The 72089-nt window shown below is 40.4% G+C and overlaps 2 protein-coding genes across 2 annotated transcripts; both read right to left on the minus strand.

The window, feature by feature from the left end:
• Positions 1-12381: 12381 nt before the first annotated feature.
• LOC311045477 (C-C chemokine receptor type 3-like) lies at positions 12382-29513 on the minus strand. Its single transcript, XM_084057358.1, has 8 exons — positions 29441-29513; positions 24815-24945; positions 24033-24261; positions 21202-21385; positions 20210-20312; positions 16596-16721; positions 13923-14127; positions 12382-12939 (listed from the first exon to the last, which is right to left on the minus strand). Exons 2-8 carry the CDS (start codon positions 24923-24925, stop codon positions 12806-12808), a joined length of 1092 nt encoding a protein of 363 aa, XP_083913484.1. The 5' UTR covers positions 24926-24945; positions 29441-29513; the 3' UTR covers positions 12382-12805.
• LOC311044833 (immunoglobulin-like and fibronectin type III domain-containing protein 1) lies at positions 24928-57533 on the minus strand (the record flags this gene model as incomplete). Its single annotated transcript, XM_084056649.1, has 12 exons — positions 24928-24945; positions 40758-40878; positions 40966-41053; positions 42778-42894; positions 47108-47413; positions 47784-48086; positions 50463-50762; positions 53397-53678; positions 54328-54395; positions 54714-54960; positions 57294-57392; positions 57521-57533. The coding sequence occupies 12 exons, from the start codon at positions 57531-57533 to the stop codon at positions 24928-24930; spliced, it is 1962 nt and encodes a 653-aa protein (XP_083912775.1).
• Between the last annotated feature and the right edge of the window lie 14556 nt (positions 57534-72089).

A 72089-nucleotide genomic window follows, 5' to 3' on the forward strand; every position in this document is an offset into this window, starting at 1 on the left:
TCAAGCTCAAATGGAGTTAGGTGTCCGAACAACAATAGCTCCACTCGCTGCTGAGGGAGAGGTTTCAAAAGGGTGCATTTCTCCTTTCCGACATGTCGCCTTTCCGACGTTGACGAACCCTATACCTAACCCTAACCCTAACCCTAACCGCACGCGGAAGCCACTAGTCGGAGTGGTGAGATGTCGGAATGGAGAGTGAACACCGTTTCAAAAGGGTACAAATTCCCGAAAGCTAACAATGGATCTCCAAGCTCACAATGCATCACAACGCGTGAATTAATGCCCTGATGCTGCATGACACTTATTATATAGGCCTACAATAATAAACAGCACTTTACAATAACTTCTGCAAAGAGGTAGTAGAACTAGCGCAACAGAAATGCTATGAACTCCTTTCTTCTTGTCATTTTGCTCTCCTCATTAAACACTTAGATTTTAGTTTATGTGCTGCTCCGTGTTCCTTCTCTCTGACTGCGCAGCCAGCGCACTCTTCCTGTGTTGTGCAAAGGCAGCGTGAGACGAGAGGGCGAGTTGCTGGTATTGACGGACAGTGGAACAGTACATTATAACTACCGGGTACCACTTTACTTAAAGGTCTTGTCTTTAATGCATTGTAATCATATTTATAATACATTATAATGCATCATAATGCATTCCAATGCACTTATAATGCATCATAATGCATTCCAATGCACTTTTAATGCTTCATAAAACTCGAGTAGGAGACTCTTATTAATGCAAATGCAACAAAAACTAAAAAAGGCTTCATGGGGTGTGTAATTGATAGAAAATAAGTACTTGTTTTGGGTGAACTACTCCTTTAAGCCCAATTTCTTTGTATGACAAATAGGGGGAAATAGCAGGTCTGCAATCTTAAATTTTCACTATTTGTTTTATATTGGTTAAAAATAAAAATAAAAAGGAAAATAATATTTGAACAAATCTTGACAATAATGTTGGCAAATCTTTGCACATTTTAATAAGGTTTAATGAGGTTTAGATTGTGATACTATCGAGAGAAAACAAATCAAACATATCAAAAGGAAATTCATGTATTTAATTCAGTCTGACCAGAAGCAGAAAAAAGAGGGGGGGATATCAAAAGCAGAGGCATAGATCCCGCACTAGCTAATCCACCCCTGACCGTAGACGTAGAGACATACAAGTTTGTTGCCGAATGTTCACTTATGTTTGATGTATTGTTCATCTACTTTTTTTGCTGAACGTTTGCCTATTTTTGCTCTATGTTCGACCTACATTTCCGTGGAACGGAAACATGTAATGCCACCTTCTGGAAACAAACACATGACTAGTACAGTAGTGATAAGCGGTTCAAACCCGACCTGAATCCAATGACCTGGGGCCTGTTCCTCAAAAGGGAATTAGAGCTTAAGCCTGGCTTTACGTAACACCTATCCTGGCTTAATTTAGCCAGGATTAGGGCTGAATCGGTTCCTCAAAAGCTGAATTAGCTTGAAGATTAGACCCGATTCCTCAAAAGAGAATTGAAGCAATCCTACCTTAGTTACCATGGCAATTTAGCTATGAAGTTAGCCTGGTCAGGAGCAGGCTAGCAGCCAAGTTTACTTAATCCAGTGCCTTGTTCTTCAAGTTTTTCCACAGTTAATTCAACACATGTGTTTGAATATGGACTCATTTTAATGACCTTGCATTCAAATAAAATGAAATAAATACAATAAGATATAATCAAATTAATTATATCTACTTATATAATCGGCAAGTCACTTCCGCGCGCCGCTGACGCTATAGCCACAGCTCTGTAATCGAGTAAACACAACGCCGACACACCACATCTCATCAACACATAGCCACGGCGGACGCGCTGAATTTACGGGTGGCGTAGGGCACCTCTCATTGCTCACGACACAGTTTCCACGTCGCAACATAATTAATTCTACTCACCACATTTCGGACAAAACGGAAGGGGAAACAGCTTCGTACCGTTTACCGTGCGCACCACAGAGGCAAAACAACACGCCGCCGCCATTGGGATGCCAGGTTGGCATGCCAGGTTTTCTAAAAACAAGCGCCAGAAACAAGCAACCACCTTCATGAAAAAAAAAACACCACCGAAGGGGTCCGTCATCTTCCACGGGGGTCCCCGCGCGTCCCGACACTCCACAGGGGGTCCGCGGACCCCCAGCAACATAAAAAATATAATTTCTTCTAATTTTTTTTATTTATTTTTTTACTTTTGCACATTTTAATCCGACGATTTGGGTACCCCAATATATACGCGCCCACGCTGGGCCCCGTGTGTGGCTGGGGTCGAGGGGGGCGTAGCCCCCCGAGACTCTAGTTACTGAAATAGTGTGACCATGAATCATAATTGTTTCACAATGACTCGTGATATGTCATTGTCACTCTGTTAACACTATAGTTCATATTGTTGTTAGATGTTTGATAATATATTACAGATTTTTTTTTAATATTATAAAAAAAATGTCTATATATTTTTATATATATATATATATATATATATATATATATATATATATATATATATATATATATATATATATATATATTTTTTTTTTTTTTTTTTTTACGGGTTTAAAAGAGCCTCTTCACTGAATGTAAGTCAATGAGGAGCATATTTTAAATTATCAATTTCTAGTCAATGGAGAAATTATTTTTTATTTCTTGTCCACATTTGGAGTTACATCATGAACTACTACACAACCCAAACCTCTACCAAAGTGGTCTTGCAAATGTGGGGTTATTGCGTGTCCCGCCCCCCCCCCCCCATCCCCCGCTCATCCCGTCGCGGCCCCCAGTCGCGGTACACCCCCCGTCCCGTCCCGTCCCTTGCGTCCCGATGCCGTCCTGTCCCGTCGCACGCACACGCGCACACACACACGCGCACACACACACACACACACACACACACACACACACACACACACACACACTCTGTGTGTGCTTGCAATACTTTGCCACGCTTTCTCCCTGGATCTATTTATTGCGGTCGCGTTCTCACTTATAATACATTTAACTTCCTTGTATGATTCCATGAGCTGCTGCAATGCTGCTGTTCAGCCACAGAGAGGAACGACGCTCTGGTTTTGGACTCCATGATTGGTCAAGTTCTAGCATTCTGCTATCGACTTTCATGGTCTTTTATAGAAATACGTGAAGCTTTATCCTCGACACAGCCTGGCTTGACAAGGCCTAGCTCAACAAAGTCGCTCCTTTTCAGCCTGGCTTTGCTTTGAGGAACGGAATAAACAAGGCTTATATGGACCCGACTTTGTCAAGTCTGGATTTGGCTTAAGTCCAGGCTTAGTTTATTCACCTTTTGAGGAACAGGCCCCTGGTGTCGCGCGACCGAGAACAGCCAAAGAACAGCAGACCTACGAGCTCTTACAGCTATCCTCTGCGCTCGACACCTTGGCGCGACAAGGTATAAATCGGGGCTGAAAATAACAGTCGGGTCCTCCTAACATTAGCCGAATTTGGCTAATAGTTAGCTTGTATATTGTTTCTAACACACTGTTTTTAGCCAAACGCGTATACCCATGTACATTTGACACAATACCTGATGTAATTGCAACCCACCAATTTAATTTCAAACACAGTTTATTTGTTTATCATTTATTTCCACAAGTTGTATATTGTTAAGATCTACATTACTTTGTTCAGTCCCATGTTATTTTGTCATAAGTGTTTGTATTTTCCTTCTATAGGCTATTGTTTACATCAGTGTCAGTCAGTTGGTAAACTACCAGAATAAACTAACTTTTACACTCGTAACAATAGCTATCTATATTTGTTGTAGTACACAAACCGGTATTCTAGTAATATTTACATGATATTGTTTTTGTTTCATGGAGATTAAACCTAATGATTGGATTAAAATAATTCAGTGGAGAGTGATGTGTTTTGCACAGTGGTGTAAAGTAACTAATAAGTTTACTCAAGTACTGTACTTAAGTACAGTTTTGAGGTAGTTTTACTTTATGTCCAATTCTCAGTACTTTTACTTCTACTCCACTACATCTCAGAGGCAAATATTGTACTTTTACTCCACTACAACTATTTGAAAACTTTAGTTACTAGTTACTTTGTAAATTTTTATTATTATTACAAAACATACATTACCCACTGCAGTCCTATACTGCCCTGCCAAGCCAAAGAGCAGTAACTACGTTTTTGGACACACCGTCTTATTTGGGTATCCCAAAGGTCAAATTAGCCTTTGTGATGTTGGGGGATAAACAATTACCTCAAGAACAGATGTACAATTAGTGTAATATCACTTATATACCGATATCTCATTTGGCTGACCAGTTGAATCACTTTTAAACCCATTTTTCAGTGATTTTTGTTTTCGTAGTTACTGCACTCTGCCTTGGCAGGGCAGTATACATTTCAGCCATTTGAAAATAGCAGATCTACAAGCTCACAATGCGTCGCGATGCGACGCATTGTGAGCTTGTAGATCTGCTATTTTCAAAAGATTATTTTTTGAAAACTTGCCAAATGGAACATTCTGCATAATGAGTTACTTTTGGTACTTTAAAGGGATAAGTTCACCACCAAAATTACTTTTCTTCTATTGATTAGTCACCCCATGGAGACTTGAATTCATGGTTATTTTTTTGTTTTTGTCAGATGCCAATAATTTGATGACCGGCAGCGTATCCGGTAGGAGGGTAACCGTCTTCCATGCCGACATCTCGCCACTCCGACTAGTGGCTTCCGCGTGCGGTTAGGGTTAGGGTGAGGGTTAGGTATAGGGTTCGTTAACGTCGGAAAGGCGACATGTCGGAAAGCCGCCATGTAACCGGTAGGAGACACAAATAGTCTCCTTTGTATCTCCTACCGGAACCGCTGCCTACCGGTCCGCTGGTAGGAAAAAATATTAAAAAAAATATATATATATTTTGGGTGAACTATTATGGGCTTAAATTAGTGCCAATAATATTTTGTACTTGTAAAAATAATTTGTATTTGTAAACACATTTTGCATTTGTAAAACAAATATTTGTACTCGTAAAAATAATATGTACTCGTAAAAATATTTTTTGCATTCGTAAAGAAAATATTTGTACTCGTAAAAATAATATGTACTCGTAAATAAAATATTTGTCTTCGTAAATAAAATATTTGTATTCGTAAATAAAATATTTGTATTCGTAAATAAAATATTTGTCTTCGTAAAACAAAGTTTTGTATTCGTAAGATAAAAATGTGTGTTGTAATTGTAGAATTACATTTACAATGAACATTGTGACCAGAAAAAAACAACAGCTTGCTCGCTCGAAGATCTGTTCTACGGATTGCAAAACTTTATTTTTGGCACTCTGCACTTCCGGGTCTGAGCCAATCACGTGAGGCCTTTTCCACTACCCAATCATAAAGCTCCATAGGTCTCCATGGCAACATGGCAAACGGGGTTGCCATGTTGCAACCCCAAGAGTTTTAACTGCAACATAATTCCATTGCTCAGGAAATAAACAACGGATTACAATAATATAACATTCCCTGTAATCAGTAACATGTAGGTGATACCTATGTCTATCAAATATGGTTTTATTGAAAGGCAATCAAAGGCTAGATCGAGTTTAGAAAGCAAACAGGTCATGTCTGGGGGCCTCAGTGCGGCTGCAGAGTTTGATTGAGTGTGAGACTAGGACCCACATGCCATATGTCAAAATGAGCGGCTTCATCGGGAATCGTGCGCGTGTATTTTGCTAAGAGATTGGTTACATGGTTTAATTGATTTTAATTTATTAGTGCATTAAATTTCCCCATCCACTTTGATGGGAAAATTAAAAAACTCGATTTCAAGTATTTTTTTTTCAGAAACTGTAAGGGCTAGAGTTACAAGACTTGGAGGGGAGGTTCATAATTTATTCCAAAATTATCAAAAAAAGAAATACACCAGTCGGCCCCATGGTGGCGCTATAAAAGCCCCCTTTACGTTTTGGCCTATAACTCTTGAACCGTAGGTCGTAAAATAAAAATCTTTTTTTCCCTAGATTCCTTTGGTCATGACGCAACTCCGCATATAGGCCACGCCCATTTGCGCCAGGATAGATTTTCCGACATTTTGAATTTGCTTCAAAACACACTTTTAGCTCCTCCTCCTCCCACATATTTTGTCCACATATCACAAAAATCGGTACACATGATCTCTGGACCCATGCGATAAACATCTCCAAACCGAATTTTGATAGTCCATACGGTTCTTCCATAAATGGCTTCCAAAATTTGCGGGAGGGGCCTGTTTTACAAAAAAGCCCCCACCCCCCCTCCTCCTCCAGCATTATAGGCTTGACAGCACTGCTACTGACCTATAGGGTGTACCAACGTCGCGTCACCAAAAGTTCGCCACGCCCACCTTTTCGATGCTGCAGCCCTTGAGGGGTCAGACTGTACATAGAGACACGCTTAAGACTAGAGAGTGACGGTGGTTTGTGTTTGTAAACATTAACTTCTTTGCCGACTACATAGTGATCATTGCACACTGCACATGTGTGGCTGGTCTATGAGAAAGCTGTCGCAGCTCTCCTCTTCAAGATTGAATACAGTTTGAGGCTAACAATGTAGGCTATTCAAGAGACGTAGTATGGCTTGGATCTCAGCTGTACCACACAAAGATTTAACGTTCAAGAACCTACCCAAATACAGCCGTGTTTGTTCACGTCATTTTCTCAAAGGTACATTTTTACCAAAAACATGAAACTGCTATTTTGTTTCTGCTAACTAAAAGTAACTAGGTAATGCAACTATAGGGTGGTCCAGAGTGTTAAGTGACTTTTTTTCCCCTCTCTAACGATTTGACACGCGGGCTGCTCTGCTCATAGACCGAACATTCCACTACCGTGCGAGGTCTCCAACTTTAATAAAAACTAGACGCGTAGCAATTCTGGGAAATTGCAAAGTGTGGTTGCGCCGACGCCGGTCGTGGGTCTCGGCCGCCGGGACTCGAGGGATACGCCGGGAGGAATACCGTCGCAGGCCGCACGACGTGCCATTCGAATCGGGTGCCGGTCGGATCCTGCCTTCGTGATACGTGCTGTTTTGATTTTAAGAAATAGGCCCCTCCAACTAAATAAATAGGCCCCTCCCACAATGTAACAGGCCAATCATATTGTTACGTCACTCCTGATATCGCTTTTATCACATTTTGAAAGGATTGTTCCCCCCAAAAATCATGTTTTTGCATCAAACGGTTACGTTTTGTGCATTTGTGGCCCCCTATGGATCAAAGTGGAAATGCTTTTGGGGATTCGTTGAGTAAACCACCCTCGACATGTGATTTAAATTTGGGATTGACCGGACGTTTCGTTCGTGATTTCTGGCATTTTTGGTAAAACAGGCCCCTCCCACTAACTTTGGAAGCCATTTACGGACGAACAGTAAGGATTATCAAAATGCTGTTTGGATATGTTTATCGCATGGGCCCAGAGATCATGTGTACCGATTTTTGTGAAATTTGGACAAAATATGTGGTAGGAGGAGCTAAAAGTGTGTTTTGAAGAAAATTCAAAATGGCGGAAAATTATCCTGACGCAAATGGGCGTGGCCTATATGGGGAGTTAGATTTTTATTTTACGACCTACGGTTCAAAAGTTATAGGCCAAAACGTAAAGGGGGCTTTTATAGCGCCACCATGAGGCTGACTGGTGTATTTCTTTTTTTGTTAATTTCGGATTAAATTATGAACCTCCCCTCCAAGTCTTGTAACTCTAGCCCTTACAGTTTCTGAAAAAAAAATACTTGAAATCAAGTTTTTTAATTTTCCCATCAAAGTGGATGGGGAAATTTAATGCACTAATAAATTAATATCAATTAAACTATGTAACCAATCTCTTAGCAAAATACACGCGCACGATTCCCGATGAAGCCGCTCATTTTGACGTATGGCATGTGGGTCCTAGTCTCACACTCAATCAAACTCTGCAGCCGCACTGAGGCCCCCAGACATGACCTGTTTGCTTTCTAAACTCGATCTAGCCTTTGATTGCCTTTCAATAAAACCATATTTGATAGACATAGGTATCACCTACATGTTACTGATTACAGGGAATGTTATATTATTGTAATCCGTTGTTTATTTCCTGAGCAATGGAATTATGTTGCAGTTAAAACTCTTGGGGTTGCAACATGGCAACCCCGTTTGCCATGTTGCCATGGAGACCTATGGAGCTTTATGATTGGGTAGTGGAAAAGGCCTCACGTGATTGGCTCAGACCCGGAAGTGCAGAGTGCCAAAAATAAAGTTTTGCAATCCGTAGAACAGATCTTCGAGCGAGCAAGCTGTTGTTTTTTTCTGGTCACAATGTTCATTGTAAATGTAATTCTACAATTACAACACACATTTTTATCTTACGAATACAAAACTTTGTTTTACGAAGACAAATATTTTATTTACGAATACAAATATTTTATTTACGAATGCAAATATTTTATTTACAAAGACAAATATTTTATTTACGAGTACAAATATTTTATTTACGAATGCAAATATTTTATTTACAAAGACAAATATTTTATTTACGAGTACATATTATTTTACGAGTACAAATATTTTCTTTACGAATGCAAAAAATATTTTTACGAGTACATATTATTTTTACGAGTACAAATATTTGTTTTACAAATGCAAAATGTGTTTACAAATACAAATTATTTTTACAAGTACAAAATATTATTGGCACTAATTTAAGCCCATAAACTATCCCATTAAGTACATTTTGATGCCAATACTTTTGTACTTTTAGTCAAGTAAATTTGGAATTCTGGACTTTTACTTGTAACAGAGTAGCCTATGTCTACATTGCAGTATTGATACTTTTACTTAAGTAAAACACTTGAGTACTTTCCCCACCACTGGTTTTTCATGGCTCCACAGTACCTGTATAAACTCCAAGATATTTCAGACCGACATGACAAACTGTACTTAGTAAAGTGTGCTTCAGGATGTTAATCCAATTTAGCCCCATTCATACCATCATGTTTCAAGGATATTATGGTTTAAAACTCAGTATTAGGATGAGTGGGTGCAGGTACACACAGGACTCAGAAAGGTCCATGTTATACAATGTCCAGGTGATTATGGCATGGGCACTGTCTCTGTCCAGCCAGGAAATACAGACCTGGCAACACGTGATTTAAATACATGAACCATTTACCCATTCAATCCGGGAACGCATATGTGTCATTTTAGATGTTAGCTATAGCTTGGGATTTTAGATTTGGTCACTCTTGGACAAAAGGATTGAGATCTTTATTTTATTGAAATGATTTGTTTTTTATTTTTCAAAATAAGTTAATATGTGATGTTCACAAAATTTGAAGTACAATGTTTTCCAGATATAAAGAGCAATGGTGTAGTGATAGATGGTATAAGCCCAAGTTACGAACCTGTCTCATAAAAGACAGGTACATTGCAGAACCATATGTAAAGTATAATTTAAGCAAAAGACAGCGATCTATGTGCACAAATACAGTCAGGAACACTACCATTAGCCCTGGAGACTGGCAGGTTTAATGCCACTCCAGAGGAAGCGATATTGTCTGTTTTGTGAACGTGGGGAAATTGAAAATGAGGTACACTTTTTGTTTTATTGCTCAAAGTATGATGATATAAGAGAGGTATTTGTTAATAAGATGTCTTCTATTTGTGGAAATTTCCTTGAGTTAGATGATTATGAAAGAGATATGTTTTGTTAAAGGAGCTTTTGTTGTTGCAGATTTTATTTGTCAAGCTTGGGAGAGAAGACAGAACACTCTGTATAATTCTGAGATGTAACTGAATGTACTACGTGAATACATTGTAAAACATGTTATAAATGTAAAATGGTGTCTTATAACCCATGAGGATTGGGAACTTTGTGTGCAGGACACAGAAATAAAATTATCTATCTATCTATAGCCATTATTTTATACTTTGGCTATTCAAAAATAGCAGATATACAAGCTCATACCGCGGCACCGAGTGCCGCGCTATGAGCTCGTAGATCAGCTATTTTTGAAAAATCATGACAATTTGTGAAAATCTTTCAATATACAGTGTATACATTTTTAAACCCAACCTTTGTAACTCAAATCTTTGCTTTTGACGGTCCCTGGAACGCAATAATTTGGGGGTCCTTGACATGAAAAGGTTTGAGAACCACTGCAATTATTTGAAAACTTTAGTTACTACATACGGTTTTCAGAAAACTGTGAGACATTAGAAGACATTAGTAGAATCCCCAGAAGCAAAGATTTTAGTTAAGAATATAAGATTTGCACACATTTTCATGATTTTTCTAAATAAACAGCAGATCTACAAGCTCATAGAGCGGCACTCATGAGCTTGTATATCTGCTATTTTTGAATAGGCAAAGACATCTAAACATGACACAGATAATGGGTTAAGGGACCAACATTAGTTGCCAAGAGAGTCCAAAGGGAGGGAGTGAGGAACGACTCCAGTTTTGCCAGCAGAGGGCGCTTGTAGCTCAGTAAGTAATACATGAATTATGGGAAGATTTACCCAAACTGTATGACTATCACAAGTCATTATTAAAGGACCACTTCACCCATTCGTTGTTCATTATAAGATTTAAGAAGACCATTTCTGTCTACTCACTCTGTGTCTCAAAGGAGGGCTGTGGACAGTTCATAAACCTGCCTACCATGTGACCAGGTTTGGTCATTTCAAAAAAGCTTTCTTTCTTTCTTTTATCTTTCTTTCTTTCTGTTTTCTGTTTATTAAAGAGATCGAGAGATTGGGAGACCCCTGTTACTGAACAAACAGTCTATGGTGATGATCACTTTCACAATGTAAAGCTATTTAACACTTATTTTAACAACGGCAAGATATTGAGTTAAAAAACAACAACATTATTAACTAGAAAGTACTGTTCCTGAAGAAACAGTGTGTGATCGCTAAGATCCCACTATCTATTTATAGTACATATTGTGATGTCACCTGAAGCTTGACCAATGCACGAAGTTTCTAGCTAAAGGTATGAAGAACTAGTTAGCCGTCAAAAAACATATAGGCGTAATAATAATAATAATAATAATAATAATAATAATAATAATAATAATAATAACTAGTGAAGATAACATTAGTGTGATCGCTAAAGCGATCCCACAATCATTCTTGTTTGATGAGCATAACGCTACCCCCCCCCCCCCCCAAAATAAATAAAAAAATAAAAAAGGAAGGGGGAAAAAAAGGTCAGAATGTATCTTACTTTTATTATTCATTGTAAATGATTGACTCATTCTTTGTTTTAGGTTTTATTATAAAATGGTTGTCTTATCCTATGCTTGTATTATTCTAATGCTTTCAGAGTTACATTGTAGTGTAGAATGGAGTCCCAGAAATACAAATAAAAAAGTATCAAATTATGGTACGTGGCCTAATACACCAGACCGACAAGTGTGTCAGCCACGCCATTAGCTTAATATCTTTTGACGGTAGTATCCAATATTTTGTTTCAATTCAATTTGTGACATCCTGGAAATATTCTTAGCATTTCCATACTAAGTTGATCCTTTTTGCGATGAGTATTTGTTGAGAAAGAGAGATTTGTTTGACTTCAGCGTATCTTGTCCGACCTGCTGACAGATTACTCTCGTTCTCAAAAAATACTTAAAGACGGGGTGCCGTGATTTTCAGTGATCCCCCCCCCCCCCCCCTAAAACATAATCATCACGGTATTATGGTTATATTAGTAGGAAGATTTTTTCAAAAAAGTGTACAGAAAGTGTTAAAATTATGTTTTTATGTGGACACGCCTCCAGTTCATTAAGTATACCTGGTTCTCACCTTAGCACCTCCTCCACCACATTAGCACCACCCACCTGTCCTAGTCCCTCCTCGTCCTCATGCCCACACCTGTTGTGTTATGATAATGAGGGGGAGGGGATGTTTTTACTATGTCACTAACGCGCTGTTTTTCTATTGGCACGTTTGACCCTCAAGGTTTCAGCCTCCAGGTAGAAACTCAAAATGGTCAGAGAAGACATAAAACACCATAAAAACACCACCAGGGGGCTTAATGAAGTTCTATCAACCTCATAGACACATGAAAAACAGAAAAAGTGCAAGACCATGGCACCACCCCTTTAACAACAAACAATTTAGTAGCCTATGGAAATGCTCAGAATATATCCAGGTATAATCAAAATAAATATTGGATAGAGATGCCAAATGACATGAGCTAAGTTAGGTCAGAAAAAAATGAAATACAAAATTAGACCATTACTGTGTCAAAAGTTATCGACAAACTATACTAGAAAAAAATCTCAAACATCGTCCAAATTCTCTTGAAAATAGCCGATCTACTTGCTCACAGCTTGTAAATTAGCAATTTTCACAATATTTATACTGTGGAAAAGAAGAAAAATGGGATAATTGTGGGGGGGGGGGCTCTAGAGCACTGGTTCTCAAAGTGGGGTATACGGGGATCCCCAGGGGTCCTTGGAGGGATACCAGGGGGTCCCCAGCAAAAGTAGTTAATATGGTGTCACAATCCTTTTAACCGCTTTAACCTTATTTTATAATTTGGCAAAAATAGTAGATCTGCTATTTTTGAAAAACTTGTGCAGATCTTTGAATATATATATATATTTAAAGCGAATATTTGTAACTCAAATCTTTGCTTCTGGGGGTCCCTGGAACAAAATATGTTGGGATGGGGGTCCGCGGCCAAATACATATATTTTTGACATGAAAAAGTTTGAGAACCACTGATAGTATAAAGTATAAATGACTCTTCACAGGTCACAGGTGGTATATGGGGGGTCTTCACAGGTGGTATATGGGGGGTCTTCACAGGTCACAGGTGGTATGGGGGGTCTTCTGCGAGGTGGACCTGCTGCTCTGGCTGCTGAGGCTCATGTGTCGTCTCAGACAGGGGATCTTCTTGGCCAGCAGCCTCCTGAAGTGGCTCTGGAACTTCTTACCTACAAACAGTGGGGGGAGAAGATACTTAAGTAATAGTAGCACTGCACACTGTAATGTAATTGTCCGGTATTTATAATTTGACTTGAGTGAAAGTAGAGAAAAAAGTATTGGCTCATTATACAGAATATCCCATTTCAAATGTATTCTTTCTATAGTTCATCTTTAGAAAATATCCGATTGTACAAGCTCATAGCGTGGCTCCGATTGCTACGCTATGAGCTTGTAGATCTGCTATTTTAAAATCGTGAATATTTGTAACTAAAATCTTTGCTTCTGCGGGTTCCTGGAACAACATATTTTGAGATGCGGGTCTGTGGCCAAATACATTGTCATGGTGGGGGTCCTTGACATGAAAAGGTTTGAGAACCACTGATATTATTGCAACATAAATACAAAAAAATTAAAAAATGATAGAATTTAGAAGACATTTGTAGAATCCCCAGAAGCAAAAATTTGAGTACAAATGTTTCGCTTTTAAAACATATATATATTCAAAGATTTGCACACATTTTCAGACATTTTCAAAAATAGCAGATCTACAAGCTCATATCGCGGCACTCTGTGCCGCGCTATGAGCTTGTGTATGTCTACAAACAAACAGTTGGACACGCGATCATAAGGGATGTACATTTTCTGTGGCGAGCCGAAAAAGTAAGTGAACCGTCCAATTTTGAAAAGAAATGGCGTGTTTACACGGGGCTGCATGAGAAGGGCTCCGAGCCGATCGGAATGTTTGCTGTCTGGGCGACGTGCACAGATATCCTGTGTGTTTACAAACGATTGGACTCGCGATCATAATTAATGTCATTTTTTTGTGCGCTGTTGAAAGTTAAAAAAAAATACAAAAATTGTTGGCAGTGGGCCAACACAGCCAGAAATAAATCTGGCAGTGAATGAGTTAAGTATAAAGCATTGAAAAAATGTACACGTAAGTAAAGTAAAAGTGCAGTACACGAGTAAATGTACTTGGTAGCGTTCTTACCCATGAAGGTGTAGAACACTGGGCTGATACAGCAGTAGAGGTAGGCCACGTTGCGCGTCACGTACAGATAGTAGCCCAGTGTGTCTGACTCTCTGCACGACACAGTGTTGTTGGTAACCGTAGAGATTCTAATGGCCTGCAGGAGGATGACCGTGTTGTAGGGCGTCCAGCAGGCAAAGTAGGTGAAGACGATGATGAAGATGAGCTGGATGGAGCACAGGGTTGTTATGGTTATGTCCAAATTTAACCACGATTAGAATTGAAAACAAATATTTCAGTGAACAAAAATTAAATTAAAATAAAAGCTTTAGGCCTACAAAAGAACCTAGCTAACTGTAACTGTATTGTTGTGTTAACAAAACATAATAAAGCAAACAAACAAATGTTTTTAGTTTTTGTTCAGTTATTCATTATTATTATTACGGGGCCAGAGCTCAGCTCTGGACCTGTTTTATTATTGGCATTATTCTGTCACTTCTTCTTCTTCTTCTTCTTCTTCTTCTGCCACTTTTCACAGTTCTGGCTGAACCGTGCAGTCGCTTTTTACGAAACTCGGCCATATGGTAGATGGTCATGAAAAACGATCAAGAAATAATTCTCACAATCTTTCGTCCAAAGGTGGCGCAATAGCACTCAATTGAAAATGCCAACTTTGAACAGGTACAACTCATGCCCTGTTTGACCTAGAGCCATGAAACTTGGATACACATACTGTATGCGTCTCCTCATGCTGAACAACTTTCACCCTCTGACTTTTGACCTCTGACCTTTAGATCTCCCACCATTTTGAATTATATGAAAAACAGTCATTGGCTCCTAACTTCTGCATTTTTTCACTTAGAAAAAATCCACTCCTATCGTTTTGTCGGCAGAGGTCCAAAGTTCAAGTGTTAAACGTTCCGTGCAGATTGCTCAAAAATCCCAGGATTCCATAGATTTGAACTATTGCAGTTTTATGAAAATTATTCATCTATGCCTAAAACATACATGCAGACTCACATTTCTTTGAAACTTTGCAGAAATGTACAGGGTCATTCCAAATATCACTGAAACCAATCTTACTCCAATTGGCCAAAGGGGGGCGCTATAGCATTTTTTTTTAAATGCAAACTTTAAACAGGCTTAAGTCATGCCAAGTTTGTCCGAAAGTCGTGAAACTTGCTTACACTTGTGCCTTGACTCATGAGGAACACATGTATCGCTTTGACCAGTAAGCTCCGCCCTTAGATTGTCCGCAATTTTGTGCAGTTTGAAAAATACTTGTTTTTGGCAGTTCTGGCTTAACCGTGCATACGCTTTTTACGAAACTCGGCCATATGGTAGATGCTCATGAAAAACTACCAAGAAATAATTCTCACACTCATTTGTCAAAGGGTGGCGCTATAGCACTCAATTGAAAGTGCCAACTCATGCCCTGTTTGACCTACAACCATGAAACTTCGATACACACTTCATGCCCGACAACTTTCGTGGTCTGACTTTTGACCTCTGACCTTTCGATCGCCCACCATTTTGAATTATATGAAAAACAGCCATTGGCTCATAACTTCTGCATTTTTTCACTTATGGAAAATCCGCCGCTTTTGTTTTGTCGGCAAAGGTCCTAAGTTCATTTGTAAAAATTTTCGTGCAGATTACTCAAAAATCCCAGGAGGAAATAGATTTTAACTATTGCAGTTTTATGAAAATTATTCATCTGCCCCTAACAAATACATGCAAGACTCACATTTCTTTGAAACGTCTCTCTCTCTCTCTCTCTCTCTCTCTCTCTCTCTCTCTCTCTCTCTCTCTCTCTCTCTCTCTCTCTCCAGTTTCCATTACTCTCTCTCTCTCTCTCTCTCCAGTTTCCATGTCTGTCTGTCTCTCTCTCTCTCTCTCACTGGCCCCGTATTATCGCTGCTTGCAGCTATATTTATTACTATAATTATTATTATTACCCATATTATTATTATTATTATTATACGTAATTTAAAGGTAGTGTAAGTGATTTTCCTTGGTTAAAATAAGTATTAAATAGCTCTATATTCTGATTCTGTCTCATTGCTTATAGAGTGTTTGTTCAGTCTCCATGTCTCTCCAGCTCTTTATTAAACAGAACATGCATTTTCAGGTCAGGATAACAATTTTATCCAATCAGGATAGAGAGCTCAGTCAGGATGCAGATTAAACAAGTGAAATTGGAAGTGATGACACAGAGAAATGAGCAGACAAACTTGGAACTGGAACACTATAAAAATGAAGATGATAAATGGGTACTCTTTCATGATTGGCTGAAATGTTGTCACCTACCTGAAAATGTATTTTCTGTTCATTAAAGAGCTGGAGAGACATGGAGACTCCTGTCACTGAACAAACACTATCTATAGCAATGATTGCTATCAGAATATAGTGCTTTAACCTTTTAACAAAATACTTTTTGTTTTAACCAAAAATATCACCTACCCTACCTTTAACTGTTTCTTCTACAATACCTACACGCTCACAAAGCATCACAATGTGCTATTTTCACTAGTTTGGCTTTTTGAATCTCACTCCTGAGTTCATACAAAAAAGAAAACTAAACCAAAAAATTACTGAACTAGCCAAGCCCCTTTTAAAATCCAATTAAAACTAACTGAAATTGTATATATATATGTTTTTGTCAAAACAAAATAAAGAAATAACTGTAACAACCTTGATAGAGCGACACTTCTCCTTCATCCGTGTGGACATGATGCGGACAGTGATGCTGACGTAGCAGAACATCAGCATGCAGAGAGGAAGCAGGAAGAACACCAGGAACTGTTGGTAATAAGTCGCCTGCAGGGGATGGAGAGGAACTGTTACTCTTTAGTGCAGGTGGTTAACAAACTATGGGGGTCCCCCAAATGATGTTGGGTGGGTCCCCAAAGGATTTGCTTAAGACCTGAGGCCGATTCTACAAATGCCTTCTAAATAAGTAATTCTCAAACTTTTAAGATTTTTCAATTAGCCACATTGGCCAAATTGTCAAATATTACCCATATTATATTATTATATGTCTCTGCTGTCCGGCCGGAACCAGCTAACTCCAAAATGGTAATTGTTCAGGAAATGAAAAACAAAATATAAAATGTTCAGAAAATGAAGAAAACCTTATATTTTTAAAACAAAGCAATACTGCCTCATCAAACTTGGTATTGTGACTTTATATATTATCAGATACTTGCATGTGTCATTATATTATCACCACTTTACCCAAATCCAGCTCAAGTGGAGTTAGGAGGTTTTGTCCATCATTGAGTGGAGTTAGGAGGTTTTGTCCATCATTGATAAGAACAGCTGACAATGAATCTCAAAGCTCACAACACACCACAACGCATTGTGAGCTTGGAGATCAGCTATTTATGATGTGCGCCATCCTCATATACTAAGTATAGATCAAGCTGAATGCTGTACTTAAACAACTTTTATTTTCACATGCATTGGAAACATCCATGGATCATGCAACAAGCAATTCTGCCACCCCGCAAAACGTTGACCAGAGCCGAGAGCAAATGACTGTTCACTTAAAGTCTCTGCTAAAGGTGGAGGGTAAAGCATGAATGCAGTCTGACATGAGTGATATTCAGTCACATCCTGCATATTGGTTTAACGCTGAAATTACACAGTGAAAACTGTCCAAATGTATATCTGACAATTGGCAAAAAAAAGTCTGAATTACGTTTTTTTTTTAAATCTGTAGTATTTATATTTGACAATTGGCAAAAACCCTGAAGTTTTTAGACTATGGTATTGATCTGACAATTGGCAAAAATTCAGAAATTGGAATGTATGGAAATTGGGTTTATGCTACAACTTACTGCAATAGAATGAAGTTTTATGACTATAGTACTATAGTACACTTTTCAATGTGTGTGGTGGGTGTTTCCTATTGCTTTAGATTGTCATAAAAGCTGTGAAAGTCCTTTGGCATGATCTCCTTGAGCTCTTGGAGATGTTTGTATTTCATCGGCTTGATCTTCTGCCTGTCTGCTGCACATTGCAGTGGAGAGCATGAAAGGAGGCGGGTGTTGTTTGTTTTTGACGGACAGTTTGAGGATCCAATGGAGTTGGGAGTTTTCGTCAGAGGCGCTTTTTAATACTTTTCATTGGTTTTTTTTTTTTTCCTTTTACACAGATGTAAAGGGGGTTCAATAGCGTTGATTTATGAAAAAAAAAAAAAAAACCTGAAAATGGAGTTAGCTGGTCCCGGCTGGACACCGACGATATATTACCTAAAAATAGCTGATCTACAAGCGCACAATGCTGTGAGCCTGTAGATGGGCTATTTTCACGATATTTCTGTGGTACCGAGTCAAACTAAATGCCTCAACTGCTACAATTAGGCTCTATGCACAGCAGCCATATTGGGAATGAATTGGGCCCCTTCCTTACTTCCTTCACAGGTGTTACCAATGATACTAATTAAGGCTCTGTTCCATTTAGTGTGGCATAGTGGTTGTCTTATTTTCTCAGAGTTACACACCCACCATAAGGGGCCATTTGGGAACCAAAATGGAGTGTTTCTAGTGAGCCAACATGCACAATATCAGCACCCTGACCAGAATGGAACAGAGCCTTCATTAGTATCATTGGTAACACCTGTGAAGGAAGTAAGAAGAGGCCCAATTTCTTTCCAATATGGCTGCTGTGCATAGAGCCTATGCTTGTCAGGGTGGGGGGGGGGGGGGGCCCAAGTTCAGATATGATAATTTTAGGGGGTCGCGGCCTGAAAGGTTTGAGAACCATTGCTTTAGTACAGGGGTCTTCAACGTATTTTTTTTTCAGGCCAAGGACCCGGAGGCTGAGAGAGAGATGAAGCCGCACAGGAAGTCTCGCTGTAGACAAGATTTCAATCTCGAGATTTCAATCTCGTCTAGTGAGACTTCCGGTGGGGCGCATTCAAGACAATCACCTTGCAGAGTGTTCTGTCACAATGAACGTCAGATCTCACCAAAAAGCTATTCAAATATGCGATTTAGCGCAAGGCCCATTGGCGCGTGTTTTTAGCTGTGACGGACCCGGGATGGAGTTATGACATTTTCCTACTGTACCATCCTACATGTTCATCCTAAGATATCATAACATCGTAGAAAAGGTAAGAAAACCATGGGACAAAATTTAATTAATTAAACCCTCAATATTTATTAAACCTATGGTTCTGTACTTGGTCTGCTCTTTTTACCCTCTACACCAAATTTCCTGTCTAAAAATAGCAGATCCGCAAGCTCACAACACGTCACAACACTGTGAGCTTGTAGATCTGCAATCTTTGGCAAATGTTCCCCCCAGAATAGGGATGCTAGTAGTATAGTCTTGTATTTTTTAGACTCGATTAAAAACATTTCTCTATGATAAAGCCTATAGCCGAAGTGTATAGACTCAGTCACCCTATAGTGATCCTCTCTCCCCTATATTATACCATTATATACTGCATACACATTATTGTTGTACTATATCATATTATCATATACTATCTTACACTATTATATTTGCTACTATTGTTATTGTTACTACTTGTATCTCTTTCTGTCTCTCCTCTGTCTCTCCCTCTCTCTCTTCTTTCCCCCTGACACGGTCGAGGCAGAAGGCCCCCACCCTAGAGCCTAGGGTCTGCCTGACGTTTCTTCCAGTTCAGGGGGAGTTTTTCGTTGCCACTGTCGCTCAATTGCTTGCTCAGGGTGGGACTGTCGGGTCTGTAAAGTGTAAAGTGTCTTGAGACAACTTGTTGTGATTTGACACAATAAAATTGAATTGAATTGAAGTAGGGTTAAGGTGGTTAATGTAAAACAAAATAATAATAATAGTAATAGGCCTAATTACCAAAAAAAGTTCCTATCACACAAAGACCCCAACCCCCCCCCCCCCCCCATGCATTTTCACTTTAGCCCTTTATACTTCAGCTATTAAAGAAATATCAGATCTACAAACTCACCATGCATCATATTGGAACACATTGTGAGCTTGTAGATATTGTGCTATTTTTGAAAAAAGTTTGACTTTTACATCGGTACTGAAAGCCAGTGGTTCTCTGGAGACCCCACAGGGGGGTTTTCCAGGGGGCCCCCAGCTAAATGTGTTAATACAGCGTCACAATTATTTTAACCATTTTATCCACTTTTACGTGACATGCTTTTTTAACACATTCGGAAAAATCTAAAAAAAGATTTTGGTACATTTTGAATAATCTTCCATTTAAAAAAAAAACCCACAAATCTTCCGTTCTGTTTGAGAACCCCTGCTGTATATAAAAAAAATGTAATGCCAATTCTTATGTAGTATCTGACCTGTCTCCAGCGGTCCATGACCTCCTCAGAGTACCCCGTCTCCTCACACAACAGGCCCTCTGCACCGTCCTTACGTACGTCCTGCAGCACCAGCTCTTTCAGACTACAATCACAGTCACAATGCAGTTTTAACACATTCCACCACACCAGAGTTTAATATCATAATGTACTCACCAGTGCCAGCGATTTATTGTTTTTTTTTTTCACGTCGCCACAGACATCGCTAAATCCGTTAAAATCGCGCGTTGTTTGTAGACACACAGGGTAGCTGTGTGAGACGCCCAGCGAAGACTGTTTCGATCTGCGATCTGCCATCTTGAAGCTACAGCGGTTTATGTTAACACATTGGCTGCCAAAAACGCAGATCTGCGTTCTATTGAGTCCTTAGAACGCAGGCTGCCAAAGACGCAGATCTGCGTTTTATTTAAAAAAAAAATATATATATATATATATTTATTTATTTTTTGAAATTTGACCCAAAGACCAAGGAGATATGATTTTTCGAAGATTTAAACTCCCATCCACTTCCTTGTTAACTTAAAACTTAAAAATTCTGTATCTCGGCTCCTGAGTACTTTTGATTGGCACTCAATGGACAGTGGAAGAAGAATAGACATACTGGAACAGTGGCTCTCCACCTGGGTGTGTGTGTGTGTGGGGGGGGGGGGGAGGCCTAATGAATCAATAATAAGAATGCACTTATTTTCTTTTCTAGAATTCTGCATCTGCACCCAGAGGCGTCGTTACGCGGGGGCTTCGGTGGCTATAGCTACCAATGTGTTATCCAAAGCCACCAATACAAAAAAACATTTTTGAATTATATAGCTATAACCCTAACCTAACCCTACCCCTAACACCGAAATAAAGTAAAAAAACAGTACCCAAATCTGCCGAAATCCGCGCGCGAGCGAAGCCCCCAACCTAGTAGAGACCTTGCAACGCGTCTGTCTGCACCTAACCCACCAAATACAGTAAAGTAACAGGTAAGGTACCTGGCTAAAATGCTGATGCCCCATACGGCCAGCGATGCACAGACAGCGTAGGTCTTGGTCCTGTTCTTGGCAGCCTGCACAGCGTGAACCACAGCCAGGTACTGGTCCAGTGTCATGAGAGAGAGGAAGAGCACGGAGCTGTAGAAGCCGATGAAGTACACGCTGCTGACCAGCTTACACAGCACTGTACCAAAAAGACCAGAGGATTAGTTACATTTACCCATGTGCAAAGCAGTGGTTTTCTAGCCTGGCGTAGACAGACTATATCACTGCAATTTTTAGCGGTGCCAACCGCTCTACACGTGGCTTTGACTCGGTGTCTGTGTGTCTGTGTGTCTGTCTGTGTGTCTGTCTGTGTGTCCGTATGAGCCCGGGATGAGCACGGCAAAGAAGCAACACATACAAACACACGCACACACACACACACACACACACACACACACACACACACACACACACACACACACACACACACACACACACACACACACACACACACGGACTTGGAGATTGCCTATGCCATCTCTCCTCTCATTTGCCACACGTGCCACCGGTTATCAAAGAGGGGTCCAGGGACCCCCAGGGACGTCCGCCCGTATGAGCACGGGATGAGCACGGGATTTTAAACAGCTATAACTCCAGTTTGCAGCATGCCACCAAGTCCAAATTTGGTATGTGGACTTAGACCACCAATACGGGCCGAGCATGAATTGCTCAAGCCCCGCCCCCCTCTGTCTTCCCATTGGCTGGCCTTTAAACAGCCATAACTCAAGTTTGCAGCATGCTACGGAGTACAAATTTTGTACATGGACTAAAACCACCAATAGGGACAAACTGTAATTACTTAAGCCCCGCCCCCTCTGTCTGCCCATTGGCTGGGCTTTAAACAGCCATTATTCCAGTTTGCAGCATGCTACCAAGTACAAATTTGGTAAGTGGACTCAGACCACCAATAGGGACGAACTGAAATGAGTTAAGCCCAAAGGCACCGCTTCCTTCACACAGTGTGTGATTTTTTTTTTTACTGTTGGCAACTTATATCCTTATATGGCAACTGATATCCTTTTTAAGCCTTAGTTATTATGAGCAAATGACTTACATCCTTATATGGCAATGTATATCCTTTTTTAGCCCTAGTGATTAAAGAGCCAATGTGTGCATTTTTACTATTACTGTTTTTTCAAGTCCCAGTTACTAAGAGCAAATGTGTGTGTCTTCATTAGTACTGTTGTACTGTTGTTCGCATAGACCCTAACAGAAAACACATTATTAACTTATGAAATCATTATAGCCTTGCTGGAATTATGTCCTTAGAAATACAGTCACTGTGATAAACATGATCTATTCGCATGGCAGAACGCTGTGTTATCTCCCAGAAGACAATATACTTCTAATGTCTAGGACCGTCACGGTTAGAGAGAGAATACAATGGTGTCTGCTGCGTCTATTTTGACATTCCCAGGTGCTGAGACTAGGCTGGTGAGACCAAGACCGTCGGCTGGACCGGTAAATCAGTGGGGCCACTTGCACACCCTGGGAAGAGAACCTGGACCAATGGAGATGCTTACTGCCGGCCGATGCATTGAGACAGTATGCCCAGACTGTTATCTGTAGGGAGGATGTGCTGCATTCCATAGGTGCGAGGCACTCGGTCCGTAAATCAGCCAGGGGGGGACCACTTGCCTACTCTGATGAAGAAACCATGGTGGACCGACAGCGACTTCTTTTGATAACTTTTAGTATAACATGTATAGGATATTATAAATAGGCTCCAGGGACAGATAGCGGGGCTCAGACCTGATGAACTGACCTCGAAGTAACTTGTTGCTGTTAAGGACAGTTGATTGGGAGCCCAGAGATCTCTGTTAAGTACATTTCTATATTCAATCTGTAATTAGTTTAATTACTGCTTAATTATTAAATACACTTAATTTTAACAGTCTTGTCTGCTTTTAATTTCACCAATTCAACGGACGCGCGGAGACGTGTGATCTGAAGGGTTACAAATTATTACATTGCACAATTGTCTGCTGTTTTAGCCCAGTCTCCAACATTACTCGCAGATTCGTCTGGTCCCAGGCTAGTGGTTTTCAACTTTTTTCATGCCAAGGGCCCCTAAATTGATATACATTTGGCCGCGGACCCCCATCTGAAAATGTTTTGTGCCAGGGACTCCCATGAGCGAAGATTTGAGTTAAAAATCTTCGCTTTAAAAAAAATATATATATATATTCAAAGATATTTAAAAAATTGCAGATCTACAAGCTCATAGCCCTACGAAGTTGTATATCTGCTAACCTGAGAACCACTGGTGTAAAGTAACTAAGTACATTTACTCAAGTACTGTACTTAAGTACACTTTTGAGGATTTTCCTTACTTTACTGGAGCGTTTCCAATTTTCAATACTTTTGCTTCTACTATACATCTCAGAGGCAGATATTACATGTTTTACTCCGCTACAATTATTTGAAACCTTTACTTTGTACATTTTGATTATCATTACAAAAAGATCTACAAGCACACAATGTGCCGCGATGCGACACATTGTGAGCTTGTAGATCTGCAATTTTCAAATTATTTTTTATTTGAAAACTTGTTACGTGAAATGGGACATTCTGCAGAATGGGTACTTTCCACTTTTGATACTTTAAGCATATTTCGATGCCAATACCTTTGTACTTTCACTCAAGTCAATTTTGATGACCGGACTTTTACTTGTAACAGTATTTCTGCATTGCAGTATTGATACTTTTACTTAAGTCAAATATTTGAGTACATTTTCCCACCACTGACTAAAACTTGAGCAGTCAAAATGGACGCTGGTGCCCACCTCTGCCAAAGATCCACTCAGATGAATGGTAGGTGGCCCAGAAAGGAAGGCTGGAGGCAAACAGGAGGTTGGAGAGGACCAGGTTGAGCAGGAAGATGTTGGTCATCTTGCTGAGCTTCTCAAACTTGTAGATGATGAAGAGGACCAGCCCGTTGCCCAGGTAACTGAGCAGGAAGGTGACATAGTAGAAGATGGGGATGAATCTGGCTCCGAACTCGTTGACGTGGTCCTTGGGGACAGTGGCGGAAAGTAATTAAGTAGGCTACATTTACTCAAGTACCATTTTGTATGTATGTATTTTTTTGTATTCGTATTATTTACTTTACTGGGATATGTGTAATTTTCAATACTTTTACTTCAACTCCACTACATCTCAGCGGCAAATATTGTAATTACTAGTTATTTTGAAGATTTAGATTATAATTGTAATACATACACAAACCACTTCAGCTCTATACTGTATACTTGAAAATAGCCGATCTAAGTTCACAAAGCGTCGCAAAACGACGCTTTGTGGGCTTGTAGCTCTGCTATTTTCAAAGGATTTTATACATTTGGAAACCTGCGAAATGGGACATTCTGTATAAGTGTCATTTTGATGCCAATGCCTATAAGCTTGTAATCCTGGGCGCTGCTTTCCCTCTGCCAGCCTGGGGAGAGCCCCGAACTGAGCTCATGCTTCCTTCGATGCATGAGGAGTTAGCAGACCGCTTCTTACGCATGGTGGTATTGATACTTTTACTCAATTAAAAGAAATGTGAGTACTTCTTCACACCACTGACCTTGGGACAGTGGCGGACGGGTTTGTCCTCCACTGTGGATGGGTCGTCTGTGGTGTTGTAGAGGTAGTCGGACATGTTTTTGAACAGGTCATACATGTCATATTCGTCCATGGTTAGACGTTGGCTTTAACCTGTAGGAGAAAAGGACAGAGACACAACAAAAGTCACACCACTCCTGTCACTGTGATTGTAGCCGTGAAACGGAGGCAGCGCTCCATGGCACCGCTTGTCCAGCGGACACTCGCCCGGGAGCGTCTCACCATGCAGCCTCACACCAGTGGTGTAAAGTAACTAATTACATTTACTCAAGTATTGTACTTCAGTACAATTTTGAGGTATTTTTTACTTTACTGGAGTATTTCCAATTTTCAGTACTTGCACTTCTACTCCACTACATCTCAGAGGCAAATATTGTACTTTTACTCCACTACAATTATTTGAAAAGTTACTAGTTACTTTGAAGGTTTTGAATAGTATTACAAAACATACATTAACCACTTCAGCCCTATACACAGTAGGCCTATATACTTCGGCCATTTGGAAATTGCAGATCTACAAGCTCACAATGCGTCGAGATGCGACGCATTGTGAGCTTGTACATATAGATCTGCAAAAGTCTGAAAACCACTGGGCTAGACAACTCAAATATTCGGTGGAAATGCAGACAAACATTGGGCGAAAATAGATGAACATTCTGTGCAAATGGCATTCTACAAGCTCATAACATGTTGCAATGTGTCACAGAAATCAGGTATTTCTGCTATTTGACATACAACAGTGTATATTGGATTTAAGTGGTTAAAACCACCAAAGACGTAACCTATACTGGTCTATAAGCTCGTATATCAGCTATTTTCACTACTTCATTACTTTTTGGGGAAGTACAAGGTTTAGCAACAAGATATTTTAACCCATTAAGACCGGAAACACATCTTGCGTCATTTTAGATTTGAGCTATAACTATAACTATTTTATACTTTGGGCTATTCAAAAATAGCAGATCTACAAGCTCATAGCGCGGCACCGAGTGCCGCGATACGAGCTTGCAGATCTGCTGTTTTTGAAAAATCTCGAAGATTTGTGCACATTTTTGAATACAAACGAATCTTTGCTTCTGGGGGGGTCCCTGGAACGACATATGTTGATGGGGATCGGCGGACAAAACATGAATAAGATTGAGAACCACTGATATAGCAACATACGTTTAAAAAAAAAAAAAGGATTTAGAAGACATTTGTAAAGATTTGCACACATTTTCATGATTTCATGATCTAAAAGCTCATGGTGCGGCACTCGGCGCCGCGCTATGAGCTTGTATATCTGCCATTTTTTTAATAGCCATAGAAATCTTAAAATGACACAGACGGGTTAAGGGTGGCCATAGCTGAGCGGTTAATGAGCCCGTCTGGTTAAGGCTGTAGCTCTATTCGTCCCAGGTACGGTTGCAGGCCAGGACAGGACAGCGATGTGAGTCCATAAGCAAGACTCTTACCCCTAATAGGCTCTATTCACAGCAGCCATATTATGAAGACAGGTGTTACCAATGATACTAATGAAGGCTCTGTTCCATTCATGGGCAAACAGAGTCAGGGTGCTGATATTGTGCATGTTGGCTCACTGGAAACACTCTGCTACACCAGTGGGTCTACAGTTGGGGTCCAGGCACCTTCATGGGCTTCCAAATGGCCCCTTACAGGTGTGTAACTCTCAGAGTTATGGGGGTCGTGGAAACCACTGTGCTAGACTAAATGGAACAGAGCCTTCATTAGTATCATTGGTAACACCTGTGAAGGAAGTGATAATATGGCTGCTGTGCATAGAGCCTATTGCTCCCTGCGCGCCATTGAATGGCTGCTCACTGCTCCTAGTTGTTACTGGAAGACACATTTCACGTATCTGCTAATATACAGTTACAAAAAAACAAACAAAAAAAACACCCCAAGGACTAGGGACTATTCTATTGTATTACAGGCATGTGAACTTGTCACCTTTCGTTGACAAGAAAGGTTCGGTGACAACCTTTCGGTGATAAGTCGCTGTATAGAAACAGAAATAAACCGCCTACATATGTGTGTACATCCGATGAGTTTTTGTTGGGGGTGGGGGGGTTTGTGCTGAGAGCAAAAGACTGATGCCCTCCCACTCAATGCTAAATTGTGACCTAGTCAAAGTGGAAGAGTGATGCGTGCCCACAGGGGTCTGCGGGGAGTGTATTCTTTGGATAGAAGGCTGCAGCTGGCTATAACTGTTTCATCATGACATAATATACTGTAGTCTTCCTTCCTGTTATCGCTCACTCATTTAGTGCATTGAAACATGTGTTGCTTGTATCTTGCTATGACAACGAAGGAAGCACTGTCGCTCAGTCAGTTGGTCTTTCTGTCGCATACATATTAATGTTAAGCTGCTAGTTGCAGCTTAAGGCACACTGTTTCATTATAATGTTATTTTATATATATATTTTACCCTATGTTCCCCGGGTTATGTTCACCGTTTAGCAAAGGGGTTAGGGTAACGCTTTAAAAAAATGATTTTTATTAAGGATCCCCATTAGCTGCTGCCATAGCAACCAGCTAGTCCACATAAAAAACATACAAACAAATACAGTTGTAAGCGGGGAACTTTCTTGTGTTATGAAGATTTAAATAGCATTACATATATGTGTCCCAGTGCTTGTCAACCTGCATGGGGTCCAAATATTGGGAATGTCATTGTCAAGATTATTCAGAATTATATAGTTATTATTTAGTCACACACTCTTGTTAATACTTGTCATTGACACACACACACACACACACACACACACACACACACACACACACACACACACACACACACACACACACACACACACACACACACACACACACACACTTGACCCCTTTCACACTGGTGACATTATAAGCATTCAAAGGTTTTTAAAAGTTTTCAAAATCTTTCAAAAGCAGTGAACATCTACAAGCTCACAGCGCAAGGCACTGTGAGCTTGTAGATCAGCTATTTTCACTACTTTTGCACACTTTTATGTCCAGTGTGGACAATATAATTTTCAAATTACAAAGTACATTTTCAGAAATTGACAGACATTGTCAGAACTTTTCAGAAATATTGAAAACATCTACAAGAAATTCACAACGATTCACACTGTGTTGTGAGCTTGTAGATCAGATATTTTCACTATTATTTAAAATAAGTTTTAAAGGGTCCAAGAGTCCCTTCCTAGGGAAGTAGTGTCAAACGTACAATATTACTATTTGAAATGTAGCGTTAAGTTAAAGTCATCAGCTTGCAAAAAATAACAAAAACAACAACAAATACTCCAAGATTGTACTTGTAACTTTCCTCTTCTACCCTGGATTTGAAACCGGTTTCCTGCGTAAGGGCTGAATGTTTTACCGTTGAGCTAATAGAGCCTGCCTGCTTGCTCAGGGCATTGGTTCTCAAAGAGGGGTCCGGGGACCCCCAGGGGTCCTTGAGGGAGTTCCAGGGGCTCCCCAGCTACTGTAAATGATAGATTAGGCACCAAATGGACCCTTATGGGTCTGTAACTCTGAGAGTGAACAAATGGAACCAAATGGACCCTAACGGGTCCATTTGGTTCCATTTGTACACTCTCAGAGTTAAATTGACATAGATTTTACAATATAAATTGCTGTCCAAGTGATAGAAATGCCATTAAATGGGGGTCCGTAGCCCTAATGCATGTCAAACTGGGGGTCCTTGAAATTAAAATGGTTGAGAATCACTGCTAGAGACGTAAAAAAAACTTCTCTTATGGGGGTCCCTGGCATATCTTTTGAAATGGGGGTCCCGCGGGCTAATAAGTGTTCATTTGGGGGTCCTTGACATGAAAAAGTTTGAGAACCACTTGCTCAGGGGATATATTTAATCTTGACCATCTAAAATTTGTGTCAGATCATGTGTCTAGGCGAGACATGACCTTTGACATGATCTAAATAATATTAATATCTGGGATTTATATAGCACTTTTCTAAGTACTCAAAGACACTTTACATGTGTGTGGGGGCCAGGGGAGAGGAGAAAAAATATATAAAAATAAACGTCTCAATAGAAAAGCAGGGAGACAAAATACAACCACGTTATATTGTATTAACATCAGTGGTGTAAAGTAACTAAGTACATTTACTCAATGGTACAATGTTGAGGTACTTTTACTTTACTGGAGTATTTCCAATGTTCAGTACTTTCTACTCCACTAGATCTCAGAGGCACATATTGTACTTTTACTCCACTACAATTATTTGAAAACTTTAGTTACTGGTTACTTTGCAGATATAAAACATACATTAACCACTTTAGCCCTAAATAGACAATCTACAAGCTCAGTGAGCATGTAGATCTGCTATTTTCAAACATTTTAGTACTTTTACTTTTGGTACTTTAAGTATATGTTGATACCAATACTTTTGTACTTTTACTCAAGTACAATTTGAATTCCAGACTTTTACTTGTAACAGAGTGCTTCTACATTGCAGTATTGATACTTTTACTTGAGTAAAACATTTGAGTACTTTTCCCACCATTGATTGGACAAAATTGCATTGTATTCATAAAAAAATCAAAGCTTTGTCTTGTGTATTTAAAATAAAGTGTGTGTGAACTCACCAGTGCAACGGAGCGGCCAAGACTGCGCGTCAGGAGCTGCGAGCTTCTTGCTGACTGAGTGAAACTGCTCTAGTGTTTCACCACAGCACATGATTCAACGCTAAAGAGGAATTAACTTACTGACATTGTCGTCACCGTGGAGATGAGCAGCACTCGGTTTTCACACCTCTGTATGAGCACATTATAAGACACCACACATTTCACTGCATCGTTCAACTGGCCAATTTAGCCATTAAGACCTTCTACAAATGCCTTCTAAATCAGTAGAGAGAATTTTCCTGTGTGTGTGTGTGTGTGTGTGTGTGTGTGTGTGTGTGTGTGTGTGTGTGTGTGTGTGTGCGTGTGTGTGCGCGCGCGCGCGCGTGTGCGTGTGCGTGTGTGTGTGGCCACATGGACCCAGCAACACTATTTATCAGCCAATGGGAGGCTCAGAGCTGCACTGTGTCAGCATCCGGATGCTGACACAGTGTTGCCGGAAAACGGCCGTTTTCCAACAACACAACACAACACAACACAACACAACACAACACAACACAACACAACACAACACAACACCGCAACAAGCTAGATCCGAGGGGTGGGTTTGCTCGTATAAACCCAACTAATATCAGTCAAGTTGGTGTAAAGTAAACCAATGGTTGTCAAACTTTTCAATTTCCCCTCCATAACTCTCAGAGTTACAGACCCGTAAGGGTCCATTTGGTTCCATTTGTAGGCTACACTCTCAAAGTTACAGACCTGCAAGGGTCCATTTGGTTCCATTTGTACACTCACAGAGTTACAGACCTGTAAGGGTCCATTTGGTTCCATTTGTACACTCTCAGTTATAGACCTGTAAGGGTCCATTTGGTTCTGTTTGTACACTCTCAGAGTTACAGACCTGTAAGGGCCATTGGTTCCATTTGTAAACTCTTAGAGTTACAGAACCGTAAGGGTCCATTTGGTTCCATTTGTACACTCTTAGAGTTACAGACCCGTTAGGGTCCTTTTAGTTCCATTTGTACACTCTTAGAGTTACAGACCTGTAAGGGTCCTTTTGGTTCCATGTGTACACTCTTAGAGTTACAGAACCGTAAGGGTCCATTTGGTTCCATTTGTACACTCTTAGAGTTACAGAACCGTAAGGGTCCTTTTGGTTCCATGTGTACACTCTTAGAGTTACAAACCCGTAAGGGTCCATTTAGAACCCCCTCAAGGAACCCTGAGGGTCCCTGGACCTCACTTTGAGAACCACTGGTGTAAGCCCATGCAGGGACATGGAAGTAGCAAACTGACAACAATCAAAGGGGTTATGATTCATCTGTGTTGCAACAAAAGAACATCCATAGTTAAAGGGATATTTCACTTTCAAACATGATTGTGGTCGTTTTATCGTCTACTCAGGCTTTTGTGAGCACCCCGGACAGTTTTTATGTTGCTTGATTGAGTATTTCGATATTTGATATTAATTTTATCGGACACCCTATATACAAACCCATCGTAGCTTCAAACTCCATTTTCACAATGATAGATTCATCAAAAACACCCGTCCTTGGTATTGGTGACTCATACCTACCCTCCTAATACGTGAGGGGGGCATATTTTTTAGATTACTTTTTTCATTAATGTCATTACATTTTTAAGCAAATGCTAAATAAAAACAAAAATGAACAATGCAAATACAATGTACGGTCATCTTTGTTTTAGTATTTTCCACCATAATAAGCGATGTTGTGCATTAGTTGATCCTATATTATTTCACAATTATAATTACTCTGCTGTCACATGTCTGGAAAATTGGAGTAAATATTATACTTCTTGCAAATATTCATCTTTACGGAGAAGTTGTTAAGACTTTAGTTTAAAGTCAGTTCAAAGAAATTAAAATGACACTAAAGTAATGTTTTTAGTTTCATTTTCATTTCCTTGAACTGACTTGAAACTAACACCTTTCCAACTTCTCTGTAAAGATGCCACAATATCCTGTCTGTCCAACATTATGAAGTAAACAAAGACGCACCTGCTGCCTGCACTCGTTAGCTTTACTATTGCATTATTTTGGGAACCCACTATAACTGCTACAATAATAGTTATTGTAGCAAAAGTATTATTATTATTATTTGTAAAATGTTCAAAATCAAAGTGAAAGGGCATCAGTGGCAAAGGTCCCCCTCTGCACGGGCCTGCTGTAACCCTTCCCTCTAAAGCAGTGCTTCTCAAACAAGAACCCCGGGTCATTTTATTGTATTCTATACGACCCCCAAATGAATTAATGAATTGGCCACAGACCCCCATCTGAACATATTTTTTGTCAGGGACCCCCGTACAAGATTAGTGTTGCTAAATTGTAGATCTGCTATTTTCAAATAGCCCGATGTAGGGCTAAATTGGTGAAACTGATCATGATGCCATATGTTTACACGTTTTGCTAGGAACCCCCTGGAACCCCATCAAGGACCCCTGGGGGTCCCTGGACCCTGGTTTGAGAACCAGTGCTCATGTAGGCCAATCTACTGGGTGAAGGGTCACTGCATTATGAGTGATCACTTTTATCCTCTGATGAAACACTTCTGTCCTGATGGGAGTGGTCTGACACTATGTCCCTATCCACAGGATGTGAATGGTTTGATGAAAATAACCATTCATGTGGGACATGAATGGTTAATATAGCATACAAAATAGCTTAACCAATTCAACCCTGTTTTACGCTTATGCCAGTCGAAAATAACAGATCTACAAGCTCACAACGCGTCGCAAAGTGCCAGACTGTGAGCTTGTAGATGTGCTATTTTAGAAACATTTTAGAAAAATCTTGAAAAAGTTGGAATTAGGAACTTAACGTTCTCTTTCTCTCCCTGGCACGACTTTTCAATGGTGGTCCGTGGCCAAAACACATCAATGTTTGGATCCTTGACATGATTTTTTTTTAATGAGAACCACTGGTATATTTCATGTAATATTAGAACAATGAATGCTCACGTCTTATGCAAGCATATTAGTGTGTGTTTGTGTGTGTCAGAGGGTGGGGGCTCTTTGTGATGCGCAGTGTGTGTGCGTGTGCGTGTGCGTGTGCGTGTGCGTGTGCGTGTGCGTGTGCGTGTGCGTGTGTGTGTGTGCGCGCGCGCGCGCGTGTGTGTGTGTGCATGTGAGTGAGTCATAAAGTCCTCCAAAAAAGAAGAAGTATTGATAAATTCTGTATGTAAGAATGTAATGTATGTCAAACTGTTACTTTTCTGGAAAAGAAATAACCTTTCTTCCAATGGAGTCAATGTAGTTATTCTTTGGTCACTAAGCTCTTTAATACAATAAAACACACACACACACACACACACACACACACACACACACACACACACACACACACACACACACACACACACACACACACACACACACACACACACACACACACACACACACACACACACACACACACACACACACACACACACACTTAACCACTTTCTCTTTCACCTTCAAAATGTATCAAAAATAGCCAATCAGCTATTTGTGTTATTTTTGTGTGACTCTGTTGTATGACGAAGAAGGGCATTCATTTATGAAAAAAAGATTATGCTCGACAACGACAATATGAGTCATGACTGAGTTCCTCTGATGAAGCAGGAACTCATTGTTGTGGGCAGAAACATTGCATCTCCATGTCGTTTTTTCTTTCATAAATGAATACCGTTCTGTACTTGACATGACGGTCGACAATGTGTTTTTGAAAAAAAGGAAAAGTGTTAACAAGAGCTTGTGACTAAATGATAACTAAAGTGGAACACAGGTTATTTTTATTTTTTTTCATTTACTGAAATGTAACCATTTTAAAAGAGGTTTCCACCCAACAGCGATGATATGATGTATGGTATTATATATTTCAAGTTTCAGTTTCATTATATGCACATTATGCCCATTGGGCCAGGGTCTGTAGACCTTTTAATAACCGTTTAACCCCTTGGGATGAGCCCAAGAAAGAAGTCATACTCATGTTGATTTTGATCCCTGTAAGGATGTCACTAGGACATTAATAATTAATGTCTAAAATACATTTCTAAAATACACTGTAACATCTTTTGACGTTGCATTTGACGTCTTTCTGACGTGTCATTGCTCCGTGAGAATATTCTCCGGTCTCCCAAGCTAACTTGAGTTCCCAAAGTACGTTGCTAGCGTTCTTTAGAAACAGCTGTGGTTAATATTCAGCTGTAATTCTTGGGTCATGTGGTTTCATCATAATGTGGCAGGGGAAGACCCAGCTTGTGATAGTCTTCATAAATAGCAGCCATATTGGCGATAGCGTACATTAGCCTAGTTAACTCTTTGTCTGCCACTGACGAGGGACCTCGTCTGCCTGCACTCGTTAGCTTTACTAGCTTTGCATTATTTTGGGAACCCAGATTTAAGTTCCTGTTAAGCTCAAATGACATCACAATTCTGTACTATAAACCGAAACTTACAGATAGCAACCAACTATTTATTTGTATTTTTATTATCATTAGAAATAATTATTATTATTTGTAAAATGTTCAAAATCAAAGCCAAAGGGCATCAGTGACAAAGGGCCCCCTCTGCTGTAACCCTTCCCTCTGAAGCACATGAATGGTTTGATGAAAATAACCATTCATATGGGACATGAATGGTTAATATAGCATACAAAATAGCTTAACCAATTCAACCCTGTTTTACGCTTATGCCAGTCGAAAACAACAGATGTACAAGCTCACAACAACGCGTCATAAAGTGCCACACTGTGAGCTTGTTGATGTGCTATTTTAGAAACATTTTAGAAAAATCTTGAAAAATTTGGAATTAGGAACATAATGTTCTCTTTCTCTCCCTGGCACGTTTATTTTTTTATGAGAACCACTGGTATATTTCATGTAATATTAGGACAATGAATGCTCACGTCTTATGCAAGCATAGGCCTATTGTGTGTTTGTGTGTGTCAGAGGGTGGGGGCTCTTTGTGATGCGCAGTGTGTGTGTGTGTGTGTGTGTGTGTGTGTGTGTGTGTGTGTGTGTGTGTGTGTGTGTGTGTGTGTGTGTGTGTGTGTGTGTGTGCGTGTGCGCGCGTGCGTGTGAGTGAGTCATAAAGTCCTCCAAAAAAGAAGAAGTATGATAAATGCTGTATGTAAGAATGTAATGTATGTCAAACTGTTCCTTTTCTGCAAAAAAAAAAAAAAAAACCTTTCTTCCAATGGAGCCAATGTAGTTATTCTTTGGTCACTAAGCTCTTTAATACAATATTTATAAAACACACACACCCACACACTTAACCACTTTCTCTTTCACCTTCAAAATGTATCAAAAATAGCCGATCAGCTATTTGTGTTACTTTTGTGTGACGAAGAAGGGCATTCATTTTTGAAAAAAAGAAAAAGAAAATGGAGATTATGGAGATTTAAGGTTTTCTGCTCGACAACGACAATATGAGTCATGACTGAGTTCCTGCTGATGAAGCAGGAACTCATTGTTGTGGGCAGAAACATTGCATCTCCATGTCGTTTTTTCTTTCATAAATTAATACCGTTCTGTACTTGACATGACGGTCCAAAATGTGTTTTTGAAAAAAAAGAAGATCTTAAATGTGTGTGTGGGAAAAGTGTTAACAAGAGCTTAACTAAATGATAACTAAAGTGGAGCACAGGTTCTTTTATTTTTTTCATTTGCTGAAATGTAACCATTTTAAAAGAGGTTTCCACCCAACAGCGATGATATGATGTATGGTATTATATATTTCAAGTTTCAGTTTCATTATGCACATTATGCCCATTGGGCCAGGGTCTGTAGACCTTTTAATAACCTTTTAACCCCTTGGGATGAGCCCAAGAAAGAAGTCACACTCATGTTGATTTTGATCCCTGTAAGGATGTCACTAGGACATTAATAATCAACGTTTAAAATACATTTCTAAAATACACCGTAACATATTTTTGTCGCCTTGCTACCAACTAAGGGCCTAAGTCATGTATGTATTTATTCGCACAATAAAAACAGAACAAAGGTAACATCATTAAAACAACACAGAAATAAGTGCAGGTGAGAAAAGGAAACCCATAAAGGGCTTATAAAGGTTCTCACCTAAAAATAATAAACAAGTAGTTAAACATAATAATCAAACATAAGACATGACAAACACAAATACCTTGAGTGCAGTTCAGTGTGTGTGTGTGTGTGTGTGTGTGTGTGTGTGTGTGTGTGTGTGTGTGTGTGTGTGTGTGTGTGTGTGTGTGTGTGTGTGTGTGTGCGCGCGCGCGTGCGTGAAGCTATGTTAAAAGTCATTTTTTTTTTAATCTAATAATTTTTATCCCGCGATTTTTGTAACCCATTTTTTTCACCCGGTGCCAATTTCCTAAGTGATCCTGGGCGCTACACCAGCCCTACACCAGCGCTACACCAGTCCCCCACAGCCAGGGAGGCCAGGGCCGAGCTCATGGTTCCTTCAGTGCATGAGAGCCAACTGACCTTCTTGTCACCCGACAGGCGGGAGTTTCCCTGGTTGGACGTAGCGCGTGGAAGGAATACGTTATTCCAACCAGTTCCCTTCCCCTCCATTAGGCGCCCCGGCTGTCATGGGGGAGGCGGTATAGCGACCAGGATTACTACTTGTTTTTGTGAGGGTATTAACTACCCTAGGAGACACGGGGAGAACATGCAAACTCCACACAGAGTAGGCCCTTTCACCAACCCCACTATATACATACATTTTAACTCAATCTTTGCATCTGGGGGTCCCTGGAACAGAATATTTTGAGATGGGGGGGGGGGGGGGGGGGTGAAATACATATCATTTTGGAGTCCTTGACAAGAAAAATGTTTGAGAACCACTATATATAGCAACATAAGTTAAAAAAAGGAACATTTAGAAGACATTTGTAGAATCCCCAGAAGCAAAGATTTGAGTTAAACATTTTCGCTTTGAAAAATGTTCTTCAAGCTCATAGCGCGGCACCGAGTGCCGCGCTATGAGCTTGTATATCTTCTATTTTTTAATAGCCAAACAAATAAAAAAAATGGCACACAGATGCGTTCCTGGTCTTAGTGGGTTTCAAAAAATAAAAGCTTGTTTACTTCCTGTTTATTTCCTGTGGGGAAAGGCCTATAAAGGCCTATAGCCGTTCTCCGTGAGGACGGCGGTCACAGAGAATATTCCATGATTTTTCAAAGGTACAGTAAAATCTGTATAATGTTAGTGAGGTATCTAAAGGTTCTCAAAGTGGGGTCTAGGGACGTTGAGGGGGTTCCAAGACGAGGAACAGTTTAAACTCTTTAACTCTTTTTTTAATACTTTGGCAATTAGACAATAGCTGATCTAATAAGTAGGTCGGGAGTGGCTTATTGTCGGTATCAGCCTATAACACGCGGGAGTCTGTCCCCGGTACTGTCTGTCTATCAACCATATGAATAGGCTCTATGCACAGCAGCCATTTTGGAGAAAAATTGGGCCTCTTCTTCCTTCCTTCACAGGTGTTACCAATGATACTAATGAAGGCTCTGTTCCATTCTGGTCAAACAGAGTCAGGGTGCTGATATTGTGCATGTTGGCTCACTAGAAATACTAGTGGGTCTCAAAGTGTGGTCCAGGGACCCTCATGGTTCCTTGAGAGGGTGTAACTCTGAGAGTGTACAAATGGAACCAAATGGACCCTCCCGTTTGTACACTCTCAGAGTTATGGGGGTCCATGAAATTAAAAAAGTTTGACAACCACTGTGCTACACTAAATGGAACAGAGCCTTCATTAGTGTCATTGGTAACACCTGTGAAGGAAGCAAGGTAGGGGCCCAATATGGCTGCTGTGCATAGAGCCTATTGAACAGAAAGCTTGGACCTGCAATGAGGGATTATCATGACTTTGACTCTATTTTTAGATTTTATTTGAAAATAGCCGATCTACATGCTCACAACTTGAGCTTGTAGATTTGCTATTTTCAAACATTTTAGTACTTTTACTTTTGGTACAGGTAAGTATATTTTGATGCCAATACTTTTAGTCAAGTAACATTTTGAACACAGGCCTTTTACTTGTAAAAGAGTACTTTATGTTGTGCTATTGCTACTTTTACTTAAGTAAAATCTTTCCACTGCATGAAATAACCATACAAGGACTTGTCCAGCTTCTCCTGTTTTACTCCCAGGGGGAATATGTACCTTGTTAAATTGTGTGCAGAGGCACTTCTCCTGGCTGGCAGGCCGGAGGATTGACTGTGTGACGAGAAGTTCCTATTAACCCATTAAGACCTGAGGCCGATTCTACAAATGCCTTCTAAATCAGTTTTCCTCTAACTTGTTTGTGCCAGTGACCCCCATAAGAGAAGCTTTGTGTTAAAAAAAAAAATCGAAATTATTCAAAATCTTCAGCACTTTCAAGATTGTTCAAAAGTGTTACATACCAAATGTGGAGTTGGTGGCATGCTGCAAACTGGAGTTATAGCTGTTTAAAGCTATAACTCAGGGGGCCCATTTAAAACCATAGCAACTAGTAACCCGTCACTTAAAGTCTCTCCCACGTTTCTTAAAGATGCAGTGCCATAGTTTTGAGCCTTTTCTGGTTTTCACGCGTCTATAAAGTAAGTAAGTAAGTATTTTTTAGGCGGAAAATAAATCATGGCACTGCATCTTTAACGCAGTGATGGCGGTCTCTGCACAAATCACATACTCGGTTACACACTCGGTTAAAATCTTTAGTGCTGCCCACCTGTCATCGGATGCCTCTCGCATCACCAGCGATAAACTTTTATCATCCAGGAACTGGATTAGCTCCTCACATGCTTCCACATTTTTCGCTGCGTCTTCCAGCAGCGCTTCTTCTGCTCCTTCTTCTTCAGTATCGGGCTCTGTTAAAATTGTCTCTTTCAACCCTTGCAAACGAAGGTGGCCCAAAAACGTAGTCTCCCATAGTTCGTAATTCTTTTCATCCCCGTCAAACAAAAGTCTCGACCAGCTGCTACTTGGCTCGCCTGCTCTCCTCATGGTGATACGACACAGCGTGCTATACAACATGCGTCTGTCTAGAGTTCTTCTGGTTACTCTGGGCATAACCTGTTAGCAGAGGTAAAACTGCAACGTCTCTGCATGAGAACTCAAATATACAACACATAATAACAACGAACTTGCGGGGGAATGAATTTAAAAAAACGGAGACACGAGACAGAGCTTTCTTCATACACAGCTTCTCAAGGCTGCCCTCACCTAGCAGTGAGGCTTTTTATTGAACACAACACACCCAAATCAGTTCCATAATACACGCCCATCACAGGTGGCAAGTCAATAATGAAATCATACAACATAAAGATTATCAGTCAACGTTAAGTTTGCCTCTTAATGAAACATATACATTACAATATGAGAGCATCACTCAACAGATGTGATATAAAGGTTTAAGAACATGGTTCATGTTTCATTTCAGCTTTAATGACCTACTAGATACCAGTACACACACAAGTAAGACGCGCGAACGCGGGAAGCGAACGCAAAAAAATAATATTTAAAAAAAGTAACCAATAAAAAAAACAAAAAAAAAACAAAGAATTCTGCGTTAAAAGGAGCATCTTAGAAAAATACAAATTCACAAAAAAAAAAATGGAATGTTTTTGAACAATTCAACAAAGTGTTTACAGTGCCTGTTTCACCCACTTCCGGGGGCGGAGGCAAAATCTGAGGCTGAAGTATTTGTTCGTAGACCACCACTTAGGGGGGGTAGAAAAAGTTTGGGAGCGATTCGGGCGCTTTTCATTTAACATGGGGTTTCAATGGGGAGTTTTTAGGAGCCTTCTCCGAGGCGTGGCTTCTGGGGGAAGGGGTGGGCTTAAACACAACCTTGACAGGTGTGTTCAGTTTTCAAAGACCTTTCATTTGAGATGTATGGTACGTCTATATTGGACATTTACTTGGCTGCACACAGAGACACACACGGCGCGCCTCCTTCCGCTGCGTTCGCAAATACAACTGATTCATTCAACATATATAATATATAATCATCATCAACAACAACAGAAATATCATCATCATCATCATCAACAACAACAGCAGAAATATCATCAACAGAAATATTTACATCATCAACATCAAAGTCCTCATAGTTCACAGTTGTTCATTGAACCCTTCCACCTTTGTTCATGACGTATTTGCATAATGACATATCCACATTTATGAATTCCATAATTACTCCACATGAAGCTCTTGTCTAAATAAACCTTCCCATTCCCACACAATCATCACAATCATGTTAACAACGTTCATGCATTTATCAGTTTAGTAGTATATATGCTACAGAGATTCAAAAATATGTAATTCTCTGTCATTCATGTTTTGTCTTCACAGCAGTTCAAAAGAGGCCTGAAATCACTTCTCCTAAATCAGTAGTTCTCTCTTTTTTTTTTTCAAGTCAAGGACCCTGTATATGTATTTGGCCCACGGATCCCCATCTGAAAATGTTGTGTGCCAGGAACCCCCAGAATAGAAGATTAATGTTCAAAAAGATTCGTTTTTTTCCCGTTTGATATATTACATTTTTGCCAAAATTAGCAGATGTACAAGCTTGTAGATCTGCTGTTTTTGAATAGCCAACATATAAATACATGATTGTGTGCCTTCTGTTGATTTAAAAAGATCATAATAATAAAATAAAAATAATGCATGAATACTCATCTGTTTAGACAGGTGTTTACTTATTATTTACAGGTGTTATTTTTTGACTGGAACTATTTTGTGTCTTGTCTGGTCTTTTTTTGTGATATGCTGTGTTTTTATTTGCTGGGTGTTTGCTTGTTTATTTGCTTGCTTGTTAGTAGTATGGCATAGTGCCATATATAAATGCGAGGGACATGAAAGTCCAAACCCCCCATATACAAACATTGGTAAATCTATCAGGGCCTTTATCAGAACAATACCATACTACAACACCACCAACAACAACAAAACCAACAACGAAAACACCAATAACACCAAAACCAACGCCAGCAACCACACCACCAACAACACATGGCCCCGCAAAACCCCAAATAGTTCTCTTTATATCAGCAAAATAGAATGGTAAAACACAATGAGCAAAAACAACACCAACAATAAGACCAATAACAAAACCACCAACACCAGCAACCACCACACCACCACCACCAATAAGACCAATAACAAAACCACCAACACCAGCAACCACACCACCACCACCAACACTACATACACCAACACAAAGAACATACCTTACATCACCACCAGGATCATGACGATCAAGAAAACCAAGACCACCAAGAGCAACACCAATAACAATGTCAACAACACTACAAAGGGTAAATATCAAACAACCACCACCAGGAACAACAACAAAAAAAACAACAACAACAACAACAACAGCATCATAAAGAACATCAGTGATGCTTCTTGATGATGAAATCTCTCCACATGTAGAATTACTTGAATGATTTCCTGGTGTCATCAGTTGAAGTCCAATGCATTCACATCTGGAATAATATTTTAATTAGTTCATGTTAATTTGATGAATTTGCATGATGAAGGTTGGACTTGACTGTTGTGTAAATGACACTTACTCTGTGTGTTGTTGACAAGTTGTAAATGTACCATCTGAATATGTATCACCAGTACAGTCAGCACACACAGTATCTGTAGATGATGTTCCTATAATAAAACAAAAAAGAGTCACAACGCAAGATACAAGGACAACATACTTCAATAAATATTCCAGTTCATATTTGCAAGGGAACATATTACCACATGAACCATAGCGTCCCTCAGTGGTGGTAAAAGTACTGACATTTCTTACTTAAGTAAAAGTATCAATACTGCAGTGTAGAAATACTCTGTTACAAGTAAAAGTATGGAATTCAAAATGTAATTTAAAAGTACTCATTATTCAGTACCGCAATTAACCGCAGACCCATCAAATCTACACGTTTGCAAAAAGGAAAATAAATCCTCCTCTAAGGGACCATTCAATATGTACTGTATAAGTCAGGACCCTCCATCTTACATATATATATTTTTTTCCTGAACCTTCCCTATGATACAAAGATAATAATAGATAGATTGATGCATCCCCCAATATACTATTTAAAACAGATATATGCCCCATTGTTTGCTTTCTGCAAACAGAAACAGATATGATTATTATTGCAACCTATGAAATACAAGACGGCTCCATAATGTGCCAAAATCTTTCGAAGATAGCAGATCTACAAGCTCACAACTTGCCACTCCACAATGTGTTCTGAGCTTGTAGATCTGTGTTCCTTTATTCCTCCCTTGCTGTTCCACATCCTTCCTTTCCTTTCTTGCTTTTTATCCTCCCTTTCTAATATTTTTTAGCAATCAGGTATCCGGGGCCCTATAGGTGCACCGGTCCGTTGCTCCAATTTGTAACCAAACGTGACACAAACACTGTTACGGGGTCTGCTATGAGAATAGTCACACCAAATAAACTAAAAGGCTCTATGCACAGTGCTCAGCCATATTGGAAAGAAATTGGGCCTCTTCCTTACTTCCTTCATAGGTATTACCAATGATACTAATGAAATGAAGGCTCTGTTCCATTTAGTGTAGCACAGTGGTTCTCAAACTTTTAAATTTCAAGGACCCCCATAACTCTGAGTGTACAAATGGAACCAAATGGACCCTTACAGGTCCATTTGGTTCCATTTGTACAATCTCAGAGTTACACACCCGTAATGGGCCATCTGGAATCCCCTCAAGGAACCATGAGGGTCCTTGGACCACACTTTGAGACCCACTGGTGTAGCAGAACCTTTCCAACATGCACAATATCAGCACCCTGAATCTGTTTGACCAGAATGGAACAGAGCTTTGCATAGATTCTATTTGCACACATGTGGGGCTCTAAAGCCTTGCATGTGTGCAAAGTGTGTTTGTGTGTGTGTGTGTGTGTGTGTGTGTGTGTGTGTGTGTGTGTGTGTGTGTGTGTGTGTGCGTGTGCGTGTGTGTGCGTGTGTGTGTGTGTGTGTGTGTGTGTGTGTGTGTGTGTGTTTTCTAGGATAGTTGGTAAAGTAATAGTAGACTCATGCCTAATAGTCTGTAAGTTGGCCTTGCTGCTCACTGCAGTGGGTTTCTTGCACAGCCCTAACATGAGCATCATTACTCGTTCATCATAATGCATGTGTCTGTCTCAGTCCATGTCAACATGTGCATGTCTCCATGTCATTCATTGCAGCTGTAAATGATGCCCAACTAGGTTGCACAAGACCCTGGCTAGATGGGACCACACCCCTATCTGGTATACACACTACCATTGGAGTGTTGCAATATTTACTTGTGCTCCGCCTAACCACAAAAAATCTATTATATTCTATTCCATTCTGTATTATGTATCTATAACATTATGTACTCACCAAGGACTCGCTGGTTGTCAACTGGGACAAGGTAGACCACGACTACAGACGTAAACATTCCAACCAGTGCCAGCACCATGTGCCAGGTGTAGAAGCTGCCTCTTCCAAAAGCAGACACTGAAAAAGAGACAAGCAGAAAAAGGCCCTTTGTCGCTTCAAAAGATAATCCTATTTGTGTTGCACAACAAACCCCAAACTATGATAAGCTTGATGGATTTCAGCATTCAGCAGATAGATATCTGACTTTGAGGGTAGAGGCAAAAAAGGAGAAAGAAAGAGAGAATAGATGATTTTACATTAGAGTTGATGATCCTTATTTGTGTTACCTCTCTCTAAAGTGCAAGATTAAGTTTTATTCCTGTTAAAAAGGCTGTCCTTGCCTATTCTTGCTTTGACATCTGCATCTGTACCTCTCTGTTTGTTTGCAGGAGTGCTCCGTTTTGAACAAAATGCCTCAAATCATGAACACAGCATGCAATTTCCGTGAAATGTTGCACGCACATTCCCACTAGGCCGAGGAAGAAATGCCACTTGATTTTTTTTTCATCAGCCTCATGGTGGTGCTATAACAGGCCGAGTCGTGTTTTTACCTTTTTTAACAGCACCGATCTGTGTAAAACTGTATGGCACTCCTTAGAGGAAAAACTTTTGGCCTGCATTTTTCACTCCTTAGAGGAAAAACGTTTGGCCTGCATTTTTCACATCTTCCTTTTATAGCGCCACCAGGAGGCCGACTTATTTAAAACACATTTTTTGATATTACTCCTTCAGATGTTATCGAAATTTCACTCAAATCGTCACACATGATCTCTATAGTCATGTGATCAAGACGGATCTGTTTGATTTGTCATAATGTGTCAATCTTAGCCAATCAGCATGGAATATTATTCCATGCAAAACATAATTTATTTATATTACTCCCACAAATGTCATCAAATTTTCAACACCACGCAAATCGGTACAAATTATCTCTATGGTCATGTGATCAAGACTGATATGTCCTAATTTTCTTATTCCAACCTGATTGGTGAATTTCGAAAAATTGATGGCCCAAAATAACCTACCTGACCTGGAGCACTCTTTCTAGTTGTCTCCGCCAAGCCGAAAGGCATGGCGAGAGAGTATGTTTTACCCCCTGTCTGTCTGTCTGTCTGCCCGGCCGTGTGTCCGTGTGTCCGTGTGTCCGCGTGTCCATCTGACTGTGAACAGCTAATCTCCGGTACCGTTGGCCTGGTCGCTGCGAAACTGTGCACACACACTCCCTGGATGCCAATTCAGAACCTCTGTCCCAATTTTTTTACATGGCCCTATTATAGCGCCACCAGGAGGCCGATTTGTGCAGAACCCATTTTTTGATGTTACTCCTACAGATTTTATCCAAACATCACGGAAATCAGTACACAGTATCTCTATAGTCATGTGATCAACACAGATCTGTCTGATTTTCCATATTCCATCCTGATTGGCTAAGGTTGGCTTCCAAAGTTTGCAGGATTGGTCCGTTTTGAACTAAATACCTGGAATCATGGACGCAGCTTGTGATTTCACATGCACATTCCCACTAGGCCGAGGAAGAAATGCCACTTCAAAATTTTCAAATCAGCCTCATGGTGGCGCTATAAAAGGCCAATTTGGGTTTTTAACTATAACTGCACTGATCTGTGTGAAACTTTGCACTCATACTCCCTAGAGGCCAAGGAAAAACATCTGCCCTGCATTTTTCACATTAGCTTTTTATAGCGCCATCAGGCCAACGTACGTCAAACATTTTTTTTTTATTAAGCCTTCAGATTTTATCCAAATATCACACAAATCGGTACACATGATCTCTAATAGTCATGTGATCAAGATGGATCTGTTTGATTTTTCATATTCCATCCTGACTGGCTAACATTGACATCTAAAGTTTGCAGGAGTGGCCCGTTTTGAACAAAATGCCGCAAATCATGAACGCAGTGTCCGATTGCGGTGGAACCTATTATAGCGCCACCAGGAGGCTGATTTTTCTTTTTTATATTACTCCTACAAATTGTGTCCAAACATCATGCAAATCAGTGCACATTATCTCTATTGTCAAGTGATCAAGATGGTTCCGCCCGTTTTTTATATTCCAGCCTGATTGGCGAATTTCCGAACATTGCTGGCCCATAATAACCTACCTGACCTAGCGGAGACCTGTGCTCCAAGGAACACTTTTTCTAGTTACAATATGAGTTGCTACAGGGGGTGATGGGGGGGGGGGGGGTCCGTCATATTTTGGTTATTACTAGTAACAGAGCATTTTATATCATTGGGAAATCTGTCCATTTGATGCCGATTGATGCCTTCCAAATCCAAAACAGTTTTCTGAAAAACTTATGTTGCTATAGCTAAAATCTGAAATGACAGTGTGTGAGTGTGAAGCAGGGCATTCCTGAAAAATGGAATTTGTTTCCAGCAAACCTATCTTTGGTAAATAAAGGTAAAAAACAAATACTTGAAAACAACTAGAGAAAGTGCCTTGGAGCACAGTTCTCCGCCAGGACAGGTAGGTTATTGTGGCCTCCTAGTGGCACCATAATAGGCCAATGTGAAAAGGGTGCCATTTGCACGGCAATCAGACTTTGCATTCATGATTTGAGGCATTTTGTACCAAAAATGCTGGTGGCGCTATAACAGGCCAATATCAAAAGGGTGGCATTGGTTCCTCAACATAGTTTGAATGTGCGTGCAAAGTTTGACCACAATCGGACGCTGCGTTCATGATTCGCGGCATTTTGTTAAAAAAAAGAGTACACAACTTTGGCCAATCAGGATGGAATATGGCAAATTTGAAAGACCAGTTTCGTGTTATAACTATAGAGATACTGTGTACCGAATTGCAGGATTTTTGGACAAAATCTGTAGGAGTACTGTCCAAAAATATGTTTTGCAAAAAGCAACCTCCTGGTGGCGCTATGAAAGGCCCATGCGAAAACTTTGGGGCAGAGGTTCTGCTCTGGCATCCAGGGAGTGTGTGTACAGTTTTGCTTCGATCAAGCCAACGGTGGCGGAGATTAGCTGTTCACAGACGGACACACGGACGGACGGACAGACAGGGGGCAAAACATACTCTCCGGAGACAATAACGTCTCATATTGTTGAGAAACATGGTCAGTATCATGTCAGTGTCATGGTCAGTATCATGGTCAGTATCATGTCAGTATCATGTCAGTATCATCGTCAGTATATCATGGTAAGTATCATGTCAGTATCATGTCAGTATCATGTCAGTATCATATCAGTATCATGATCAGTATAATGGTAAGTATCATGTCAGTATCATGGTCAGTATCATGGTCAGTATCATGGTCAGTATAATGGTAAGTATCATGGTAAGTATCATGTCAGTATCATGTCAGTATCATGGTCAGTATCATGGTCAGTATCATGTACCAACAAGGTCGACTAGTGGTTATACTAGTCAACTAGTCGAAAAGCCCTAACACACACACACACACACACACACACACACACACACACACACACACACACACACACACACACACACACACACACACACACACACACACACACACACACACAATGGTGCACCGCACCATCGCTCCACCCCCTCTGTGTTCCTATCGGCTGGGCTTTAAACAGCCATAACTCCAGTGCCCAGCATACTAAACGTCCCAAACTTAGTAGGTGCTCTCTAGACGGCCAATAGGGACAGGCTGTAATTGCTTAAGTCCCACCCCCTCTGTGTTCCTATTGGCTGGGCTTTAAACGACCATAACTCCAGTTCCCAGCATACTAAACTTCCCAAACTTGCTAGGTGCTCTTAGACGGCCGATGGGGACAGGCTGTAATTGCTTAAGCCACGCCCCCTCCCCATGTTCCTATTGGCTGGGCTTTTAACAGCGATAACTCCAGTTCCCAGCATGCTAGACTTCCCAAACTTGGTAGGTGCTCTTAGGGCCAATAGGGACAGGCTTTAATTGCTTAAGCTTCACCCCTCTGTGTTCCTGTTGAGCAGCCTTGAAATTAATGGACAGGGATTTAACATTGTTCCTCTAGTTCATATAGCTTAATGAAATTAACTCATCAAAGGCACCACTCACTTCACACTGGGTGTGACTTTTTTTCTTAACCAATGGTCACTACCAAACCTTTGATCATGTGTACATTTTTCTTGTAGAATCAATTTCTATACAGTCATTATATAATCAATACATGTATTGGTAATTTGGCTTTAGGTTAAAACGTGTGTTTATGAAATGATAAATTTAGATTAGATATTGCAGATACTTTATTCAAATACAATTTCAAGGCATACGTTCTTCTCATTCCATCAGTCAGTACTCACCCAGCTCGTCTTTGCACTCGACGGGTTTGGTGGCGAAGGAGAACCTGCCCTGTCCCACCTGGTTGACAGCGGCCACTCTGAACTCATAGCTGGAGCCCTCCTTCAGGCCGGCGTGTGTGAACGTCTTCTCCAGCAGGGCGCTGTCCGCCCGCACGCGGCTGAAGTGGTCTTTGCCCAGGAGACGGACCTCCAGGACGTAGCCGGTCACCTTGCACCCGCCGTCGTACTTGGGTGGTCTCCAAGCCACCGTGACGGATTCCTTGGTGATGGCCATCACCTCCAGTTCCTCGGGGCGCTTGGGGACAGCTGGGACGAGGAGGAGAGAGAGAAAGGAAGTGAGGAAGAGTTTTGTGCTTTTCTTTACGCAAAAAGCATCCCAGAGACAAGAATGTGAAGTAATTTGTGAAGTAAACCAAATCTTACATACATCTGAAGAAAACTATGTCTATGTTTGCTTTACTAAGCAGAAATTCAACTATATAGATTCATGAAACTTCTGTGAATGTCATTGTAGATACACCGATGATAGTCAACAAGGCGAGTAGCAAGGGCTCTCCCCAGGCTGGCGGAGGGAGAGTAGCTCCCAGGATTACAAGTTTAGGCATTGACTCTGGGTGAAAAAATAGGTTGAAATATGAACATAAACCTGGAATAGAAAAAGATCATAAAACCGTACAGATGGGATCCGTGAAGAGCACCATCTTGTCCGTCTCGATGAAGGGACCCATGCCGATGATGTTCTTGGCGGCAATCCTGAAGAAGTAGCCCTTCCCGTCGATGAGCCCCTGGACCACGGCGTTGTTCCTGGTCACGGTGTCAGAGACTGACGTCCAGACCATGCGGTCGGACTCTCTCTTCTCGATGATGTAGTTGGTGATGGCAGAGCCGCCGTTGTCCTCCGGGGAGGACCAGGTCAGCTTGCAGGAGTCCAGGGTCAGGGCCTCTCCAGAGAATGGCTCGCAAACAGGTCCGGGAACATCTGGAGAGGGGATTAAACGGTGGTCTAATGTCTGTAGGTAAGGTGAAATTCGGTCTATGTGCTCTCTTCAGAAGTTGTAGATGTTTGATGCGTAACCCAGCCTTCATATGGGTCCCTTTTTATGATGTATTGTTTTTAATATTTCTGATATGGAATAGCCACTTAACACATCGGGTGCCGAACACGGTCTGAACCGCGTTTTCACAGAGTAGCGCTTTGGTGCCGTTCACGGTCTGAACCGTGTTTTCAGTCTTTTTGTTTTTTTCGTTTTTCTCCACACGAGTGGGGCTGGAGCAGCTCTGGGAGTACCCATTGTGATCCGGAGAAGGAAGGGCCAAATAGATCACCGGAAACAAAAACATGGCTCCCATCCGCTTCCTGTCTATTTCCTTCTTTAAAACGCCTACTGTATATCTCCGAATCTGTTTCCGGTGTGGAAAACCGGTCATGCGCGGTGCGCGATCCGTCCCCGTTGTAACTTGCGAGTGAAATGTTATCGATCCAGGATGTAGCCAGGGTCATCGCGCAACATGAATGGATGCTTTTTTTTTTACGTGGATTTGCTCGTCGCGGAGTCTAAAGCTTTAAACAGCAAAGCGCAGTCAATGGGGTGAATGCTGGCACCCACGGTACGTTGTTATGAAAAAATGCTGGCACCCGATGTGTTAATAAAGACTTTTTAACCCATTAAGGCCTGAGGTTCCGATTCTACAAATGTCTTCTAAATCCTATAACAATAAAAATATTGTTGCTGCTATATCACTTTTTCATGTTGAGGACCTGAGCCGTGGACCCCCATCTCAAAATAGTTTGTTCCAGGCACTCCCAGAAGCAAAGATTTGAGTTGAAAATGTTTGCTTAAAAAATATATATTTTCACGATTGCACAAATTTTCACGATTAAAAAAAAACAGAAGATCTACAAGCTCATAGTGCGGCACTTGGTGAAGAATCAGCTCAGGATCAAAAGTTTGGTAGTGACCATTAGTCAACACAAATATTGTCTATTACATGTACAAATAACATTTGCTAGTGAAATGTACTGTCTCTATAGTGATTAGTTGTAAAGGAATAATACTATTTGTAAAAATAAGTACTTGGAATAACATTGAATAGAAAAGAACCATGTGTTTGCTTTGAGTCATTACATATTCATAATGTCTTCTAATTAACTACAAAATAAACCTGTGTAGCCAAATGGATACACAACAAATGCCCTTACACCTGAGTGAGATAAAATATTCATTAATTTACCACAAAACCACCAAAATGCAAGTTGTTTGACCTGTACTTTGTTATTTATGCTAATGTATTCAAATATACAAATAATCTAATTAAATATGCACAATACAATAACATATAGTGCAGAAATGGATTCTACAGGAACAATCACATAAGGATCAACTGAGAAAAGTTTGGTACACCCTTTTATCAAATTTTTCTAGGGTTTTCCCTGTCTACATTGGATTATTCTCTAAATCCATCTGGGATATTACTGACTAGAACTGCACAATGTAACAATACTTATAACGATCCCTACATATCCGGGACTATTTACCAGGGGTACATTAATGTATTTTCCAATCTCGTATCATAAATGTGAAGCTACAGGGCTTAGCAGTGGCGGCCATTTTCTGTTCCACTTCAAAATAGTCAATGCATTTTTCCTAATGATATTTCCAAAAATATTTATATGAATTAATTTAAGCCTAGAATCAAGCCATCCAGGGTCCTGGTGAATCATGACCATAAAACACTTTTTTCTGTGATATTTTTTTATTTTATATTTAATTATATGATATAGTATATTTAATAAATACCCTTTGTTTTGCCATTTTCAAAAACGTTTTTTTCACAGAATCAAACGTTTTATGGTCATGATTCACCAGGACCCTGGATGGCTTGATTCCAGGCTTAAAATAATTGATATAAATATTTTTGGAAATGTCAATGGGAGATATGCATCGACTATTTTGAAGTGGAACCAGAAAATGGCCGCCACTGCTATGCCCTATAGACGTGTCATAAAAAGAACAGGCGGTAATGATGTTACGCTATGAAATAACTGTTTAATCAGGCAGATTGTTGTATTTATAAAATAAAACATGATGCTAAGTTGCTGCATTACAGTAGGCCTATTGTACTGTATTGTTTACATTTGTTTTAATCATAATAACTGTGTGTATGATTCTCTCTGTCTAACCCTGCAGCGTTCCAGTCAAATCTGCCCGATTTCCAACAACTTTTTTTTTTAAAACAAGGTGAGTATCGGACGATACCGATGGTACATCCCTAATAAAAAAGAAATAGGTTTATATTCATGACACATATGAACATAAACCTGGAATAAAAAAAAGATAACATCATAAAACCGTACAGATGGGATCCATGATGAGCACCATCTTGTCCGTCTCGATGAAGGGACCCATGCCGATGATGTTCTTGGCGGCGATCCTGAAGAAGTAGCCCTTCCCGTCGATGAGCCCCTGCACCACGGCGTTCCTGGTCACTGTGTCAGAGACTGACGTCCAGACCATGCGGTCGGACTCACTCTTCTCGATGATGTAGTTGGTGATGGCAGAGCCGCCGTTGTCCTCCGGGGAGGACCAGGTCAGCTTGCAGGAGTCCAGGGTCAGGGCCTCTCCAGAGAACGGCTGGCCAACAGGTCCAGGAACATCTGGAGAGGGGAGACAGAAGGCCTTTGGATTAAACGGTGGTCTAATGTCTGTAGGTAAGGTGAAATTCTGTCTATGTGCTCTCTTCAGAAGTTGTAGATGTGTGATGCGTAACCTAGCCTTCACATGGGTCCCTTTTTATGATGTATTGTTTTTAATATTTATGATATAACCACTTAATAAAGCCTTTTCAACCCATTAAGGCCTGAGGTTCCGATTCTACAAATGTCTTCTAAATCATATAACAATAAAAATATTGTTGTTGTTATATCACTTTTTCATGTTGAGGACCTCCAAAATTATATGTATTTGAGCCGCGGACCCCCATCTCAAAATAGTTTGTTCCAGGCACTCCCAGAAGCAAAGATTTGAGTTGAAAATGTTTGCTTAAAAATATATATATTTTCACGATTGCACAAATGCTCACGATTTTTCAAAAATAGCAGATCTACAAGCTCATAGTGCGGCACTCTGTGCCGTGCCATGAGCTTGTAGATCTGCTATTTTTGAATAGCCAAAGTATAAAATAATGGTTTAAGTGTTACACAGGGTGTACTTGCCCTTGTGCGCGCGCTTGCAGTTGTTGATGACCAGAGAGTTGGAGATGCCCGTGGTCTCCACCGCCGCCTCCGCGGGGACCTCAGCATCGTCATGTGCCCAGGTGATCGTCGGAGCCGGTTTACCAGAGACGGAGGCGATGATATGGATGGTCGCTCCCGGATGGAGCAACATCTTCTCCTTCACCGACGCATCCAGATCTATCTCAGGAGGAACTGGAACTAAAAGTATCAATACTGCAATGTAGAAATACTCTGTTACAAGTGAAAGTCTGGAATTAAAGATTTACTTGAGTAAAAGTACAAAAGTATTGGTATCAAAATATATTTAAAGTACCAAAGTAAAATAACTCATTGTGCATAATGTCCCATTTCACAAGTTCAAATGTATAAAAAATCTTGTAGATCTGCTATTTTCAAATGGCCGATATATATATAGGGCGGAAGTGGTTGGTGTGTTTTGCGATAATAATCAAACTCTAAAAAGTAACTAGTAACTCAAGTTTTCAAAAAACTGTAGTGGAGTATAAGTACAATAATGCCTCTGAGATGTAGTGGAGTAGAAGTAAGAGCACTGAAAACTGGAAATACCCTAGTAAAGTAAAAAATCACACCCAGTGTGAAGTGGGCGGTGTGTGGTCATCACAACATGACTCACTTTTAAAAAAGGATAAATGACTTTTTTAAAAGTCCATACTGCTATTCATAGGGCTGCACATGTGTCATGTGTTTCGCTAGCCAATCACAGTCCTGAATTTGCAAAGTCAGCCAATCACATTACAGTTAGTGGTGATGACACTAGCTGTAATGTGATTGGCTGATATGAAAAAAGTATCGATTTGCATTAACAATGGAAGGGTTAGGGGGTACATATATTTTTTGGTCGGTGTCCAAAACCCACTTATAGGGGGCGGCTACACCGCCCCAAAAATCACACCCTGTGTGAAGGAAGCGGTGCCCTTGATGAGCCCCGTATTGATGTTGTCATCAATGTTTGTTTATTGGACATACACCCGGACACATGGACACACAGACAAAGTAAGATATAGAGCGGTTGGCACCGCTAAAAATACCTTAAAAAATACCTTGTACATAAGTACAGTACTTGAGTAAATGTACTTAGTTACTTTACACCACTGTTTATAAGCTCATGCAAAATACTTAATTAACGAGTAGTAACTACCTTAATAAATCATTTATTGAGTATGAATAAGTGTTTATAAAACATGTATTAACACACTCACTAACCATGTACAAATGTACGCATAAATAATCATACAAATGGTTTGTATTAAATGTACAGTACTTAAGACTTTCTGAATGATCTTATGAACCATTAACAACTCCTAAATAACTGGTTTGTAAGTTGATTTAATACTTATTTGTAAATGGTGAATCTATCATTTACAAAGTATGAAAATACAATCATTAAGCACATTAAAGATTAGGTTTTTAATCAGCAATAAAACACTTATAACTGTCTTTACTAATGCTTAGTAATGTATGATTAATGCTACATAAATGATGTAGCATTAATATGGCATGAGTTCTTCTCATTCCATCAGTCAGTACTCACCCAGCTCGTCTTTGCACTCGACGGGTTTGGTGGCGACGGAGAACCTGCCCTGTCCCACCTGGTTGACAGCGGCCACTCTGAACTCATAGCTGGAGCCCTCCTTCAGGCCGGCGTGTGTGAACGTCTTCTCCAGCAAGGCGCTGTCCGCCCCCACAGGGCTGAAGTGGTCTTTGCCCAGGAGGCGAACTTCCAGGATGTAGCCGGTCACCTCGCACCCGCCGTCGCACTTTGGTGGTCTCCAGGCCACCGTGACGGATTCCTTGGTGATGGCCGTCACCTCCAGTTCCTTGGGGGGCTCGGGGACATCTGGGACGAGGAGGAGGAGAGAGAGAAAGGAAGTGAGGAAGAGTTTGGTTCTTTTCTTTACGCGAAAAGCATCCCAGAGACAAGAATGTGCTCTATTTGGACTTCCGAGCACTTTTCATTTTTTTCTTGTAAACGTTTAACTTTGACACTGCGGAACTGTTGGTAATGTATTCTCAATTTTAATGTTGTTATCCTACCCAGGACCTCTACGATGATGTCCTTCTTCCTCTCTCCTCCTTCGTTCTTGGCGCTCAGGGTGTACATGCCTTGGTGTGCGCGCTTGCAGTTCTTGATGACCAGAGAGTTGGAGATGCCCGTGGTCTCCACCGCCGCCTCCGCAGGGAGCTCGGCGTCGTCATATGCCCAGGTGATTGTCGGAGCCGGTTTACCAGAGACGAAGGCGATGATATGGACGGTCGATCCCGCATGGAGCACCATCTTCTCCTTCACTGACGCATCCAGATCTATCTCAGGAGGAACTGGAGTGGAGAGGAGAGGAAGAGGTTACTCAAATGTTTTACTTAAGTAAAATACATCAAAATGAAATACACACGATCTCAGGAGTGATGTGACAATATAATTGACTTGTAACATTTGTGGGAGGGGCCTGTTTCTCAAAATGCCATATATCAGGGACGCAGGATCCGATCAGCACCAATTTTTTTTGCACGTTGCATGGCCTCCAACGCTATTCCTCCCAGTTCATTCCTCGTTTATAGAAATATAATTGTGAATAAAATGTGAAAACTCCCATTCACGTGTTTTTCTCTTGGAAACCGTAAGGGCTAGTTACAACACTTGGAAGAGAGGTTCACAGTCCAGTGGCCTACACAGGGGAAAAAAAAATGACACCAGCCAGCCTCATAGTGGCGCTATAACTATAACGGACAGCTTTACCTTTCGCTTATAACTTTTGAACTGTAGGTTGTAGAATCAAAATATAGTTAAAACTTAACACCATATATCATGAACACAGGATCCGATCAGCAACAAATTAGAATTGCATGTTGTGATTCTAATCTTCTGTATTACATTTTGGGGGGTTCAAAATTGGAGTTTCTGCATATCAACCAATAGGGGGCCAGCCTAATTAGTTTGCAACGTCAATCAACTTCAAACAGTACTGACCTGGGTCAGATGAATTCGCTCCTTTGGGTTGTGTTACACTGAGTGGTGGAGGAGAAGGCTGAGGGCACCTGATGAGAGATGAAAAAATGTTATACTAACATAAATATACCAATTCAAATGAATGTTTGGTGTAAATACCAAACATGTGTCAGTAACTCAAATCAACATGTTTTGTCTCTTTGAAGACCACAAATTTAAAAACAACATTCCTGTCATAATAATGAGGAAATCCTGGGTAACTAATTCAAATTTGTAAGAATTAGAAACAGAAAGAGGATACTTGAGAATTATACATGATACTAAAAGTATAATGGCCTGAAAAGGTGCATTCTCTTGTACTAATACAATATTTAGCCTAAACATGAATTTAAATGTACATTACTTACAGTTCATCAAGAAGTAACTTCTCATGTTTCTTAAGACCTTGGTAGAAAATCTCTTTGGCCTTTTCTGTGTTCAGGAGGTCATAGAGTGCCCTCATCTTCTCCGGATTGTTGACATTATTTCTCACATTTTCTTGGTCCTCTTGGTTGATGACATTCTTGTCAAAGAGCACATCCAGGATGTTATTGACCTTTTTCACTTTCTCAATCAGCTTAAGTCGGTGTTGATCAACAAAGTGTTTCTCTGGAGCTAAGTGGAATGAACATTGAGTTGTGGGTGAGACTGTTCGGGTAAAAAGCATTTAAACACGTTTCTGAACATTCTGTGTGAGGGGTAGGACCCTAGGACCTGGGAGCCTAGAGCAGGCAGCGGCAGTATAGACGGGTTTCCTGTTAGTAAACATGAGAGGAATATGACCGCGCAGAGGAGGGGGAAGCCTATGGGTGCGTTTGGAAATTACGCACCGGAGCACACTCGCCTATTAGTTTGTATTGGCCAGTGCGCTCACTGCCGCTCAGGGCTGTATTTTCAAACGCGCCTTTCACCCGGGCATGCGCAGATTGCGCATTCTGCTCTGTGATGACGTCGCGCGGAAATCCGTCTATAGTATAGGGCATAGCAGTGGCGGCCATTTTTTGGTGCCACTGATGGAAAACCCATACATTTTTTCCATAGAGATTTCCGAAAATATTTATATAAATTATGTTAATGATGGAACCAAGCCATCCAGGCTCCTGGTGAATCATGACCATAAAACATTTGATGCTGTGTCAATGCTTTTTTCTTTTGGAAAAGGGTATTTATTAAATATAGTATATAGGCGTGGGACAAAATATCGATATTGCGATGTGTCGCAATACTTCCCCTCGCGATAACTATATCGATATTACACAGCCGGCAAATATCAATATTTTATTACACCATGCATTTGACTGCCATAACCTATTACATTTGTCATTATTTTGTTTTCACTAATATTTATTTTATTTTGCTAATAGATCCAGTAGTTGTGTTCTTACGACTTCCGGTCGTCGCCTTCAACCGGTAGTGTGCCGGTTGAGAGCTCACTATCTCAGAGCGAGTTGCGCGTCCGTGAGGACGGATGTGTTTGTGTTTGTTTGTAAGCAGTGTGTCGCTGGCAAGGTTTGTTTTATTGTTTTGAATGTCAACATTTAAGTTCTATGTCAACATTTGTGTTTTATGTTAGGTTTCATTATGAGTTTAATTTATCTATTTGTTTTTGTTTCAGTTTGTTTGTTAGTTGTTCTTTTGGGTTTCCTGGACGCATTCCCTTCACTACAATATGCAGCCAGTGAGGTACGTTTCATTGCAAGTGTATTTTCTTTCATTATGTTTTGTATGTGTTACATGTTATGTTTATTCTGATCGTTGTTTATTTTTGTGTCTTTTGTGCAAGTTTTGATGTTGATCTGTGAGCCGTAAGTGTGCTTAATAAACCATCAGTGAGAAAACATCTGACTTTGTTTGTGAACGGAGTGACAATGCATAATGCTCTAGTATGGATTCCCCCGGTTGCCACAGACTAGAGTGCAGTACTTCATGTCACCTGTCCTGGCGCTACTGAGATAAATGAGGGTAAACTAATAATAAGTTTACACGAAATAAATTGGAGATACTTGCTAAGCACTGTCAAGTTTTGATAAAACAAGTTGCTACTCACTGCTAAGAAATCATTTTTCCCCTGTAAATTGTATTTGCAATATTTTAGAGAGGGGTTATTTTGTATACTTTCTTGTTTGCAGTCAGTGTTGCATGCATATTTGTGTACTTTTTACTAGGCCAGTTCGTTATGCTCAAAAATGTAATACGATTTTGGGATAAATGCATAATTCCAGATTTATGCCTTTAATGGGTATTTTTTTCTTTTTCAGTTACAGATATCGGGATATAATTGTTGCTAAAAAACCTTTGCAATATATCGAGTATCGCAGATATCAAGTATCATGATATTATCGTTATCGAGGGCAAAATATTGCCATTATCGTATTGTGAGCTATATCCTTATCGTCCCACCCCATCCATCTTCAACCGCCGGAATCGGGTCCTGGTCCCACCCCTATTAGTATATATTATAATTCAATATTCAAACATTTTTTTGACACAGAATAAAATGTTTTATGGTCATATTTCACCAGGAAAAGAGGAGAAGTCCGCACACCTTTAGCTGCCAGTAGAAAATGATTTAATAGATTCAGCCTTAAACTATTAAATAATTTTCATCATGTAAATCATGTACGTACATATATATATATATATATATATATATATATATATATATATACATATATATATACTGTGGCACTACAAAATGTCCGCCACTGCTGTGCCCTATAGTGCGTACCAAAAACTCCTGAAGTGGGCGTCAACAAGTGTCATTTGGTAGCGCAGACATCTTTGTGGGGTATAAACCAGGTTGACTTAACATTGCCCCCCAAGTATGTCTGCAGCTACTATTCCACGCCCCCCCCCCCCCCCCCCCCCCCCCCCCGCGCCCCCGTGGTGACGAGACGTTGGCACGCACTATATGGGAATGGCCGATCCCGTGGGATCAAACTACTTACTGTAATCAGCGGCGGCCATAGCTGAGTGGTCAGTGAGCACGCCTGGGCAGCCAGAGGCCTTGGTTGTCGCAGGTTCAATTCCAGGCCAGCGATGTGTCCCTGTGTTGTTATAGGATGGGTAAATTACTGCATTACACTATGATCATAAGTTATTATAAATGGCCATCTGTTACTTTATGATCATTTAATAATGCTGTATAATAAAGTCTAAAATGCCTTATACTCACTGTCATAACGCATTTTAATCACTGTTATAATGCCTTATTATTCCTTATAATGCATTATAACTGTGATTATAATGCATTATAGCAGTGATAATAAAGCATTAGCAATCGATTATAATAATGGATTATAACTATGAGAATTCATTTTGGGTTGCATAGCAAGTGTTACCAAGTGGGCAGCAATTATGAAGTATTATAATACTTGACATTATAAGTCATTATAACATGCTGGGAAAGAGTAGTAGAGACCAGATTGAGAGCAGAGGTGGACATCAGCGAGCAGCAGTATGGGTTCATGCCAGGGAAAAGCACAACAGATGCATTGTTCGCCCTGAGAATGCTGATGGAGAAGTATAGAGAAGGACAAAAGGAGCTACACTGTGTATTTGTAGACCTAGAAAAGGCATACGATAGGGTACCAAGAGAGGAGCTGTGGCACTGTATGAGGAAGTCAGGAGTGGCAGAAAAGTATGTGAGAGTAGTACAGGACATGTATGAGGGTAGTGAGACGGTGGTGAAGTGTGCAGTGGGAGGGACAGAGGGTTTCAAGGTCGGGGTGGGATTGCATCAAGGGTCGGCCCTCAGCCCATTCCTATTCGCCATGATGATGGACAGGCTGACAGATGAGGTCAGGCAGGAGGCCCCGTGGACCATGATGTTTGCAGACGACATCGCAATTTGTAGTGAGAGCAGGGAGCAGGTAGAAGAAAATCTAGAGAAGTGGAGACATGCACTGGAGAGAAGAGGGATGAGAGTGAGCAGGAGCAAGACAGAGTACATGTGTGTAAATGAGAGGGAGGAAGGAGGGGGGGTGAAGATGCAGGGAGTGGAGGTACCGAAAGTGCACGAGTTTAAATACTTGGGGTCAACGGTGCAGAGTAGTGGAGATTGTGGCAGGGAGGTGAAGAAGAGAGTGCAGGCGGGGTGGTGCGGGTGGAGAAGGATGACTGGGGTGATCTGTGACAGAATGGTACCAGCGAGAGTGAAGGGAAGGGTCTATAGCAGTGTCGTGAGACCAGCCATGCTGTATGGACTAGAGACTGTGGCACTGACCAGCAGGCAGGTGACGGAGCTGGAGGTGGCAGAGATGAAAATGCTGCGCTTCTCTCTGGGAGTGACGAGAGTGGACAAGATCAGGAATGAGTACATAAGGGGAAGCGCTCACGTGGAACCGCTGGGACAGAAAGTGAGAGAGGCAAGACTGAGGTGGTATGGACATGTGCGGAGAAGGGAAGGGGAGTACATTGGGAGGAGGATGCTGGAGATGGAGCTGCCAGGGAAGAGGAGGAAGGGAAGGCCGAAGAGAAGGTACATGGACGCGGTGAAGGAGGACATGAAGGCAGTGGGCGTGACGGAGGAGGAAGCAGAGGACCGAGCCAAATGGAAGCGAATGATCCGCTGTGGCAACCCCTGACGGGAGCAGCCGAAAGACAAAGAAGAAGATAACATGCTGTATAATGTGTTATGATTGCATCATACATTGTTATGATTATTTACTATAACTGTAATTATCACGTGTTATAAGCATAATACAATGCATTTATACTTGAACTTATAAGTCATTATAATAAGCTTTACAATGTGTTATGGTAATGGTTATAAAGCATTATGATTATTTATGAGCTCTTATACCTATGTTTATAAAGGATTATGATCGGATTATAATGCCTTATAAGTATGTGTATAATGCGTTATACACATGGGATGCATAGCAAGTGCTATGCTTTTTTCTTGTTGTTTTTTTCTTAGATGCTCCTTTTTAGCCTCAATTATTATTATTTTTATTTTTATTTTAGGGTTAGGGTTAAAACAGTTAGTTAGGAGCAAGTTTCAGGCCATTTGGAGTCGATTGGTGGTACTTTGTAGTGACACTATTTTGGGTCCATAACATTTCACTGAGCTAAGGACTTTAGAGAAAAGTTTTTTTTTTCTCTCTGGGGTGGTGGGCAGGCACTTTACCACAACGCCACCTGAGTGCCCCTCTGTATCATTCTATAGGTTACCATATACCATATGTGTGGCTGACAATCACATACGCACAACACAGCCACCATTTCTACATTCCTGAGCATAACGATGGGCTATGAATCATATTTTCACTAAACGTCGAGCTATACTTGTAGTTCTTGCTGATGGGACAAAAACAATCTTCAAATACTGCGTACTGCACATTATAGTTGTGCACGGCACGTTTCATTTCAGCATTAATTTATTCATTAACAGAGTTAACAGACTCCTCTACTGCATCATTGTGCACACAGCCTCTCTCACACTTAAGACTCTGCAGGGAGTATCTGAGGTCATAGTCACTCTCTGCCAACCGGTGTACATTCCTCTCCTATCGCCACAAATAACTTGTCTTGTTGTGTGTTTGTGTTGTTATGGTACGTGTTGTGTGTCTGTATGACCCTGTTAGAAACTGGGCTATAAGTACAGATATCGTCACATTCATCTTGTTTCAAAATGCAGTAATAATGGAGGAAGCAAATGGCTTCCAAACTGGCCCAAAACTGTAAAAGAATATGAAAGACATTGTGAATGCAGAAATAGCATTTAATGTTCCTATAAAGCAGTGCACGGTTCAAGCACCTTAAAAGCCAGTAACACTAGAAGTCTGTCAACACACATATAACACAACATCAGGGGTCATCACCATGCCAGCTTGTGATGGACATTTTCATTAATACTTTATTTTTGCCACAGACATACAAAATAAGTGATCAATAATTTTACCAGAAATACATAATGAACTCCTAATATGCCTTAGTGTCTATGGCATAGACACTGAGGCATATTAGGTTCATTTCATTTATATTATTTATACTAGTCCATACCCACAGTAATATGCAGTTGGGTTATGCACTATACCCGTGGGGGGATATGCGCACACGATCTGGCGACCCGGAATGGATTTTTTTTGTCTGGGTTTTCAAATGATCAAACAAATGGTAGCCTACAGCAGAATCTGCTGGTCCATCTTCCATACATGGTTGCTCACCTCTGGTAAGGTGCTTTAAAGACCTGCTTTAAACCCTAGCTCATGTCATTATCTAACTGTTAGAGAGGTTCTACATGTATACTGCCTGGTTGTTGAAGACCCTGTCCATTTGGCTGTTTTAACAATGGCTATCACAATGCTATGCCTTCCGCTGATTCAACTTAAAATATGATGTCATTAATAGAAATATATAAGATGTGTAAACTCCTTTATTTCGTGGTGGATTGTATCCCTGCTGATGAAGGCAAAAATGTATATAATAGGGCCCTGATGCAGTCTGATGCCCAGGGGCCTATGCATGGACTCAGGATCCAGATTTGGTGGATGTGTGTTATGTGTACAGTATGTGATTGCTAGCCACACATATTGCCTATGGTAACCTATCCACCTGTTTCCTAGGCTTTTCACTGTGTTCCACTTCCTGTCTTTTGATCCAATGAAATCCAATGAAACCGGTCAGATGACTAATGATATCCAATGAAATCCGACAGGAAGTGGAAAACACACAGCCAAGAAACAGGTGGATAGCAAGGGTTCCCAAACTTTTCAGGCAGTGACTCCCCAAAATAATCATATATGAACTGGGGACCCCCCCAAAATAATCATATTTGAACTGGGGACCCCCCAAAATAATCATATTTGAACTGGGGACCCCCCAAAATAATCATATGTGAACTGGGGATCCCCCAAAATAAATATATTTGAACTGGGGACCCCCCAAAATAATCATATTTGAACTGGGGACCCCCCAAAATAATCATATGTGAACTGGGGATCCCCCAAAATAATCATATTTGAACTGGGGACCCCCAAAATAATCATATTTGAACTGGGGACCCCCCAAAATAATCATATTTGAACTGGGGACGCCCCACACTGACAAGCACTACATATTGTGAAAAAATAGCCGATCTACAAGCTCACAGTGCCTCGCATTGCAAGTTGTTGTGAGCTTGTGGATCGGAAATAAAAAATAAAAAAAAACGTCTAACAACTTATAACAAAGGTAATGTTTTTTTTAAAATAATTTGTATTGTACTTTTGACATAGTAGCCTAATGGTCTTATTAATTGTTAGTTTTTTCCTTTTAGAGGAATTAAAAAGGTTTTACAAGTCCTTAAATCAGGGATGTCAAACATACGGCCCGCGGGCCGGATCAGGCCCGCTAACTAGTTTAATCCGGCCCGCGAGATGATTTTGAAAAGCATTAAAAAATTCAAAAAAAAACAATTTCCAAAAAAAAAAAAAAAAAAATCGGGGGGGAAATGGAACGCTCGTCCAAAAACACACTGCCCCATTTTTTTCGCGGACCGTGGCCGCCGGATTAGACCCGGGGCGATGGTGTTTTGGGACGAGGCTTTCGCCGAAAAACGTCGCCACAAAACACACTCGCCCCCATTTATTTCGCCGACCGAGCCACGCGGAAATACCCGGGGCGAGCGTGTTTAGGGACGAGGCGTTCGAATACATCTCACACCGCTGCTTCCAGCGAACACATGTGGACCGGTGGGAACTAACTTGTCAACATTAGCTTACGACCCAACGTGCTTTGGCTCCCAGACTCAATGCTGGCCCAAAATGGCCTTATCAAAGAAGAGAAAAGTGGACTCGGAGTGCAGAGTGTTTCAAGAAAAATGGACATCCTCATATTTATTCACGGAAGTTAATGGGAAAGCTGTGTGTTTGGTTTGTTCAAAAGATATTGCAGTTATGAAAGAATATAACATTCGTCGCCACTACTACACTACGAAGCATCATGCCGACAAATACCAAAACATTCAAGGAGAAATGAGAAAAGAGAAGGTGAAAGAATTGTTGGCGGGTCTGAAAAAACAGCAGTCAGCATTTACTCGTAGCCGAGAAATAAGTGACGATGCAGTGACTTTTGCAAATATCAGCCTGGCAAGAAACACAGTTGCAGACAGGATTACTGATCTTTCAGCGGATTTGGACAGCCAATTGAAGCGCAAAGTACAGTCATTCATTGCGTTTTCAGTCGCAATTGACGAAAGCACCGACATTACAGATATTGCTCAACTGGCTGTATTCATCCGTGGAGTTGATGACACTATGACAGTCACCGAAGAGTTTGTTGAATTGGTCCCAATGACGGATACAACCACAGCTGCTGATATTTTCACTGCACTCGTCGGGGCCCTGGACAGGGTCGGAGTGGACTGGGCTCGTGCTGTCAGCCTGGCTACAGATGGTTGCCCCTCAATGGTCGGGAGAAAAGCAGGTGTTGTGACAAAGTTCAGGGAGAAAGTGCAGACTGCAAATGGAGGACGTGATTTTTGGACTTTTCACTGTGTTTTGCACCAGGAGGCTTTGTGTTGCAAGTCATTAAAGATGGATAACGTCATGAAGTTGGTCATCCAAACGGTTAATTTCATCCGATCCAGAGGCCTAAATCACCGTCAGTTTGACAGCCTTCTCAGAGAGAATGACATCAACCATGGGCTTCCATACCACACCGAGGTAAGATGGTTAAGCCGAGGCAATGTGCTGAAGCGTTTCTTTGAATTGCGAGGGGAAATTGAACAGTTCATGGAAAAAAAGGGCAAACCAGTGTTAGAATTCCAATCCACAGAATGGATGCAGGACCTTGCATTTATGGTGGATGTTACAGAGCACTTGAATAAGTTGAATACAATGCTGCAAGGGCGCAACAAAGTTGTCACACAGTATTATGACAACATATGTGCGTTCAAGTTGAAGCTGTCTTTGTGGGAAACACAACTCGCACGTGGTGATGCTGCTCACTTTCCTTGTCTGAAAGATGTGTGCGCGAGCAGCGCGACACGTCGCGGCGCAGACATGAAGCGGTTCAAAGAGAAAATAGCGGGGCTATCCCAGGAATTTGAGCAACACTTTCAGATTTTTGTTGAACTGGAGAAAGACTTCAAAGTTTTTTCCTCTCCATTCACCGCTAATGCCTCTGATCTACCCGTAAACATCCAACTTGAGATAATAGACTTGCAGTGTGACTCAGATTTGAAGGACAAGTTTGCCACGGCTGGCTTGGACACATTTTATCAGTATCTCTTGCCTGCGCGTTACCCCAACTTGACAGCCCATGCTGCAAAAGTGTTGTGTATGTTTGGAACCACATATGTTTGTGAGCAAGTGTTCTCTATTATGAACATCAATAAAACAAAGCTGCGCTCTCGGCTCACGACCGAACACTTGAGTAACATTCTGAAATTGGCTGCCACTCAGGATGTGACGCCTGATATTGACGCACTTGTGAAAGCTAAAAGATGCCAGGTTTCAGGAGTGAAATAAACAATGTGTAACACCCCACTTAAAATGTTGCATGAGAGACTGCACCCTGCCCTGATATAGTTCTGTGAAAAGTATTGCCTTCTGTGGACATGTAAAGACAGTGAACAGTGTGTGATTTACTGTAATGATGTGATGTCAGTCACCTAATTTCATAAGTTTGGTTTGTTGAAATTGTTCATGCAATGCACAGCTTTTAGTTTTCTAGTGTTGCCTACAAGGCAGGGAGTACTCAAACCTCTTTAATTGTTTCTACCTCAGTTTGTACTTTGTATGGTTTGTTGAGTTAGCACAGGATTAATACCTTTGATACCTAGAGTTATTCATTTATTATTTATTTTGTATTTTTGTTCAATCCCAGATAGGCTGTGACTTAAAGTTTTATGGATTATCATTTGTAGATACACTGACTGAGATGAAGTCTAAGTTTCAATCACTGAGGCATTGTGTTCTTGATATTGCACTTTTTTGCCTACAAGGCAGGGGGTACTCAACCCTCTTTAATTGTTCCTACCTCAGTTTGTACTTTGTATGGTTTGTTGAGTTAGCACAGGATTAATATGAGGTATTTGATACCTAGAAGAGTTGTTTTATTCATTTATTATTTATTTTGTATTTTTGTTCAATCCCAGATAGGCTGTGACTTAAAGTTTTATGGATTTGTAGATACACTGAGATGAAGTCTAAGTTTCAATCACTGAGGCATTGTGTTCTTGATATTGCACTTTTTTGCCTACAACTTAAGGCAGGGGGTACTCAACCCTCTTTAATTGTTCCTACCTCAGTTTGTACTTTGTATGGTTTGTTGAGTTAGCGCAGGATTAATATGAGGTATTTGATACCTAGAAGAGTGTGTTCTTGATATTGCCCTTTTTTTTTCCAAATAAGAGGATTATTTGTGAAGTTTACATTTTCAGAATGTGCTTGTACTAACTAAGACTAAGTAAAGTAAACAAAGAAAACTATCTGAAGTTGTTGTTATTGTTATTATTAGTTATTATGCCATGATTTTACCGGTCCGGTACCGGTCCGGCCCTCTGGCCCTCTGGCCCTCCTCCATGTGGCCCCTGAGCTAAGATGAGTTTGACATCCCTGCTCTATGAGGTATTGGAGTTGTTCTTCTGGGATGTGGAATGCCTGTCTGCCGTGTTCATTTGTGTGAAATGTCAGACATCTGAAAGCATTTGCCTTGTGTTTCAATAGATCTAAGGCTTCATCAAATTTTCTAAATATCTGTTCAGCGTTTTCTAGGTCTGGAAGGCCTGACAACAACTTCATTATGTTTTCCACAATGTCCATGGCTTGTTCGTTGCTTTCCATTTCCAGTGGAGCTGGTTGTTCACTCAATTGTCGGCCAACTGAGTCAAGTACATCGGCCACTATATCCAAGATGTTTTGGCCAGCAGGAATATGTGGTCTGAAATGATGGAGGGGACAAAAAGAAGGGGGGAAAAAATGATTAATTACATGCTTCTCTATGGTCCTTAATACATAACTTCCCTATTCTGGTCTTCATTATTCGATTAGATGTTAATGATATTGTTAAAATATATACTAGTAAAACACATCATAACTTCAACCCGGGCTAACGCATAAATGCATGGGTGTGAATAGCGGATCCGGAACCCATGGGGGGTCCACAAAGTTACAACTGGGGGGGGGGGGGGGGGGGGGGGTCTCCACTCACCACTTATTTCTTTGTTGTTTATTTGTTTTGTTTTTTGATCTACAAGCTCACAACGCCTTGCTTGTAGATCGGCTATTTAAAAAAAATGTGTGCCTCTTTCTTATATTATTTGACAATTTGGCCAATGTTTGACCCATATTTATTTTTAGGGTGGCATTTTACACCACTAACAACTTTAAACAGAGTTTATTTTTAATTCACGTTTGTTATACTGAAATCAAATGTTACCCATACAATCAGGTCTGCTCATGTCACTGCACAGAGACGTCACGTTTCAACTCCGCAGACGACCCTTGTTGTGTTTGTTATACGCAAAAATGTTACCAAAGAAGTCGGTGACTTCGGTCTGAGCATGCGCAAAATGGCGGCGTCCGTGGACATTATATCATAGAGTTAACAATAAGCATTATAGAGACATGTTATGTAATTACAAGACGATTTCTAAGTGGATCTTATTGTTTATAAAGTAGGATGCGGCCATGCAAAATGGTGGTGTCCTGCGGATTTGTAAAATACTCGCGGAAAAAACAGCAGGGCTACGTTCTAACGTGGTTCTGGGGCCTTGATTATTTGAGAACTAGCTAACAAAACAGCACCAAAAAGTATTTGACGATTCCATTCCATATCAATAAAGTTCATAGCACCATTACATTGACCAAATTCCCCAAACAAATAACATTAAACACGAAAATACCACCGACTATCAGCCACTTAATGACCTAATATTAAAACTTAACATTATTAAGTCACGGAATTAATTTGTCTTTGTATTACAAATAAATCAATCTTACCTGCTTGCCATTGTTGGATGATGGCCACGTTTCTCTGGCTGTTTCAGCTCAGCTTCTCCGAAGCACGTTAGCACAATGAATCAATGGATGCATATTTTTAAAAGCTCTTTTCACTTCCTGCCTGCTGACCAGCGTTTACGACTATTGCCCTTGGGTGCATAGCGCCACTTACTGTTCGGGAGTATGTATTTTTTTTTATCACAACACCAGTCGCCAGTGTTGTAAAAAGCACTCAAAATCTTTGCTTATAGGGATCTTTCCTGACAGGGATTGATACACATCAGTATTGATACACATTTCAATGTAGGCCTATTTAATTTTAGACAGTATCTATCATGTCATACCACTGGATCATGTGAAAGTAGCAGATATACAAGTCCAGACCAGTTTATTTTTTTGTATTGGTACCAGACACGTAAAACTTACCGTGACAAGCCTATACTACTTGTCACATTTCTCATGTAGGTACGATGACGTCATCGCGCATTCGCACATGGCCATTATAATACTAAATAATAATACATAAATGCCGGACCGCTCACGGTCATTATAATAAAAATGGAGAGAGAGACAGCAACACTAGTCTATGAAACAAGGCACGCTCATTTATGGCAAAAGTACAAAAGTATTGGCATCAAAATATAGGCTACTTAAAGTATAGGCTAGCCTACTCATTATGCCGAATGTCACGTTTTTGTTGTATTATTATGATAAGCTTTGAAACATGCTGTAACTCATTGGTTCTCAAAGTGGGGTCCGGGGACCCCCAGGGGTACTTGAGGGGCTTCCAGGGGGTCCCCAGCTAAATGATGGATAGGAACCAATGGACCCTTATGGGTCTGTAACTCTGAGAGTGTACAAATGGAACCAAATGGACCCGTTAGGGTCCATTTGGTTCCATTTGTACACTCTCAGAGTTAAATTAACATTGATTTTACAATATGAATTGGGGTGCCAGAGATAGAGATGCCATTACATGGGGGTCCGTAGCCCTAATGCATGTCAAACTGGGGGTCCTTGAAATTAAAATGGTTGAGAATCACTGCTCAGTGCTCGTCGTAAAATTCTTCTCTTATGGGGGTCCCTGGCTTATCTTTCCAAATGGGGGGCTATAAGTGTCAATTTGGGGGTCCTTGACATGAAAAAGTTTGAGAACCACTGCTGTAACTCATTCACTGTGACAAAAACCCTCTTTCTGCGCCGAGTAGCGCACGGTGCGCACATGGGTTTAATGTGGAGTCTGTCGTCCCAAAACACAATCGCCCCGGGTCAAAATCCAGCGACCATGGAGAGGCCGCGGATGGCCCGCTCAAAAGGTGCGTGGGGTGGGGTGTTTCGCGACGACCGTTCCGGCTGCCCATGGAATGAATTGATGAAGTAAAACTCATCTGTTTGCGCAGCAGTTGCCCCCTAATAATGTTGTTTTCGTTTATTTTTGTTCACGTATGCTATTAAGATAATGCAGCTATTTCAGTAGTGGGCCTTAACATGTGATTAAAAATGTATTTGGCCCCTCATATATAAAACAAATGTAAAATCTGATTTAAAAGTGAAACTTGCAGCTGATCAATGCGTGTCTGCGTTTATGTGTGGACAGGGATTGATATATACACATCAGTATTGATACACAATTCAATGTAGGCCTATTTAATTTTAGACAGTAGCAGGCTATCTATCATGTCATACCACTGGATCAATATTCTAAAGAAAAACTGATTTCTGAGTCCTATATTTGCAGTGCAGTTTCTGATTTCTCTAGTCTACCTCCTATCCACAAATTAGAGTTCCCTTGTCACAGAGAAAAAGTTGTCAATTGCAATGTGGGAGTGTAAAGAGCTATCAACCAAAAATGCACCTTTTAACTGCATCACTGCTTCCTATTAGTGTACTTTCACAAGTAGCCTACACAGTAGCTGTATACTTGTCTCACTGCTCACTGTTCCTAGGGAAGAGACAATGCATATTCATTTATAAATAGCTTTCTACTCCAGGCACTTAGTGGTAATGGCTAACATATTCATATTTATTTGCTGTAGTGCTGAATGTACAGTACAAATGTAATTGCAATTTTTCGTATTGAGATTAGAAGCACACAACTTCAATATGCAGACTTTATAAGGCCAAAGCCTGAATATATTTCATATCATGCATGCTTTATAGCACAGCATAGGAAACATACAATGGTTTTATTTTATGTTTATGCACGCTTACCAACATTGTCACACTGTAGGGCTCGAATATGTAAAAAAAAGTAAAATGTATTTATTTAAGTTTTATTTGTCATAATTAATATTTGTTTTGATTATTATTATTATTATTTTTGCTCCATGTGTGCGTGTGTACAGAATTCAAACTGCAGCATTGGTTACTGACTGTCAAGGACATATATGATTCTCTCCTTTTCAAACAGTTTTTTTTATCCCTTCTCACAGTCTCAGGTCTCAGCCATTAATTAACAAAGAGCCCAGCCCTTCATGTGTCTGCTCACAGCTGTCCCACTCCCACTGATTGACAGGCTGAACTCTGTGTCAGAAGTCAGAAAAGAAGCTGCAAACCATCCATCCATCATAATGTATAATATTATTTGATATCATTATATATTATATAAAATATATATTTTTTATAATTATATATAATCTACAATATTCGAATATATTTGAATATTATTAATAATAAAGCAATGAAATTCGAATATGATTATAGAACTAACTGACAGCCTATATGTTTATTGTTTTGGAGAGAGAGGCTTATATCAAAAATGTGAAAAAAAACAAAACAAACTCTCACATCTATATGCTAATTATACCTTGCATATAATTCACATTCCGATGTGGTGTCATTAGGCTACATTAAAAAGCTTGACAAGCCAAACTGACTTTGGGTCAGTGCTTGTTTCTCTAACGGCTGAAATGGGTTTAAATTGTTCAATTGGACAAACCGCGCCTAAATTCAAACCGGTATGTTACTGCGCAAGCGTGTCAATTGACTACGCACCAATCAGCGCGCAGAATCTCAGTTTTGTATCATATGAACACACCCACACACCGCATTGCAGATTGCAGACAGGTTCGTGTTCCAGTGCTCTATCATACAGGGGAGGACAAACAAATCAAGAAACTAAGAAGAAACACTTTAAAGGCATTGTAGGGAACATTAAGCCTAAATTTAAAAAATATTTATATATATATTTTTTGCATTTTTTCCCCTCTATCAGCCACTATATAATGATGCTGGGGTGTTTTGAAACACAGTACTCTTTCTGAAAACCCTATTTTCCCTCATTGTTATTGTTTGTGCAGTTCGTTTCCCGGCCACCAGGGGGTGATGCCTCCATAGACTTCCATAGACTTCCTTACGTACCGGACAAATATAACAACAACAACAACAATAGGGAAAATAGGGTTTTCAGAAAGAGGCCTGTGTTTCAGTGCAGGAAAACACCCCAGCATCATTATATAGTGGCTGATAGAGGGGGAAAAATGCAAAAAATATATATATAAATATTTTTTAAATTTAGGCTTAATGTTCCCTACAATGCCTTTAAAAGTAAAAATACACAAGTCGGAGTTGAAGAGAAACTTCAGCAGGTATGTATGGTTCGATGCAATAATGTTTATTTACTACACCGTATGCAAAAAATGCATTTTGTTTCCATTCCTGAATGCCACTTGAATCTCTTTTCCATTTGCCATCACTAGTCATCGACAGAGTGACTAAACTTGGTAGGCCTATAAATAATTGGCCGTATTGGAAGTCTACCTTTTTTTAGGTTTCGAGAGCCTATCAGGCTTCGAACCCTATTACATCTCTACACTTTCATTATTATTCTTCCGCCGGTTTTGCCAGTTCTGGCCTAACCGCGTGGTCACTTTTTATGAAATTCGGCAATATGGTAGAGGGCTATGCCAAACGGCGAAAACCCGAAACTCACAAACATTGGCCAAAGGGTGGCGCTGTAGCACTCAATTGAAATATGCCAACTTTGAACAGGTACAGCTCATGCCCTGTTCGACCTACAGCCATGAAACTTCGATACACACATGCGTCTCCTCATGCCTAACAACTTTCGCTGTTTGACTTTTGACCTCTGACCTTTAGATCTCCCACCATTTCGAATTCTATGAAAAGCAGTAAAAAGCAGTAAAAAAATCACTTCTCCTGGGATTTATGAGCAATCTGTACGAAACTGTATACACATGAACTTTGGACCAATGCCGACAAACGTAACTTAGCGGATTTTCCATAAGTGAAAACGTTAAGCTTTTATAAGCCAATGAAAATTGCAGCTTTTTTTAAATTATTCATCTGCCCTAACACATACATGCAGACTCACATTTGTTTGACACTTTGCAATATTGTAGAGGGTCCTTCCAAGTATCACTGAAACCAATCTTACTCCAATTGGTCAAAGGGGGGCGCTATAGCAATTTTTTGAAAATGCAAACTTTAAACAGGCAAAAGTCATGCCTCGTTTGGCCGACAGCCGTTAAACCTGCTTACACATGTGCCTTGACTCATGAGGAACACATGTATCACTTTGACCAGTAAGCTCTGCCCTTAGATTGTCTGCAATTTTGAGCAGTTTGAAAAACATTTAAATCCAGGATTTCTGAGCAATTTGCATGAAACTGTGTCAAATACATGTTTGAGGCCCTTTTTCACAGGTTCAGGTGTGTTGGTTCAATAGCTTGATCGCTTAATCATCTGCCTTGAAACCATAGGGTAGCCGGTTCGAATCCCACCTCAGGTAGTCTTAATTATAATTGCATTGCACACAACATGACTATATCAATGAATACATGTGCAATTGTTAAAGATGACGAGAAATGAATACTTGAAAGTAGTTATTTTCAATGTATGACGTACTTCATTCGCGCTTTTGTTTTGTTTTGTTGGATTCTCCCTTTTCACTGTCTAAGGCTGTGTATTGGATAGCTCCACCAGTATGTGTGAGTCTCATGTGCCAAAGGTCCCTGGTTCGAATCCCACTTATTACAGTTCACATTTAAATTGCATTGTACAAAACATGACCCTGTTAATTCAGACATGTGCAATGTTTAGACAATAACACGAAATGCTTTTGAGAGTAGTTGTTTTTTATGTATGACATACTTTCTTGTGAAAATAGACGATCTACAATCTCACACCTTTTTAGATAGCAACGCGTTGTGAGCTTGTAGATCGACTATTTTCCACTAGTTTCCATTCCGAAATATATTGAGCAGTTTGAAAAACATTTAAACCAAGGATTTCTGAGCAATTTGCGTGAAAGTGTGTCATGTGTGTAAACTCCCTTTTCACTAGTACAGGTCTGTTGGCCCAATGGCTTAATCATCTGCCTTGAAACCACAGGGTTCCTGGTTCGAATCCCACGTCATGCAGACCTCAACTCAATTGCATTGCACACAACATGACTGTATCAATGAATGACCAATGCCGACAGACGTGAGCAAGCAGATTTTCCATAAGTGAAAACGTTAAGCTTTTTATAAGCCAATGAAAATTGCAGTTTTATGACAATTATTCATCTGCCCCTAAAACATACATGCAGACTCGCATTTGTTTGACACTTTGCAATATTGTAGAAGGTCATTCCAAGTATCACTGAAACCAATCTTACTCCAATTGGTCAAAGGGGGGCGCTATAGCAATTTTTTGAAAATGCAAACTTTAAACAGGCAAAAGTCATGCCTCGTTTGGCCGACAGCCGTTAAACCTGCTTACACATGTGCCTTGACTCATGAGGAACACATGTATCACTTTGACCAGTAAGCTCTGCCCTTAGATTGTCTGCAATTTTGAGCAGTTTGAAAA

This window comes from Gymnoscopelus microlampas (assembly GCF_963454915.1).
Source record: "Gymnoscopelus microlampas genome assembly, chromosome: 5".
NCBI lineage: Eukaryota > Metazoa > Chordata > Actinopteri > Myctophiformes > Myctophidae > Gymnoscopelus > Gymnoscopelus microlampas.

Bases quoted from the DNA above. Each gene is read 5' to 3' on its own strand.
- LOC311045477 (XM_084057358.1), bottom strand. From the start codon at position 24,925: ATGGACGAATATGACATGTATGACCTGTTCAAAAACATGTCCGACTAC. The intron at 16,722-20,209 runs GTCAGATACTAC...CATCCCCTGCAG, and splicing joins TCATGGACCGCTGGAGACAG to GCGACTTATTACCAACAGTT. The intron at 12,940-13,922 runs GTAAGAACGCTA...CACTGTTTGTAG, and splicing joins AGTGTTCTACACCTTCATGG to GTAAGAAGTTCCAGAGCCAC.